Source organism: Polypterus senegalus, chromosome 14 (assembly GCF_016835505.1).
Source record: "Polypterus senegalus isolate Bchr_013 chromosome 14, ASM1683550v1, whole genome shotgun sequence".
NCBI classification, from domain to species: domain Eukaryota; kingdom Metazoa; phylum Chordata; class Cladistia; order Polypteriformes; family Polypteridae; genus Polypterus; species Polypterus senegalus.
Window position 1 is genome coordinate 76875010 of NC_053167.1, and position 62053 is coordinate 76937062.

General features: G+C 39.2%; 1 protein-coding gene across 1 annotated transcript; it reads right to left on the reverse strand.

Annotated features, from left to right (window-relative positions):
- Positions 1 to 12606: 12606 nt before the first annotated feature.
- On the reverse strand, positions 12607 to 60068 carry LOC120514396 (calcium-activated chloride channel regulator 1-like). Its single transcript, XM_039734746.1, has 14 exons — positions 59742 to 60068; positions 58099 to 58242; positions 54640 to 54790; positions 46970 to 47075; positions 45323 to 45482; positions 41356 to 41580; positions 40026 to 40250; positions 38179 to 38356; positions 37800 to 37882; positions 30608 to 30832; positions 28700 to 28964; positions 16131 to 16298; positions 14050 to 14277; positions 12607 to 13250 (listed from the first exon to the last, which is right to left on the reverse strand). The coding sequence occupies exons 1-14, from the start codon at positions 59898 to 59900 to the stop codon at positions 12805 to 12807; spliced, it is 2763 nt and encodes a 920-aa protein (XP_039590680.1). The 5' UTR covers positions 59901 to 60068; the 3' UTR covers positions 12607 to 12804.
- Between the last annotated feature and the right edge of the window lie 1985 nt (positions 60069 to 62053).

A 62053-nucleotide genomic window follows, 5' to 3' on the forward strand; every position in this document is an offset into this window, starting at 1 on the left:
TTACCAATCCAGTATTAAGTCTGTGACTTGATGTTGAAATCTTGGGCCTTTTATTGTCAATTTTCTCTTTAATGAAGTTAATAAATTCTGTACTTTTAATATCTGTTGGTTTTTTGAATTGTAGTTCAGAATTTCCATTTTTTAGATTAGCCACTGTTCTAAATAGCACATGATGATTGTTACTGTTATCTATTAATCTAGAATAGTAGTCCAAGCAGACTATAAAGAGAGCTTTTTTCTAATACTTTTTACCACTCTGTCCATGCAGTTTGTTATACCTGCAGTTTTGTGTTTTCTCATTTAACCACATTGACTTTCTATGCACTTTACTCACTTTTGTTTTTGATGGGAGCTACTGTTTCCAAAACCTCTTTCAAAGTCACATTATAATTTGATGTTAGCTGATCTAAATAATTCATCCTTGAAGATCTCAAAATATCCATAAATTTTGATGCAAAGATATAATGTACAACTAGATGTTGCGCTGCCTGTTTTACACTGCAAGGGTATTGGTAAGGGCAAATCCAAATCCAACATAATTAGGTACTGATCAGTAGTAACCTAATTTAATAGAGCAATATTTAAATTTTGAATCTCAGCTCTGTAAGTAATAATTAGATCTATGTTTGGTTACGATTATGAGTGGGGCCATTGGGAAGTCCTACTGTATTTAATAAATAAGTAATGCATTTGCTAAACCTGTCAGTTTCCGCATAAATGTGTATAATAATCCTCCCTCACCTTAACACTAAATTATCATAATTTATAGCTAAATCAGATAAAAGTCTACCAAATCTGTATGTAGATAGGCAGACTTACAGCAGATAAAATAAGTAAATAAATGCATCATTGTACCCGATATTTCTTTCACAGAGCAGGGCAAGGTTTATTTTAAATGTTTTGATGTTTGATGAAAATAAAAAAATCCTTTGTTTGAATCATCCAAATGTACTGAGGGTAAGGGTCACAAGAACGGCATAGTAGTGCATGGGAATTTGCAAAGTCTCAAACAAATGCCAAGATTCCCCATCCAATTTCCTGACTCATACAAATATTGCTCTTTAAAAAATTCTGAGAATCACTAAGGAGTGGAGCACCAAAGAATGCTCTCAGGAAAGGTTAGATACTAATTTAAGTCTTGCCCTCTGAAATTGGTTAGCCAGGGCGTATGGACAGTCCTAAAAAGAAGGAATTGCATTGCATGTTTGTGTACTTAGAGAAAGCATATGATAGGGTGACAAAAGAGCAGATATGGTACTTATGAGAAAATCAGGAGTAGGTAAAAGAATGTGAGAGGCATGCAGGAGATGTATGTAAGGACAGCATGACTACAGTGAGGTGAGCGATAGAAATGACAGCCTGGTTCAAGAGCTGTCATGGATCAGTTCTGAGCCTTTTCCTGTTTGCAATGGCAAAGGACAGGTTGACAGATAAGGCCAGATAGGAATCTCTGTGGACTGTGCCATTCGCAGATGACATTGTATTCTGAAGTGAGAGAGGACAGCGGTTTGATGCAAACATAGGGAGGTGAATTTACGCACTGAGCAGGGCGGGAATGAGAGTCAGTAGGAGTTAGACGGAGTACGTGTGTGAATGAGAGGAAAGTTGGAGGAAGGGTGTGACTGCAAGGACAAGCGATTGTGAAAGTAGATGAATTTAAATATTTGAGTTCAACAGTCCAAAGGAATGGAGAGTGCGGCAGAGAAGTGAAGAAGAGAGTGCAGACAGGGTGGACTGGGTGGACAAGTGTGGCAGGAATGATTTGTGTTTGAATAGTACCTGCAAGAATGAAAGGGAAGGTCAATAAAACAGTAATGAGACCAGCTATGTTGTATGGTTTGGAGACAGTGGCACTGATGAAAAGACAGGAAGCAGAGCTAGAAATGATGGAGTTGAAGATATATACAACAATTTTCGGCTGGAGTAACAAGGATAGACAGGATTAGGAATGAGTGTGTTAAAGGGACAAGACAGGTACAATGTTTGGAGACCAAATGAGAGAGGCTGGATTGAGATGGTTTGGGCACATGCAGAGGAGAGATGAGGAGTAAATTGGTAAAAGAATGATGAGGATGGAACCTCCAGGCAAGAAGAAAAAAGGAAGGTCAAAGAGGATGTTTACGGATATGGTGAGGGAGGACAGTGAAGGCAGTCAGTTTGACAGAAATTGATGTGAAAGATGGACAACCCCTAAATGGGAGCAGCAAGAAGAAGAAGAAGATAAAAACACTGTCGCTCCTATTGGTAAATCATCCTTTTGAATTTGAAAACCTAATGATCTGTTCACTTCAAAATTAATTTATACTACATGGAAATGTTATTTTCTATCAATAAATCCAACACTTTATATTATTGTACACAATGGCAATACATGCTTAAAGGGTTGTGCTGAAAGGCTAAAACCCTCAAGAACTAAACCGCTCACTTACAACACAGTACAAGCAACATTAAGCACTGGAGTTCACAGAGGATGGCAATGTGTATGGGCAACCCATTGATTTTTGCCCAGGCAGGCAGTGTGTTGTGGGGTCTAACGCTTTTGACCGAAACCCATAGGTTGATTGTTGGTTCCACTTCTGGCCTATTGTGTAACCTGCATGGATTGCTCTTCACTTGTGACGATCAATTTTGTACCCTTGTCCTGCAACACTTGTTTCCCAAACAGATCTCCAGACTGATGTTTACTCAATTATGATGACCTCTTTTGTAAGTTACTTTGGATAAATGTAAATCAATGTAACCCTGAGCATATCATTTAGTCTGCCTGTGCTCCAATTGCACTCTATCCTGATCTTATAAGTCACAAAAAATAAACAGAAGTCAAGCTTACTATAATAACATTGAGTAATGGATTTTCAACAATGGCCTTTTTTGGATTCATAAACTAAAGAATGATTTTTATTTTAGTCCTGGTCAAACAATGACTTCAGTGCAGTAAAGGAACAGTCTGAGAAGATCCTTCAGCATCATAACAAATGGCACCTGCAATAAGGTTTAGAAAGCTGCTGCACAGGAAATCAGCATCACAAAGCTACTTATGCCCTGCTAAAATTGAGATCTCCTGTAGTTGAGTGATAGAACTGGCAGCTATGATTCCAGCTACCCATGTTCGATTCTGTATCCACTAAAGAAATAGACAGAGAGAGAAGAGCTTTGGTGGACTGGCAAAAGGTCATAAAGCTCCAGGCTGACAGGGCACATCAAAGGCTCCATATTAAGAAATCCTGGATCAGGTTGCCTTTTTAAAAGTGAAGTCAAAGAGAACTTGCTGGAATCCAGTTCTCTGCTACACAAGCAGCACATATCCTGACTATAATGAGAAGAACAATGTTGCCTTTCTGAAGAAATAGACAGAAGCCTACAAGAGCAGGGACACCAGGGTCCGCTATAAGTTCTAGTTTAATGTCCCATCAGTCAAAAACCAAGGCTCCTGTCACCATGACTTTGGAGATCAGCCAGAGAATTTGCTAAATCCACACACAAAAGAAAGTTTCTTGTCATTGATTGTGTATTCAAAGGGTCAGACAGGTCAGGTTGGGGAGCATGCACTGCTACAGTGCATTGCTGCACCCACTACATCACAAAACAGCTCGGGATTCTGGTTGGCAACCCCCAGGCAGGCATGCAGTCCAATCCCACCCTTTGGTAATGACCATCTATCTGCCACAGCCAGGTGTTACTTGGGCACCCCCATAGCCTGGTCTAGCCACTCGGGTCCTCAACAATGAGTACCCTGCGAGCTGGATCACCCTTGGGGAATCACACCAGATGTGCCTCATTCGGGACTCCGTGAGCAACTGCTCATTCTACACAAAGTCAAACCAGCAGTAGTATTCTCCAAAGAGACACAATACCGAAGGAGTTCAGTTTTCGTCTCAGGTCTCTGGATAGCGTCCATGTCTCACAACCATGTAGCAAGACAGGAAGCACCAGGGCTCTAAAGACTTGGACCTTCATCCTTTGGCATAGATATCAGGAGCGCCACACACCCCTTTCCAAGTAAATATCTCAACAAAGTCGACACTCACTCCGCAAACAGTCACACTGCTTATGAGTGTGCCCAAGAGGTCATTAAAGGCCTAGATCTTGGTTTTTATCCAGGACATTCGCAAGCCCAGAAATTCAGACTCTTCGCTTAATCTCTCGAGAGCCCCTATCAGAGCTTCTATTGACTCTGCAAAGATCACAGCATTGTCACAGTCAAGATCAGTGAATCTTTCTTCTCCAAAAGATGCCCCACAACCACAGGACCCCACAGACTTGCCCAACCACTCCAGCATTCCACCATGCAAGCACTGAACAGAGTAGAAGCAAGAACACATCCTTGACAATCAGGGATGGCTAAAAGACAGTTGGAGAGGAATATGGCAGACTAGCCAACCCGCGGTGTAGTATAATTATTTATTGATGGGTGAACACTTCCTGAAAGACACAGTTGTCCAAATGGTGTGGGCTTGAGGATATGACTGTGAGTGAATGAAAAGATCGAACTCTGGAGAGAGCAACATACAATTGTCCGTGACTGAAAACTGGTTTTGGCAGATACAGGCATATCTTTTTGAAAGTTTGGCCCTGTGCCTTGTTAATTGTCATTGCAAAGGCTAATCTAACAGGAAATTGTCTGTGTGTAAAAGTAAAAGGCAAATTTGAATCTGATGGGGTCAGGAAATTGTCTGCATGTAAAAGTAAAAGATGTATCCCATGACGCGGGAGGAGGGTTAGAGCTGGCAGGCGGGGCTCCGTCGTGCGTATCCCATAGACTTAGAGTTGGTGGGCGCGGCTCTGTGAGTTGGCAGGCATGGTTCTGCCGTGCGTATCCCATTGTCTCTGTCTTGCGTGCCATGGTCGGCTGCTTAGTGAATTATATATATAGATAAGGCAAAAGAAGAACCTAAGAGATTCTTTCAGTATTTTAGTAGTAAAAGAACAGTCAAGGAGGCGGTCAAGTGCATCAGGAATAGTAAAGGGGAATTAAAAGACACAGACAGTGAAATAGCGGATGCCCTAAACTTACATTTTTCTGAGGTGTTTACAAGTGAGCAAGTGGACAACCTCCCAGAGGTAAACGCAACTACTAAGGAGGTACTGAGGGATTTGGAAATTGTAGAGGGAGAAGTGCTGCTCAAATTAAATAAGATGAAATCAAACAAATCACCAGGACCAGATAATATTTATCCTCGTGTTCTTAAGGAGGCTAGTGAGTACATATATAAACCCTTGACACATATTTGTAGGAAGTCACTGAGCACTGGAGAGACTCCGAAGGACTGGAAAATGGCAAATACAGTCATGTGAAAACATTAGGACACCCTTTGAAAGCATGTGGTTTTTGTAACATTTTTAATAAATGGTTATTTCATCTCCGAACAATACAGAGAGATTAAAGTAATCAACTAAACAAAGAAAACTGAAGAAAAGTCTTTTCAAGATCTTCTGTAAATGTCATTCTACAAAAATGCCTATTCTAACTGAGGAAAAAGATAGGACACCCTGCCCCTAATAGCGAGTGTTACCTCCTTTGGCTGAAATAACTGCAGTGAGACGGTTCTTGTAGCCATCTACCAGTCTTCGATCGGTCTGAGGAAATTTTACCCAATGCAGAACTTTTTCAGCTGTGAGATGTTTGAGGGTTTCTTGCACGTACAGCCCTTTTCAAGTCACCCCACAGCATCTCAATGGGATTCAAATCTGACTTTGACTTGGCCATTCCAGGACTCTCCATTTCTTCTTTTTCAGCCAATCTTTGGTTGATTTACTAGTATGTTTTGGGTCATTGTCATGTTGCATGGTCCAGTTCCGCTTCAGCTTTAATTTTCTAACTGATGGTCTCACATGTTCTTCAAGCACCTTCTGATACACAGTAGAATTCATCGTGGATTCTATGATGGTGAGCTGACCAGGTCCTGCTGCAGCAAAGCAGCCCCAAACCATGACACTTCCACCTCCATGCTTCACAGTTGGTATGAAGTTCTTTTCTTGGAATGCTGTGTTTGGTTTACGCCAAACATGTCCTCTGCTGTTGTGTCCAAATAATTCAATTTTGGACTCATCTGTCCAAAGAACATTATTCCAGAAGTCCTGGTCTTTGTCAACTTTATCTCTGGCAAATGTCAGTCTGGCCTCGATGTTTCTCTTGGAAAGCAAAGGTTTCCTCCTTGCACAGCAAGTTAAACTTGTACAGTCTCTTTCTGATTGTAGAGGCATGTACTTCTACATCAACAGTAGCCAGAGCCTGCTGTAGTTCTCGAGATGACACTTTAGGGTTTTGGAGACCTCTTTTTAGCATCTTGCGGTCTGCTCTTGGGGTGAACTTGCTGGGGCGACCAGTCCTGGGCATGTTGGCAGTTGTTTTGAAAGCCCTCCACTTGTAGACTATCTTCCGGACAGTGGAATGGCTGATTTCAAAATCTTTTGAGATCTTTTAAATCCCTTCCCAGACTCATAGGCTGCTACAATCTTTTTCTGAAGTCCTCTGACAGCTCTTTTGTTCTCACCATGGTGCTCACTCTCACTTCAACAGTCAGGAGCACACCAAACTAAATGTCTGAGGTTTAAATAGGGCAAGCCTCATTCAACATGCAGAGTAACGATCTACTAATTATGTGCACCTGGTGTGATATACCTGTGTGAGATCTGAGCCAATTTAAGAGGGAATACATGTGAGGGTGTCCTATCTTTTCCTCAGTTAGAATAGGCATTTTGTAGAATGACATTTACAGAAGATCTTGAAAAGACTTTTCTTCAGTTTTCTTTGTTTAGTTGGATTACTTTAATCTCTGTATTGTTGAAACGGAGATGAAATAACCATTTATTAAAAATGTTACAAAAACCACATGCTTTCAAAGGGTGTCCTAATGTTTTCACATGACTGTATCATCCCATTATATAAAAAGGGTGACAGGGCAGATCCAAGCAACTATAGGCCAGTAAGCTTAACATGCATCACAGGAAAATTAATGAAAGGAATTATTAAGGATAAGATTGAGCAACACATAGCAAGGACAGGAGTTATTCTGAACAGTCAGCATGGGTTCAGAAGAGGGAGGTCGTGTTTTACTAATATGCTGGAATTCTATGAGGAGGCAACAAAAGGATATGATCAAAGTGGAGCATATTATTTATCTGGAATTTCAGAAAGCATTTGATAAGGTGCCACATGAGAGGTTGGGCATCAAATTAAAATAAGTGGGAGTTCAGGGTGATGTTTTTAGATGGGTTCAGAATTGGCTCAAACACAGGAAGCAGAGGGTGATGGTGCGAGGAACCGCTTCAGAACTGGCCGATGTTAAGAGTGGTGTTCCACAGGGGTCAGTGCTAGGGCCGCTGCTATTTTTAATATATATAAATGATTTAGATAGGAATATAAGTAACAATCTGGTTAAGTTTGCAGATGATACCAAGATAGATGGATTAGCAGATAATTTGGAATCCATTATATGATTACAGAAGGACTTGGATATCATATAGAATTGGGCAGATTTGTGGCAGATGAAATTTAATGTCAGTAAATGTAAAGTATTACACATAGGAAGTAAAAATGTTAGGTTTGAATAAACAATGGGGGGTTGGAAAATTGAGAGTACACCTTATGAGAAGGATTTAGGAGTCATAGTGGACTCCAAGCTATCGACTTCCCGACAGTGTTCAGAAGCCATTAAGAAGGCTAACAGAATGTTAGGTTATATAGCATGATGTGTGGAGTATAAGTCCAAGGAGGTTATGCTCAACCTTTATAATGCACTGGTGAGGCCTCATCTTGAGTACTGTGTGCAGTTTTGGTCTCCAGGCTACAAAAAGGACATAGCAGCGCTAGAAAAGGTCCAGAGAAGAGAGACTAGGCTGATTCCAGGTCTACAGGGGTTGAACTATGAGTAAAGATTAAAAGAGCTGAGCCTTTACAGTTTAAGCAAAAGAAGATTAAGAGGTGACATGATTGAAGTGTTTAAAATTGTGAAGGGAATTAGTACAGTGGATCGAGACTGTTATTTTAAAATGAGTTCATCAAGGCAGTTGGAAACTTGTTAAGAGTAAATTTCGCACAAACATTAGGAAGTTTTTCTTTGCACAAAGAACGATAGACACTTGGAATAAGCTACCAAGTAGTGTGGTAGACACTAAGACATTAGGGACTTTCAAAACTCAACTTTCAACTTTTTCTTGGAAGAAATAACTGGATAGTACTGGCGAGCTTTGTTGGGATGAATGGCCTGTTCTCATCTGGAGTGTTCTAATGTTCTAATGACAAATGCCGGTCATGATATCCAGCAACCTCGAGGAAATCCCGCAAAGTCTCAGTATCTTTCACAGGGCAGCTTCATCAACCAAGTCAAATGCTTTACAAAAATTGACAAAGGCTGCAAAGAAACTCTACTGATTGTCGCATTTGTGCTTCATGAGAATCCTCAGTGCCAGGATCCAATCGATGGTAGACCTCTTAGGCTTAAAACCAGACTACTATGGTTGCTGATAGGTGAGCAAGTGATCATGGGTCCTATTGAGGATGATCCTAGTAAGGACTTTACACAGCACAGAGAGCTGTGTTATCCCCTGTGGTTGCCACAATCTAGGCGATCACCCTTCCCTTTTCAAATAGGGATGACAAGTCCTGTTTTACAGTCAGTTAGGATGATGCCCGTCTCCCAGATGGAAGCAAAGATTGCTTGCAATGTCAGGAGGACAGCCTTACCACTATTCAAATGGTAAAACATCCAAATGCAGACAAATAATGGGTATGAATAAATTGTATAATAAAATAATCTCCCCCAACCAACTCCCTGTTCCTCAGCAATTCAAACTAATACATTCATTGTATGTAGCTAGGGAAGCTCAAACTTACAAGCAAGAGAGGCAGACAAGCCGACTATTCCTCAGTGTCCTATTGGTACTTAATCGATCAGCAGTGAGTACCACCGAAAAGCCCAGTTCTAAATGATTTTGACCCAGTGAAACCACTTGCTTATGTTAGTCCCGGGGACCTTCCATTAATCCTTGCTGCTCATAGCTCCAATAAGGTAACAAAAGAGAACTTCCATTTTGAAATTAATAGTGAGTATGTTGATTTCTAATAGGTTGCTAAAATGGATTTAGCAGCAAGTGAGGGAAAATAACCCCTTGGAGAAAATTCATTGAGATGGGAAGAAAGATCAAACAAAAGAAAATAATGAAGCAAGAAGGGAACATTGATAGCAAGAGTTAGAGACAGAAAAGTGACAGCCTTGCATGAAAAGCTACCTTGGATAAGGCATTCCCAAAACATGTGAAGAAAAATGCCTAATTCTCTAGATTGAAGCAAATTTTATTAACGGTCTGAGGCAAAGAGAGACAAAAGAAAACTGAAGGCTCATTGGTTGGAAGATCAAGCAACTGTGTTGTGAAAGAAACAGAGATAGAGGGACAGTAAAATGTAAATGTGTGGTAAGGAATCTGACAGATGAGGAAGTCCTCAGAAGAAGCACAAATGTTCAAGTCTGTATAGGAAGGCACAGTTGAAGGGTGATATGTGGTTACTTTGATCTCTCCAATTATTTAGTCCTCCCTTGCTTGCATTGCAGTAATTAAGCACACCACTTATCCACCTCAGCCTCTGGTAGAGTTGACACAAGGGCCCCATTTCTATGTACAATATGGTTACAAATGGTTTCAGTTTTGTGCATGTATACTTTGGTAATGCAAAAGGAAAAAGACTGAAAAGAAAAATGGTGCAAATGTAGGGGCCATCAAAATAGGTGCCTATTAGGAATTGAAGAAGGTTGCTAGCTTACTAGACAGGGTACAAAAATTAATTCCTTTAAAGACACCCATGATTGTAATTTTCCACTTAGATGAAAACATCTAAATTAATTTTATATCTTGAAATTTTCTTTCACGGTACACTTCTTCAAAAATAGTGAAAAGGGACAGTTTTATTATACTTAAGCGTTGTTTATGACTCATGCAGTGGTGTGAATAAGCAAGTACAGCCTCTTTTAATTCTATGGCTTTACACACCAGGACATTTACTAGCAGTCATCTAGTCCTCACAAAGTTGTAAAATTACACAAATCCAAGACAGGTAACACATAACATGGTTCATTTTGTAATTAATTATTCAACAGAAAATAAGCCAGTACGCAGAAGCCAAGTGTAGCAAAATTTAAATACATTCTGTGATTCTGTAATTTGTTGGACTACTTTTAAAGTTAATAAGTTGAAATAATGTTTTTTTTTATTGGAAGAATTTTGGCCTGCTCCTCTTCACAACTTGCACTTCTGCACATAGAAATTTAAGACCTTGGAATGTCCCACCACAATTTCTCAATGGATCTGAGGCATTGACTTGGCTATTCCAAACGTTTGATTCTTCTACATTTGTTGGTGTGATTGGGATCATTGTTCTATGGTATGATACAGTTTCATGCAAAGTTTAGATTTTGGACAGATGGCTTTTCATTTTCCTGTAGAACTGTGGATGGATGCTTCAAATCATCATGCTTTCACCACAGTACTTAACAGTGGATGAGAGGTTCTTGTAGTGATGTTTTGCTTGGGCTTTTGCCTGATATGGAATTGTGTGTAATGATCCCATAACTATAGAGAATATTGTCATAAAACTCTTGTAGTTCATCCAAGTGCAACTTTGCAAATCAATGCTGTTCTGCGACATACATTTTTTTAGTGAAACAGGCCTTGTATTTGCTACGCTTTCATAAAGCCATTTTTATTCAGACTTATTCTGATGTTAGAATCATGAATTATGATATATGAAGTATTGACAGATGCCTTTAGAGTTCTTTTCAGTTTCTGTGAGCATCAAATGGTGCTAGAATTTAATGGGTTGCCCACACCTGGAAGGATTGGCAACTGTCTTGAATGTTTTCCATTTGTGAATAATATTCTCATTGCTTAATGATGGACTTCAGATTGTTTCAAAGAGATGATAAACCTTTTGTACACTGATGAGCAGTAACAGTTGCTTCTCTGAGATCACAGCTTGTGTCATCTGTCCCTGGCATGTTTGTATCAACACTCTAGACCAAACTCCAGAAGAGACAACTTTTATGTTGAGATGTTACCGCTTCCTGGTCATTAAATATTTAGGTAAACTTGATTAGCAGCACTTGACTTTAATTACTTTATAAACTAATATGGATAATCATAGCTTTCCATAATTATAGTCATCAGTTTCTAAAGAAAGAATTTCCTATAAAAGGGAACATTTTTTTTTTATTCAAATAACATTGCTGTACTGTTGTGGCATCCAGGGGATTCCACCAACTCCAAACTCCACACACAATCACACAAAGACAGTTGGTGCAAATAAATGTTTTTTTTTTCACAATACCCTTCATTTTCAAAGTCCACACCACAATCTCTCATTCTGCCTCTTAACTCTGACTCAGTCCCGGGATCGAGATGGCTTCCTTTTATGACAGACCCGGGAGCACTTCCGGAGCAATGGCCTTGCGTAATGGAAGCACTTCCGGGTCATACGGAAGCCTCCCAAAACTGTTGTGACGTATTAACCAACAGCATCCTGTGGTGGCACCCAAGGACCCAATCAAGGCCTGCCTTTTGAAACTACCAGTTCTAGACAACCCTGTAGGTGTCCAGGTTGGTGCCAAACCAGATGAGCACTGTCCCTCTCTCATACTGTGCGAAGAAATGTTCAGAATCCCCGAGTCTATCCATTATTTTTTCATCCCATCTGAGAATCAATAACCATCCCTCTCACATTGCCCTCCCATTACAGTTTCCAGGCAGGGCAAGAATTCACCACTAATCCCAGTTAGGACGCCAGTCCATTCTCCATGCCACTGTATGTGTGCTGTTTGGAACTGACAGTACAGCATTGTCTGGCAGCACAAAATTCAAGCAAATCTATTCCACATCACTGCTACAATATTGGTACAGCAGTATTTGTTTTTTCTCCTTACTTGTGCATAACAAGGATATCTTTGACTCTCAACTTTAGCAGTATTTTTGAAATATAATAAAATGTAAGACCTTTCGAATTTCTTTACAAATATTTAATACTTAAAAATACAATACAACAACTTGCAGAACACATTGTTTTCATTTATTGTCTATTATGAAGCATTTAAGTTCTACTCAGGATTATGAAATGCAATACTGTATTACAAAATACTATAAGTTTTGATGGCTGTCCAGGTGCCATAACACCTTCCTTCCTCTCCAACATTTCATTTAGTTTAACTCTGACTACTGATTTTCTGCCTTAGGTGAACACCATTTTGCATTTTTTCTTATTTAAATATCTATAAATATCTAACTGAATACCTATCCATTCACTTTCCAAACAACCTCATTCCAGTTCAGGGTGTTGGGATGCCAGAACCCACTCTAGCAATACCAGATGAATAACAGGGATCACCTCTTTATGGGATGCCAGTCCATTCCAGAGCGCACAACACCCTCATACGTACCATCCATCCATTATCCAACCCACTACATCCTAACTACAGGGTCAAGGGGGTCTGCTAGAACCAATCCCAGCCAACACAGGGCACAAGGGTAATATAAGTCAACCTAATGTACACATCTTTTGGGAACTTTTTTAGAAAACCAAAGCCCTGAAGAAAAATAATGGAAACTCCTGCTTACAACAGATTTTTGGTGATAACGTTTTAATAACATTCAAATATTGTATCATTAAAAGTACATATTAGAAAGCACAGGCACCAGCATTAAAATATGGTTAAATATAAGTTGAAAAAGCCAACAGGAAAATACTACAGTCCTTTTTTCATTTTGAGTGCCAGTAGATGATCTTATTTGAATATATCATATAAAACTGTTTTTTGTTTATTATGCTTCTGTGACTATATTTAACTTTTTCCTAACTTGTTCTTCATCTAATGCCTTCGTTCTACTGTTTCTTTTGTTAATAATGAAGACAATTAGGCCAAGAACAGAACATAAAATAAATGTGACTAAAGACACAGCTAGGCCCACCGTGAGCTTCCTGTTTTGATTGCTAGCATCAGGATCCCGGCTTTTAGGACTAGGATGATAAATCACTACTCGGGCTATGTTGGACACATCTGAAGCAAAAAGATTTTCATCACGTGAAACAACAGCAAAGAATATTGCACTGTTTTTAACTTTTTCTTCCTCTTCCAGGTCAAATGAGAGCTGCTGTCTAGATCTCGCTGTCAATGGAATAATGCTGGAAGTGTTGATCTGGGTAGCATTGTGAAAATCGTCTCTCAGGTGCACTGCTTTCTTGCACTTTCGTATCTCATATTCTGCCACTGAGAAACACAGATAATACAAAATATCAGGAGTTAAATAAAGCAGGCCTTAAATTTCAGCCTCATGCATTGACTCATTATCCAGTCTCATTCAGAAGTTACCTTTCACAAAACTGGTTCCAGTTCTATAGGTAAGATTTAAACTTGGTTCTGGAGATTTTTAGGTATTTGTCTAAGGCTGGCTCCATTGTTCATTGTTGTAAATTAATCCAATGAATTCTAAGCAATGGAAGGCAATTTATTTGGTACAGAACCTCTCAGGTTTCAATGTTACAATTAAAATGCTCTGGTGATCCACTTTGTTGTTGTGGTTTAGGAGTCTATCCAGCAGCATTAGCCACAAGGCAGGAATTTTCTCTGCATGAATTTAAACTAATGCAATGTGCAGAGATAGCAGTCAGTCTAATCTGCACAGCTTTTTGATGTGGACGAAACCAAGAGTGACCCTGGTGAAACATGTGGAGAATGTGAAAAAATCCACAGAGATGGTCATTTGGACACAATATACCAGAGCTCAAAAGTATTCCTGGACACTCTAAAGGTAGACTTCTTGTTTACTGTATCTGAATTCAAAGCTTTTGTGTTTATAATACTAGGTGTCAAAATGGTCAAAATGGATCTAATGTATTATATTAAACTAACATTAATTTTAAAATACTTTTTAGTAAAGATTACTAAAGATTTCACACCAACTCCAGTCTTCCATTATGCTGTAAGGGTTTATCTGGTAAACATTTGTACATGGTGCAGCATAGAGACTGACCACAACTTTCATATATACTGTAGTGCCAAATGTTACCTGTGCCTTTATCCATGTCATCACCTGGTGCTGTCCATGCCAGATTAACAGTATTATTTATTAATTCTGCTGACAAATCGGTAATTTGGCAAGGAGGAAAAACATCTTGGTTGGCAGGAGGCACCACCTTCACCATGAATGTTCCTCCAGATTTAGTTCTGACAAAATCTTCAACAAGAAAGTCTTCATCATCAACAACTGGTTTTGGTGGGTTCAAGTGGACAGTACCTAAATATAAAATCACATAGCTGATCATTATAGAGATTACACAGAGTGACCATGACGTTTGATCACTTCTGATGAGCCACGTAGTGTATGTGTAGCCACATCATTAAAAGACAGCCTGTTAAAACCAAAATGTACAACATCACCCTGTCTTGATATTGTATCACACCTTACTAGTGATGTGCTATATGATTCTTTTTAGTGATTGAATTAAGTTCACCAAAATGATTCAAATCACTGATTTGTTAATTTCAAAAACAACAACAAGCTATATTATAGTTTAACACTGAGAATAAAATAAATTGTGAGAACACTGAAATATGACTAAATGAAATTATTTTCAATTTTAGATTCATCTCCTGCAGTTTCATGATTTTATTATCATATCCTTTGTGATGCAATCTGTCATACATATATCATCAGTGAACTGAACTGTCATTCAGTGTAGTGCAAGTCTCTTGTCTGTAGTAGATGAACTGATTCTTTCGGTGAACTAGTTCAGCAGTTTGTTTTTCGGTTCAGTAAATCAGTGAATTTTTCTGTGAACTAATTCAGTGTACTGTACTGCAAGTCTCTTATCTGCTGTCCATGAATGAATTTCTCCAGATCAGTAGTGGACATACTGGTCTATTCAATCAGTCAATGTACTGAGACAGTCATAATCACTCAGTAAGAGTGAACCGATCAATTCAGTAATTGGCTAGTTGCCATCATGACCATTTTGCTGAAACAGTTTACTGATAGATTATTTCTTGAAGACAGCAGCCATTTAAGTGAAGTTAAGATGATAGCTTCAGACTGCAATATAAAATGTAGCACACAATGTGCATACCTTGAAAAGATTTGTTCTTTAAAGTCATTGAACCACTCTGTTTGTTCAGAGACCAAGACAAGTGCAAAATGATGCAGCTGGTCAAGATGTTCTCAACAATGCAGCTATAAAAGTTGCCTAGGATCTTAGTCGACATACCAAACCTCCTCAGCCTCCTCAGAAAGTACAGCCACTGTTGAGCCCTCTTGATCAGCTGTGTGGTGTTAAGTGTCCAAATGAGGTCTTCACTTATGCAGATGCCCAGGTTTTTAGTGCTGCTCACCCTCTCTACTTCAAGCCCTCGGATGAACAATAGCCGGTGAGGTCTCCTCTCCTTCCTCATGTACACTATCATCTCCTTTGTCTTGTCTGTGTTGAGGGTGAGGTTGTTTTCCTCACACCATGATGCCAGACTGTCCACCTCCCTCCTGTAGGCCGCCTCATCCCCACCAGTGATGCATCCAATCACTGTGGTGTCATCTGCAAACTTTGGGATGATGTTATCTTTTTGGGAGGCGACACAGTCATGGGTGAACAGGGTGTAGAGGATGAGGCTGAGGACGCATCCCTGTGGGGTGCCTGTGTTTGTGATAATGGTGGATGAAATCCTATTACCAATCCTGATAGACTAGGGCCTGCCAGTCAGAAAGTCTAGGAGCCAGTCACAGAGCGTGAGTGACTGTGGGTGAGTTTATGGGGGATAACCAAGTTAAATGTGGAGCTGTAGTCAACAAACAGCATCCTGATGTAGGAGTCTTTGTTCTCCAGATGGGAGAGGGAATAATGTAGTAAGGACAGGCACTAAAATTTCACTAAAATTTAAACCTCTCACACTTTCTGGTGCCATATTTTATACAATGAATGTGGATCACAGACCTGTTTTTTAATGGTCATGATTGAGATTAAGAATGACATAATATGCATTAAACATTAAAATTATGAGTTGTAATTATTTTATCCTGGAATCGCATACAACTGAATGTTAAAGATATCATAGCATGCTGAATGTCTGTGATGATATGAATATCAATATTAATACTCTTACCATTTTCAAGATATCCTTGCACATACATGGCACCTGAGGTGTGTCCAGCTGCAGCCTTAGTTTCAGTATGACGTTCTAAGACTTGGACTTTGAAGGTGTACCTGCCAGTCCCATCATAGTCAGTCATAAAAGAAGAGTAAACGCCATCACCTTTGAACAAATCTGCACCTGAAAATAACACCAATGTGAAGCTCAAGAGACAACATGGTGAGCATGAAAATAACATAACTATCATATTGTTACTAGCTATCATACGATATCAAATGCGATGTCAAATAACAAAATAATTTTCTAAAGATTAGGATTTCTAAACAAAGCATAAGCCCAACTGAGACATCAGGGAATTACATACCATAACAGTCAAATCTGGTGTTTGAGATGGATCATTTTGGGTTTTGCTGGAACTGGGTGAGTGTTAAGTAGGGGGGTGGGGGGGGTGATTGGATCCTGGGACATAGAAAACGTCTTCATTTCTTCATGGCCATGTTCATATTTTTCTTGCATGGTGTTTCCTTAATTTTTTTCTCTTTTGTTCATTATATCTCTAAGGTTTCAATACATAAAAGCCCAGAAGTGCTTCTCCAGGGCATGATGTATTGAATACAAAAGTGTATCCTATTGACATGCAGGAATATTCCTTAATGCTTAATGCTCAACCACTAAAGCAGGGCTATTCAATTACAAATTCAGTTGGGCCAGATTTTGAAACCAGGAGGTTTAGCTGGACCAGATGTTTTCAGTGAACGGTAAGCAGCGGGTAATGACAAATTTTAAACCAACACAAATGAATGTATTGATAAGTAATGTTTATTTATTGTTTCCCTTTTAAATTTGGTCACATCTGACACAGGCACATCACAAAGTGCAAGTATCACAATAAAAAAGAACTACCAATGCTATCAAAGCTATCAGTGCCCATACCCATAACAAGTGATCACAGTAACTAACACATGAATACAATATCTACTGCACACTCAGGGAACATAGGTTCATTTTACACCACTCCATGTGTGATTAGCAGTGCCTTTTTTGTAAACAAAAAGGTGGCGGTACACATATGTTGCGTTTGGATCATATTTGAGGTACTGTGAAGGTATTTGGAGAGCAAGAGTCCTAGTGTTACATGTTTAATTCATTTGGTAAAAAAACACAACATTTTAAATTTGAAATTCACAAATTGTCAAGTATATAATAATTCTCTATATGTATATAGAGCTTTACTCACTACTCAAACTGCTTAGCAAACTCCACACAGAGAGGACCCAGGACACAAACCCACGATGTACTTATTGCAAAGCAGCAGCGCTACCATTACGTTGCCTGCATAAGTGTATTGTACTGCATCATATTGTGCTTGACAGTTTAAAAGTACAAACACAGATTTTCCAAAATTGAAGAATATTAACTGCAGGTTAGTAACAAGTTCTACATTCTACAAAAAACGTTATGTGGTCCTACAAAGCAATCAGTGCTTAATTTAACTGAGTTTTAAAGAAAATTCCAAACATTTTGTATGTTTAAATCAAATGCAGTCTGTCTAATTCGTTCCTTGCTTTGAGTACCAATGGCTGATAATCGTCTTCATAACAGCAATGAATCCACAGGTTGAAGTATGTGAGTGGAGGGCCAACCAATCATATGAAGAGAAGTGCAGAGACAGTGCTTGCCAGTAATGAGGCTGTCATTGGAGTAACAATTAGATTAATTTACGAAAACCAATGCTCGCACTAACTTGATGAAACAGGAAGACAGCTAAGACGCAGCACACAATTGTTTATAAAATCATTTAATATGTAGTTGATGCCACCAGCTCTCATGGCTTGAGGTGCCAGTACAACTTACCAGTATTCACCCTCACAAAACAAAAAAATCACTGTTTCATAGACTACTACCTTCCTTTCTAGATACACAACAATGCGCTGCATGTGGGATGAATTTTGTTTGGTTAAGCAGAGTGTTGCATTCATGGTGTACTGTAGGAATTTATTTAGGAATTTCTATGGGCTCGGGTAATGTGTTTTTCTTGGTTTTTCTCTGCATTTCTGGTGCAACTATGGGCTGGGCCACTTTGAGGTTGCTTCTGGGCAGAATGTGGCCTCCATTTGAATAGGCTGGCACTGAAGCTTCACATTGGGTACCTCCATTGTAAGAAAGTTTAATAAAGTCACACCCTTAACAAGAAGGGGTTTCCTTTTTCTGAGAGACTTTGCATTCTGTCATCTTGGTTTACCAACAACATGCTTACTTGTTTATTGTTTTAAATTGTTTGTTGCTTTGAATAAAATACAAAATACTGGAATTAACTAGTCTCTAATCTCACAGTTTCCACAGGTCCCTGAAGCCTCTTTTTCATTGTCCTTTGAGCAGATGCTAAACAGATCAACCCAGGGCAAAACTGACAAGGAACTGTGTTTGGAAGTGCTTAACATTGTCTCTAGACCAAGTGTCAATGCAGGAGAGAACACCCAAGCTGACATCCCTGCATCCAGCCAAACTTTCTTTTGACTCCAGCTCACACACCGTAGAGAACTCATCTGTGTGCTCTGCAACAGCTTTTCAGCCAACAGGCTCAGTTGGCGTGTGTAGCAAGCTCATAGCACACAGCCAAGGCCACTGAAAGATACAAAATTCCAGCTCACCTTTCAGATTATGATGTGGGATACTGTCCCCCAGAAGTAACATGCCCTACAACATGATCACCAAACAAAGTGCAAGTAGCAAACCGAGTGTATCGGCTGGAAGCGCGGTGCCACTGTAAGGACATAATTCACATGCAACAGTTATGTATTTAGTTTAGTAATGTTCAATAAAGTTCAGTAGTCTTTTGCCTGCATTGAGAAAATGTTACAAGGAGTGACGTTAGCACACCTTTGCGGAAAAGTAACCAATCAGTTAAATCAGATCATGGCAGCAACAGATCCAGTGTATGTACAGCTTTAAACTAATGTTTGGTTTTCCCCTTAGAGATTCACAATCAGCAATACTAAAGGAGGAAAAGAAACATGCTGAACTGGAAGAGATTAAGCAGCAGTTAGAGGAGGATGATAGAGCAAACGAGTTATGCAGCCAGTTTGATAACCAAGCACACAATGTGCTTCGCCAAAGGGAGAGCATAACGCAGAGGCTTTCTATTCAGCAGCATCTAGACGAGCAGAAAGAGACTTGCACAAGGCTTGTGTAATATCAACCTTTCTAAAACAGAATGAGGTTGCTTGTCAGTCTGCTGACTTTTCTCTAGGAGTAAATATGAAATCTCAAGTGGCAGCATGTTATCCACAGACCCAGAACATTGTAATACAGATGGAATAATTACCAATCCAGAATTAACACCCACTATTTCCTCTAAGTATAACAGCATAAAGCTGCAAGGTAATGGCACATCACTGATTCCCACTGTCACTACAACTGAATTTATTCTGAAAACTCCATCTACTGCACCAAAGGACATTAAGGATTTGAACTACTATACGTCCTTCAGTGACCGGAGCAGCAGCAACTGACTGGACCAACAATTGTTTTCAAACTGAATGCACTCCCTTATGGGGCATCTCACTTCCCAGATGTCAAACTAAATAGACCTGCTTCAGACAGTGAGAGACCTTATTTTCATCAGCCAGATTTGCAGCAGAACCCTGCATCTTCACTCTTTCATCATCCAGTGCAAACAGCACCAACCACAGCATCATTGTATTTTCCTGCAGCTAATATGATGGATTTATTAATTGCCTCATTACATAGCATTCCAAAGCCATGAAAGTGACTTTGCTCTTCTTATGATGGCACTTAACAGTGTTATTAACTACCACACACAAGTTACTGAACAGTATAAATATCAAGTATTGCTTGGACAACTTAAATTACTAAGTGTTAATTAGCCAAAGCATCAAGGACATTAAAGGGTAAGTATGGAAAACCTTGTCAACTTGTCCAGAGTAAAAATGAAGCCACTGAAGAGTCCTGGTATTTGTCTCATCATATTCTGCACCTAATTGTTCATTTCAGGTTGAAGGTTTGATGATAGATAATCATTCTCAGGTTTCAGGAGCATTTAGTAGCTATCTTCATTAAAGCACTGTTCCATCAAGTTTGTCTTTTGTCTGAGGACCAAGCCCTGCTCAGATTTTTTTGAGAAATACGAACAAAGACAAATCATCAGGGGCCTCATGCATAACGCCGTGCGTAGAATTTGCATTATAACATGACGTAAGCACAAAAGCCAAAATGTGCTTACGCACAGAAAAATCTAGATGCAGAAATCTGTGCGTACTCCAACTTCCATGTTTTTCCGCTCCATAAATCCCGGTCAGTGTGAAAAGTAACACTCGTACACGCGCCTTCTGTCCCACCAAAACTCCTCCCAGAATTACGCCTCTTTGAATATGCAAACCAATATAAATCGTCCTTAAGCTCAGCCTTCTGTGAAAAGCATGGGGGAAAATATAAGAATTTCAGCAAATACCAAGTGGAGGCAAAGGAAAAGCATACTATTTGTTGATTTAAACAGTGGTATAATCAACAAAAGGAAGTTGATGGAGTGACATAGCATGTCGGAGAAACTCAAAAGCTCAAGTTCACAAAGTTGCACAGTTCCAAAATAAAAAAGAAGTCACATATCAAAGTCGTCGTGAAAAGGCGAGTCGTAGACCACCGTTTGAGCTTATTAGGGTACAGACAAAAAAATAGGCACACAGTGGGAAAAAAGCATGAAATGTCAACTTTAACCTCGAAATTTCCACTTTAATCATGTAGTTTATTTTGTCATTAAAGTAGAACATTATAAGCTTCATCTTAAAATCATTCAACTTACTAGTTTCTCAAATCCCATCGTAACTAAAATAGCATGTTAAATGCTTTGTTTTGTATTTGATCTTCAATGTGCTCTATGTGTGTGAATCACTACGTGCTTCCATTCTTTCTCTTTCTCCGACTGGACATAGAATCCATTACATGCGTGATATTACAGCTCTCTGAATAATTAAAATACTGAGATGTATACGTGGTATCATTTTCATGATGACTGGAATGAAAGCATGTTATTAAGAAAATGATGGTGCAGTGATTGTTCATGTCTTACACAAGATGCTGCTGCGCCATGTGCGACCTTTGATGAAGTAATTTATTGTAGCAGTACTGTCTCTTTCAAACGTACTAACCTCCAATTCCTGTTCTTACCTTTCTTTCCCTATATACCCAATAGCCACACAATCAGCTCTGTAATAGACATAAAACCGTCTGTAAGCTTACAACCACGATTCTTCAAAACTTTTAAAGAACACTGAAATATCTTCATAGTACATGCTTGATTATTCTAATCATCTATCCTTCCAGTGTTGCGCCAGCCTCAGCAAATATACAGTGCGAGGCAGGAACAATACGTGAACTTGCTAGCACTGCGGCACTGTGTCCTCACATGTTTAATTATTGACAATACAGATTATTTAAATGAAGTTGAAGTTTCAAATGTATAATATAATCAACAATTCTGTCCATACGCACCGTTTATGCATTAGGTCCCAGGCCTGTGTATGCTCATCTGTTTGTGTCCAGGTTTTTATAGCTTGTATGTTTGCTGCCCAGTAATAAGACTGAAAGTTGGATAGAGCCATGCCACCTTCTGCCTTTGTAGGGTCGCTCTTTGGATGCATGGATGTTTTGAGTTCCAAATAAATGAGGTTATTGTTGAATCTAATTGCTTAAAAAATGATTTATTGATGTATATTGGAATGTTTTGAAATAAAAAAAGAAGCTTAGGAAGAATATTCATCTTAACAACGTTAATTCTTCCAGCTAGAGTGAGATGAAGGGTTGACCATCTATGCAAGTCTTGCTTAATTTTTTCCATACAGATGGCGAAATTTTGTTGATAAAGAGCTTTGTGTTTACTTGTGATGTCAACCCCTAGGTATTTAAACTGATCTGCAATGATAAAAAGTAGAGTGTCTAATCTAATATTACATGCTTGAGAATTCACTGGAAAGAGTACGCTTTTATTCAAATTAATTCTGAGACCAGAGATCTTTTGAAATTCTGTAAGTGCTGTTAAGACTGTGGGTCTGATATATACAGTACCATATCATCTGCATATAGAGAAATTTTCTGGTCCAATCCTTCTCTGATAATTCCATTTATCTGATCGGCATTTTGAAAGTGAACCGCCCGTGGTTAAATGGCGATTGCAAATAGCAGTTGTGACAAGGTGCATCCTTGTCTGGTACCACATTCTAGTTTAAAGTAGTCTGAACAAATGTTGTGAATACAAACTGAAGCTTCTGGATTGGTATACAGTAGCTTGATCCATGCACAAAAGTTTGGGCCAAACCCAAATTTCTCTAATGTAGTGAAAAGGTATTTCCATTCAATCATGTCAAATGCTTTTTCTGCATCCAATGATAATAATATTTCTGGGGTGTTTGACTTTGTTAGTGAGTATATTACATTAAACAGGCGTCGAAGATTGGAAGATAAGTGTCGACCCTTGATAAATCCAGTTTGATCTTGTGATATTAGTGAAGGCAGCACTTTCTCGATCCTTCTAGCTATGATTTTGAGAGTATCTTAACATCATTATTCAAAGTGAAATTGTTCTGTATGATGCACATTGTAATAAGTCCCTATTTTGTTTAGGAAAGACAGTGATTAATGCTTGGCGCAAAGTTTGAGAAAGAATGTGATTGTCTCTTCTGTAAATGTTGCTAATAGGAGGAGAGCTAGCTGAGCAGAGAATTTCTTATAAAATTCTGCAGAGTAGCCATCAGGGCCTGCTGCTTTCCCGCCTTGAAGTGACTTTATAGCATTTAGTAATTCTGAAAGTGCCAGAGGTTTATCCAGTTTTTCCACACTAAGAGTATCTATTTGTGGTATCTGTAATGTATCCAGAAATGCATTAGATTGTGTGTTGTCTTCTTTAAACTCAGTAGAATATAAGGATTTATAGTAGTCTCTAAATGTGTGCATTATATTTTTATGGTCAATGATTTTGTCTCCGTTCGTGTTGGTGATTACTGGGATTGCATTGCGAACTTCTTGCTTATGGATTTGTTGAGCTAAAAGCTTATTAGCTTTCTCTCCGTGTTCATAGTAATGATGTCTGGATTTATAAATTAGTTGTTCAGTTTCTTTCATTGTCAAGAGGTTGAGCTCTGAATGCAGAGGCTGCCTTTTCCTATGTAGAGTCTCGCTTGGAGGCCTGGCATGTTCTTCATCTATTCTAATAATTTCGTTTTTTAACTCTGATACTTACTTGGTTTCTCATTTATTCCTGTGGGAAAGATATGAAATAATCTGTCCTCTTAAGAAGGCCTTTAGAGTTTCCCAGAGTATTCCTGCAGAAACCTCTGAGGATGTATTTGTCTCTAGGAAGAAACTGATTTGTTTGGATATAAATTCTGTACAGTTCTCGTCTGCTAATAGAAGTGGTTTAAGACGCCATCTGCGAGGTGAGTGTGTGGGGCATAGTGACTTTAGCTCCAAGATCAGAGGTGCATGGTCAGAAATAACAATAGCATCGTATTTGCAAGATTTAATCGTAGGCAAGAAATTATTATCTATAAAGAAATAATCAATTCTTGAGTAGCAATGATGTACTGGTGAGTAGAAAGAATATGTTCTTGAGTTTGGGTTTAGAAACCTCCAGGGTCTGATAAGTTGTGGTCAGTTATAAACTTTGTAATTATCTTTGCAGTGTTAGATGTCATCCCCTGTGACAGGAGTCCTATCTAAGAGTGGATTTAAAACACAATTAAAGTCCCCAGCCATTATAATTTTATGAGTGTTCACATTGGGAATGGATGCAAATACATTTTGTATGAATTCCTTATCATCGATATTAGGTGCATAAACATTTATCAAAATCATTTTACAGTTAAATAAGTTGCCCATGACCATCACATATCTCCCTTCAGGATCAGATACTACATCTGATGAGACTGTTCTATGTATGAGGATTCCCACACCTCTAGTTTTCTTTGTAAAGCTAGAATGGAACATTTGGCCAGTCCAGTCCTTTTGCAGCCAGAACTGATCCTTGCTTAGTAAGTGGGTCTCCTGTAAAAATACTATTTTAGTGTTTAAACCTGTTAGGTGAGAGAATACTTTCTTTCTCTTTAATTCGTGATTCAGGCCTTTAACATTCCAGCTCACAAAGTTAACTGTCCCATCATGGAGACATTGATTCTGAATTTTTGATGTCATTTTATAGTCTTAACTGGAAGTGAGACAGCTTTAACCTTAATTTGCTATTTCCCCAAGAGTTATTGCCATGCAGCCTATTATTATGTTGGTAGTTATGATTATAAGGATTAAAAGATTAGATATAGCCTGCTTTCTTTCTCTCCCCTTATGCCCCCCCCCCCCATTTTGCCTCCCCACGTGAGGCTAGACCCCACTTCACAAAGTCTCGGTCCTCTGACATGCCTAGAGACAGAGCACGTCCAAAGCAAAACAAGCCCCCACACAGCGGCATTTTAGGATTAAAAGTAGAGATATCTATTGACAATATAATTTAAATATAATCATTAACAAACTGTAAGCATAAAATATAATCTTCAGCAATCTTAAAGTATTAAGATAATAAACCCAGGGAATGGTGTTAGAAAGTGGTCCAGGATAAGCATAGTAAGTCTTAATGCAATAATAACAAAAACAATAAACCAAAGGTATGATGTTAAACAGTCTCCTTTAGGGTAGTAAAAAAAATAATAATAAAATAAGTTAATTTCTTCCAAGCACATATGTCTATAACTGTAATTAAAACATAAACAGAAAGCGTCCGAGTAATGAAAAGGATGTATAATTATAATACCCATATAATACCCACATTATTACAAGTGGATCAGACAGCAGGTTATACTGTATATCCTTGCTATGCCATGACAGGATGCAACTCACTATTCTGTTTCAGAATAGTGTCGGGATCAGCTTTCTTAGTTTGTATTGTATATTTATTAATTCTTTGTCTTTGTCTTATATGCCTTGTCATCTGTATATTGTACCGAAGTGGTGGAGCCCTCTAACACTGTGGCTCAGGGACTGTCCTCAACCTACATAAAGGCTTGAGTGGCCTCAGTACTTCACTGATGTAATATTTAACTTTTGGCTTTGGTTCTTCATTGTAGATTTTTTGTTAAGTACTTGCATTGATCATCTGCTTTCTGGACTCTATGCTCTCAGTTTAGGATTTGATTCTTGGGTTACAGACTTTACAGACTTGACATTGTTATATTTTGGTTGCCTTTTTTGCATTATTTTGCACTTGCTTTGTTTTTTAATCTTTTACATAAATAAACTTAATAATTATTAAGGATCATTGTTTTTATATTTGGGAACCTGGGACCTCATGTATAAACGGTGCGTACGCACAGAAATGTTGCGTAAGAACTTTTCCACGTTCAAATCGCGATGTATAAAACCTACACTTGGCGTAAAGCCACGCACTTTTCCATGGTACCAAGTTATCCGCTTGGTTTTGCAGACTGGCGGCACCCAGCGTCAAAGCAGTGCTACTGTTCCTGTGTATATAAATATAATTTATAAATACACTGACACTAACCGCATATTGTTTATTAGTGTAATGCATCTGATTGTAATTAACTTGTAACAATATAATGGTCCAGGGAACAGCCATAGTATTCCAAATACCATAACTGCTTTAGTGTTGTTACTCTCACTTCTCCTTCTTTCTTCTTCTTCTTTCAGCTCCTCCCGTTAGGAGTTGCCACAGCGGATCATCTTTTTCCATATTACTCTCACAGCACCACTCAGAGTATTTATATCACTGTATCTGAGTGTGAATCACAGCAGCAGCTGATCGGAAAGAGAATTATCGGTATACAGCTTCAAGGACACACTGTCTCAGCCACTGCAAAACGTTTTAAAGCCTTTCCTGTATGGACCTCGCGGTTCAGAAACAGTTTCATCCAAAGAACTTTAGACGCACTCAATCAATTGTACCTTGTAGAACTGTTAGTACTTATAAGTACAATCACCCCACTGTAAACTTGCACTACAGTTAAAATATTGCACAACCTGCGCCACTTTATAAAGTGTGTATTTACATATGATGATGATATCATTTTTAAGATGAAATGCAGCAAAATATGTCTATTAAATTATACAGATAAAACTTTAACTTCATTTAAATAATCTATATTCTTCACTGGGAGTGTCGTTAAGGATAGAATAATTGAACATGTACTACGAAGATATTTCAATGTTCCTTAAACGTTTTGAAGAATCGGCGCTAAGCTTACAGATGGCTTAACTTCTATTACAGAGCTGATTGTGTGGAGATCGGTTACTTGGGGAAAGAAAAGCAAGGACTGCAGTGGCGGCTATGCCAATATATATTGAATATACAACAGAAAGAGAAAATAACAACACAGCTAAAAACGCAACGACAAATTTCGGCAAAAGTTAAATGCTTGTGTCATGAGCATGAGGCGGCTATGCAGTGTCTGCAACGGACGTGGCCATCCACCGTGCATAAGCTACCTTACTGACATTGGCGGGTGAAGGAGCCACCGATTCTTCTGCTGCCCAGTGCCACCACAAGCCTAGAGCCGCCCCTGAGTACTGCTGCAATAAATTATTTCATCGAAGTGAAACCCATGTTTAATAACGTGCTTTAACTCCTATCATCATAAAATTGATATCACGTATACATCTCAGTATTTTAGTTATTCAGAGAGCTGTAATATCACGAATGTAATGGATTCTGTGTCCAGTTGGAGGAAGAGAGCGGTTTAAGAAGCAAGTAGTGATTCACACACATAGAGCACATAGAAGATCAAATACAAAACAAAGCATTTAACGTGCTACTTTAATTACGATGTGATTTGAGAAACTGGTTAATTAAATGATTTTAAGATAAAGTTTATGATGTTCTACTTTAATAACAAAATAAACTACATGATTAAAGTGGAAATGTCGAGATTGAAGTTGACAGTTCGTGCTTTTTCTCTACTGTGCGCCTTTTGTTCTCTGTACCCTAATAAGCATTCATATGACACTCAGACAGTGGGCTACAACTCGCCTTTTCACGGAGACTTTGATATGTGACTTCTTTTTTATTTCCGGCACTGTGCGATTTTGTGAACGTGAGCTTTCAAGTTTCTCCAACACGCTATGTCACTCGATCAACTTCCTTTTGTTGATTATACCACGGTTTATTTGAACAAATAGTATGTTTTTCCTTTGCCTCCACTTGGTATTCGCTGAAATTCTTATATTTTCCCCCGTGCTTTTCCCATTGTCTTTTCACAGAAAGCTGAGTTTAAGGGCGATTTATATTCATTTGCATATTCAAAGAGGCGTAATTCTGGGAGGAGTTGGGGCGTTACATAAAGCGCGTGCATGAGCTTTACTTTTCACGCTGATCGGGATTTATGTAGCGGAAGAACGTGGAAGTTGGAGTACGCACAGATTCCTGCAACTGGATTTTTCTGTGCGTAAGCACATTTCGGCTTTTGTGCTTACGCCATGTTATAGTGCGAGTTCTAAGCACTGCGTTATACATGAGGCCCCAGGTGTTTTCTATTTCCCTTTCCATTTTTATTTGAGAATATAAGCTTAGTATTTTAGGTGTGTGCAGGATGCAGATACCTTCTTGAGTTTAGAGGCCAGACTTACTTTGTACTTTTTAGGTCTGCGTGACACAAGGAATGTGTGAAAGGTTTTTAGCTTAGTTTTTATTAACATTGGTTTCTTGTAATTCTTACCCAGTTAAAAAACTGGTGATGGTACTCACGTGCACCAGTTGAATTAATTAATTGCTGTTTAGTGGCACAGCAAATGAGGAGTGGTAGACAGAGGCCGATGCGGCCATATAAACTATTAAGGGCAAGTGTTGAATAGGGAAGGAAAAATGAAGTTGAAAATGAAAGAACTATTTTCAGGTTTGAGATGTACCTTTCTTGGCTGGCTGAAACACCATCAGAACTGCTGAGGAAACTTTTGCCTAGCAGGGATGGTGTTTGCAGACGAGTCCGTGAGAGCAGCATAAGTTAGGTTTGGCAGGATGGCCTCTCTGCAGGTACCGACTAAGGTAACAGAGAGAGAAGGAAATATCTGGTGCGTTGTGGTGACAGAGAAGTGGGAGCAGAGCTGGAGAGGAGTCGTTAAGGGCTTCTGGAAGGGTTTGATGCAGGGACTGTGCTCTGCTGCCCAGGACTCACTATGGACTTTGACGAGGGATTTTCTTGGTAACAGCAAGGCTTGGTTACATTGTGGTTTTGATTTTTATAGGGATTCTTAACACAATTGTTTTAGAGAATTTTTCCTTTATTTATTCTTTACAAGATTTTAGCACTGTTTGGACTTTAATTTTCTGTAAATATTTACTTACTTATTTACTACTACATCTAATGACCCCAAGTACCAGGATCCTTGAGGTTCTTATTTAGGAAATTTCTAAGTTGTACAATCATGTTGGACTTAAGACTAAGCCAGTAATTCCAGTCAGATAAATATCACAAGGTATCTAACTAACAAATGTGATACTTTATATTGCATATTATGCACTTTATAAAATTATGTTCTAGCATCTAAAGAAATGTAATTAAAATAAACTTTACCTATTCCATTATCTTGCAGAGCGAATCTTATAATTTGAGTGGGTGTTTCAACAATTGCAGTAACAATAGTATTATGGACAGGCATGAAGTCCTTGAGAACTTCTGCATAAATAACAACTATGTAAGGTGGTTCATTTGTTTGTTGCAGATAGGTTTCCACAGTAGCCAGTTCAGACTTTGCATCAGATGGTTGCGATGTTATACTAATTGTCATGGGCTGAGCTTGATGGGCCATATTCTGGACACTGTAAGACCATTTGCCAGTCTGAGGAAAAAAATAAAGGGTTTATTTCAGACAGTAAAATACAGAACATTTATGATTCACATCCGAAACACCATTTTAACATCCTTGGTGCAGAAGAGAAGTTATTGTGACTGCCACTTCACCAAAAAATGAGGTCACTTTAGCTGTGTGATAAAGGAATGTAACTGATGAGTGCTGAATTTGTTTTTTCTCCAAATCAAAATTGATGCTGGTTGTACACTTTGTATACTGACAGCTTTTCTTCTATATCAGACACTTGGCACACTCTGTGCAGAACTACATAATGCTTTATAAGTATGAACAGAACATAGCTGTTAAAGAGCAATTATTCACAATAAATAGTTGAATATCATGTAAACCTGGCAAGTCTGAGCTCAAATTTAGGAAAGCTGCTGATTGAAATAATAAAAATATACTAAATGCTATTACCTATTAGAAAAAAGCACACTTGATTACCAGATTAGGATAGAATGGGACTGCTGTAATGTGACTCATTAAGACATTCAAAGGCAATGGGAGAGATGTCACTGCTAACAATATTTTCACATTACTTTTCATGGATACTTTCCTAAAAGACAAGCTAGGTCCAAACTGAATATTATACAAAATGAGATAATAGCTTTCACCCAACTCTCAAAGACAACACAAGAGATGATTAGGGAGACGGACACTGATAATGTTTTTGCACTGAAAAATGTGTTGTGGGTCTGATGTTCAGAAGAAGTTAATCTGTTTCTGAATTGTCATTCGTAAAGTTAATTTTTTATAATGTAGACACCTAATTACAATTGATTTAAATGAAAATCATTCTTAAACATTGCCTGACCCCAACAGTGGTCCAGATGCTTGTTCAACTAGCACTGAATTAAATAATAATAATAATAATAATAATAATAATAATAATACATTTAATACATTTAGTCATCAAAACAAATCCCAATAAGGCATTGCCCTTCATTAAATAATGTGCTTTACCTCCACTTTATCACTTCTACATTCACTTTCAAGAACTTCCTTTCAATTCTTTTTTTTGACACTTTTTTGATATTATTTATATATTATATATATATATGTTTTGAAGTTGTGACACCCTGGTAAATATTAGAATAAATGTGACAAATTGAGTGAACCACAGCACAAAAACGCTCAATTACACTTTGCTCTACCCTGCAGATCAGCCCCATCCTCTTCAGCAGGCTGTCATGATAACAGTGTGTGAGGTCAACATCAGCTCTGAGAATGACAGAGACTGGAACTGTGCATCAGCAAATTTCCAGCCCCACCCCAGAAAACCAGCACCACCCCATTCTGCAGACTGCAACTACTTATATAACCAGGGTGTGCTTACTCAAGAACTCAACACCAGGTGCAAGGCAGAAATCCTCACTGAATGGGGTGCAGGTCCTTCACAGATCACACTGGTCCACAAATATCTACCAGCTCATACAGGAGTACTTTAGAGTCACTGGTGAACCTAACCTGCAATTGAAAGAGTTTGAGATGTGGGTTTGGAGTGTCCACAGGAAAACCTAAACTTCAGCCAATTTTGAGCCCAGTATCTTGCACCTCTCTCCCTAATTGTTACACCATATTGCTTAAAAAATCATGCAGTTGATCTAAATATTGAACAATTTTTAAAGTACCTTTGCTTTTCCAGGGATTATCAGTGTGCCAACTGTTGCCTTCTCTTCTAATTCGAAATCTTTGGTTAAATATTCTTTTCCATCTGGATCAATAATGAAAATGTCTGGTTTGACATCAGTCTGCCAGGTCACTAAGAAGGTTGTGTTGAATCCAACCTCATGGGCAATATAAACGTTTCCAACTAAACTTTCCCCTGGCTCCTTTGTATCTCCAGTGCTTTGCAACTGATAAAATGTAAGAATCATTGTTACATTGAAACATTAGGTTTCCCATTACCACTTCACATATCAAAACAATCCAAATATACAGTAAACAAATAATCTCAAATTAAAGGTAAAGATATATGTATCTCAACAATTGGTTAATAGAAATTGACCTTTCAGATTGGTGAATTATAGACCTATTGTCTTATCTCTTCATCCTCCTCACTTTTCCTCCAGGGAATTGGTACTATGGCTGAGGGATTTCAAGAAATGAAAACAAATCTGGGGAGAGTTCTGCCAAGTTTATACAAAGGATGTCTGATTGATTGATTTATGTAACTGTAACATTTCCTTTTTTGAATCTCCCTTATGAACATAATAGTGTTAGGCATAATATTTTGTAGTAACATGCAAATTACTCCCCATTTTACAGAACAATAAACACTACCCTGAAATAAAACTCCAAACATCCATTTTCTTAACTTGGTTAGTCCAATACAGTGTCTTTGGGGGCCTACTTGGCAATTTCCTTATCTAGTGTCCTCACATTAACCAGGTTACTTTAAATGTTTGTGCAGTGAATCTTCCTCTTGCAGACACCACAATATATTGTGTTTCTTGTGGGTTTCTTGTGGGTTCTTCTGTTTATAACATGTGCCTGAATATGGCTTCCTTTAATGGAGGCTCACCTACATAAGCACGCTAATGGATTCCGTTCCTAATTTTTTCATATACATGGATTTATTGCCTGTTTTTACCCTGAGAAAAGTTGCAGGACCAGCGCCACATCACACAAGTCCTCGCCTACTAGTGAAGGCACACTCTTTAGAGACACAAAGCAGCAATGGTAAGTAATACTATTAATACTGATAACAAACATTATTGTGTATTTGTTGTCTCCAGCCACTTCTAACGGCCGGTTTATACTTCACGCTCTGAACGCATATGCTCATGCATCATGGCTGCCATGTGTTCCCAGTGTTATTTTGACACGTCCTCTGAGCAAGTCCTCAGAAATGAACGTGACACGTGCACAAGTTGCAGTACCAGAAAAAAGTCAGGCGGTACAGTGTGATACAGTGTGATTAAGTCAGAACATGACATCAGAGTCGCTACCATGTTTCCCTGAAAATAAGACCTACTCCTAAAATAAGCCCTAGCATGATTTTCAGGCTGCTCTGTAATATAAGCCCTACCCCAAAAATAAGTCTTAGTCAAGATCATCAGCTGAAAAGTAATGTGCCACGCAATGCGACACATGTACCTGAAACATCCATTAAATTCCGAGGACACCTTGCCACAATATATCTGAAAAGGATGTATAATAATTACATCCATCTATTAGGGGATGCACCCATTCCAGCATCATCGGCGCAACACAGAAACAAAATCCCTGGATGGGGCATCAGCTCATCGCAAGGTCAACACAAGCACACACATACACTGCCATCATTGTAGCTTCACCAAATCCCCAAACCTTCATGTCTTTGGATGGAAAACTGAGCACACTGTGGAAACCCACCAGGAAAACAAGCAAACTCCAAGCAGGGATCTCATGGGACGTGACTCCCTGCGAGACAGCAGCGCTACCGCTCTGCAACCGTGCCACCCCATATGTGTAACTATTATCAGTATTCATTATTTAAGCAAAGTTAATGATTTATCTGTAAAATGTAACATAAATATTTTAATGTATTTTATCATGAAAGTAATATCAAGTATAAATCTAAGAATTCTAAATGTGCAGAGAACTGGAATATCATAAATGTAATGTGTTCTTTGTGGCGATCTATTGCTGCTTGCCACTGCTGTCAGGTCAGGAGGAAAAAGCAGAAGCGCATAGCAATTAACAACTGGGTCGATTTTAAGATGACGTTTACGATGGTCTGCTTTAATGATAAAGTAAACTGCGAGGTTAAAGTGGACATTTCGAGTTTAAAGCCGAAATGTCCACTTTAATCACAAAATAGACATTTTCATTATGTCCTTATTTTTTTTCTCTGTGGCTCAAATACGCCACCATACATTCTAATGGTATTGTGAAGGTGCAAAAAAAGGACGGCACAGAAGATGGTATATGAGACTTTGGGGAATATGCGACGCTTGAATATAAAAGCACCACAAATGCATTTTTATGTCAGCATTTTGCTTCACCACAGGGAACCATTCACTTAACATTGAAGCATGCACATTGATCCTTTAGGATCCTAAAAGAGGCTGGGGTAGCAAGACATTCAGGCTGGAATTCAGGGTTTGAATGTGGAGAGTTATGACGATATTCCAGAAGAATTTGCTGGAGCCAAAGCCTGCAAACAGCAATGTTGAAAGTTACAGTAATAGCTTTATAATTATTTTTGCTTTGCACCCTCCCCCAACATAACCTACCGTCTATGGGGGAGAAGTGAAAGCTTTAGGTTTGTCAAAAAATTTGATGGAGCTTGACATTTTAGAGTCCTCTGATACCGAAAACATTAATATCTCGATGATGTCTGTGTGTCACAGTTTCTTAAGACTAAAATGATTGGACGGAAAAATACCAAACTCGAAATTTAAACCTGTTATGAGATAACAATGTGCTGATTAGTTTTTGAGCCAAACCAATCAAAAGAATGAGGCACTCTAGTGGAACCCTGTGACAACCAAGGTGTTCCAGCCACCCCAAACACCTGGCAGGGTCCTGTGCTCATCTGCTCCCTGATCCTTCTGGTATATCAGCTTCTCACAACCACGGCAGTCCGTCACATTGCTCCTCCCTCAGCTGAGCCTGGTGTGGTGAAACGTCTTGTCTCACGAGGGCCGTCTTCCTACAAGAGGGGTGATCCACATCAGCGAGTCAACGGCTCCGCCCTGTGAAACATAAACAAGAGAACAGCAGGGAGACACTGCTCCACCACTATCTTGCAGTGTCTTCTTGCGAGGCATAGGGACAGTGTCTCCTGCCATATCCCAGCCGAAAATACGCAAAGTACTGTAGTTCCACATCTGGCTTCTGCGACCTGCAGGAATGAAAACAGGTCGAGAACCCCTTCTCAACATTATGTTCAGCTGAGGTTGCCGCTCTGCCAAGCGATCGATCAACACCTAAATTTACTGTCGGAATTCCAGCTTCTCGCCTACCCTCAGATATCACATCCAGGGACAATTCGCATTGAGTTCCAGTATTTTGTACGGTACAGGATACACTTACCTGTACCGTCAAATCCATTAGGGTGGAGATTTTGACACCATGCATCTGCAGGTAGGAGTTGTCCTTTTTCAACTGTTTCCCCGTTCCTTCTGGTATATCGGCCTCCTGACTGTGTAAGAGCCATAGCAATCTGTCAAAACCATTAATTTTTTGATAATATCTTGAGTATTATGCTAAATACCACAATTCTGCAATTAATTATTAATTTTTCTCATCAATTTCTATCGTAATGACCTATTTTATAATCAGAAAAATCAGCATCAGAGCTGTAAATTACTGAAATTTTATAGAATAGTTTGAATAACTTGGTTCCTAATGGCAGTCATGTCCAATTTTGTTTTTATTTCTATAATATGTGGTTTATTTTTTGTTGATATTTTAATGTGCAATTTATATTTATTTTTATTACAATGAACACCTTACACTTATTTGCATTTTATTTACTTTTTCATTTATTTAAATTTTTAAAATGTTCTTAATCCTATTATAGTTTTTCTATTTTCTATACAATTGTATTTATTGTGGTGTTTTATTTAATCATTTTTAAAAAAATATAAAATAGAGGAAATGTGTTTAATAGATCCTCCATGTTGATTTTATTAATTTACACTTTTCACTAAAATAATACATTTTACCATATTGAATGTTTTTTGCCAAGGTTCCCCAGTGTGTCCCTAGAACTGCCTCTGATGCAAAGGTAGACAAAAATGTTTATGGTATGATGAATACCAATGGTGACCAGTGCTGTAAACAATGTGAAAAAGTCCATGGATAAAAGGAAAAATGTGTATGTTACTCATGTTGCATAATCCACAGATTCCCATAATTCTGTGTTTTTGAGTTGAAGACAGGTCTCTTGATCAATGAATGAGGGGGAGAGGCAGGTAACATTTTCCATAGGTGGTTTTTCACAAAGTTTGCCATTGTGTAGCGTGAGTCATTAATAGGATTCATTATATTATACTTTTTTCTCTCATTCTGAATAAAAACAGATTAAAATTTTAATTGAGCACAACTACAAACTACACGGGGTAAGTAACAAATAAAAAATATGTTTTCTTGGAGTATTTCTTTAGAAATTGTCACATGAGGAGAAGTGCTTTATAAAATATGTTTCAGATTTTAAAGTATATTTCACTGAATACACAAAAAAAAATCTTAAATATGTGCAGAATATCTAAAAAGTTGATATTGTACATAAATAAAACTCCTTCTGAGCAAAATTATACATAGCTACAAATATTAAAGCAATACTTTTTTCTCATATTAAAAATCTTTAGCTCAACATTATCTTGAAATTGTTCTTAGGTATCCTTCTATATAAAAGCGGTCGGGATTGACCTTCCGTCCCGTGAGTACCATACACGCCACGTCCATTTTGCAATGCATGATGGGATTTGTAGTTTCGTTTTTCCAGGTAAAAGATGATTTTCTACTCCAGACTGTGCGATATATTCTTCTTCTTACTATATAAAAGGGATTGTCCTTCCGTCCCGTGAGTGGAAAGCGTAGCGGTATTCCACTTATCACAGACTTACTACTTGCAGCTTGCGGTACGAACCGACATGATGTGAGCAGAGTTCTGGTGCTCCCATCGTTCCCTTGCTTTTGTGCGCGATGCGCTGGAAAAATAGACAAACTTATGTTTCTGGAAATAATTAATGTTGATAGAGTAGAAATGCCTCACCGCGTAGTAAATATCCGGGGGGTTCAAAAGGGCGACCTCAATATAGAAGAAAAGTTTCAATTTCATCACAAAAATAACAGAAACTAAGAGTATTAAAGTAATACCACTCAAATGCAATATAACCAAATTAATGAGTTGGTATAAAATATCAAATTGATCCACATATTGAATTGCCTTAAGAAGTGGTCAACTTAAAAGTCGGTCGCCTTAAAAGGCGTGTCAGCCTAGTTTTGTAATAAACACCTCACCAGTCTTTAGAGACCCTAAGCACTAGCACCTCCATGTACAGTGCATCCGGAAAGTATTCACAGTGCATCACTTTTTCCACATTTTGTTATGTGCCTTATTCCAAAATGGATTAAATTCATTTTTTTCCTCAGAATTCTACACACAACATCCCATAATGACAACGTGAAAAATGTTTACTTGAGGTTTTTGAAAATGTATTAAAAGTAAAAAAACTGAGAAATCACATGCACATAAGTATTCACAGCCTTTGCTCAATACTTTGTTGATGCACCTTTGGCAGCAATTACAGCCTCAAGTCTTTTTGAATATGATGCCACAAGCTTGGCACACCTATCCTTGGCCAGTTTCACCCATTCCTCTTTGCAGCACCTCTCAAGCTCCATAAGGTTGGTGCACAGCCATTTTAAGATCTCTCCAGAGATGTTCAATCGGATTCAAGTCTGGGCTCTGGCTGGGCCACTCAAGGATATTCACAGAGTTGTCCTGAAGCCACTCCTTTGATATCTTAGCTGTGTGCTTAGGGTCGTTGTCCTGCTGAAAGATGAACCGTCGCCCCAGTCTGAGGTCAAGAGCGCTCTTGAGCAGGTTTTCATCCAGGATGTCTCTGTACATTGCTTCACTGTAGGGATGGCATTGGCCTGGTGATGAGCGGTGCCTGGTTTCCTCCAAACGTGACGGCTAGCATTCACACCAGAGAGTTCAATCTTTGTCTCATCAGACCAGAGAATTTTGTTTGTCATGGTCTGAGATTCCTTCAAGTGCCTTTTGGCAAACTCCAGGCGGGCTGCCATGTGTCTTTTACTAAGGAGTGGCTTCCGTCTGGCCACTCTACCATACAGGCCTGATTGGTGGATTGCTGCAGAGATGGTTGTCCTTCTGGAAGGTACTCCTAACTCCACAGAGGACCTCTGGAGCTCTGACAGAGTTAACATTGGGTTCCTGGTCACCTCTCTGACTAAGGCCCTTCTCCCCCGATTGCTCAGTTTAGATGGCTGACCAGCTCTAGGAAGAGTCCTGGTGGTTTTGAACTTCTTCCACTTACAGATGATGGAGGCCACTGTGCTCATTGGGACCTTCAAAGCAGCAGAATTTTTTCTGTAATCTTCCCCGGATTTGTGCCTCGAGACAATCCTGTCTCGGAGGTCTACAGACAATTCCTTTGACTTCATGCTTGGTTTGTGCTGTGACATGAACTGTCAACTGTGGGACCTTATATAGACAGGTGTGTGCCTTTCCAAATCATGTCCAATCAACTGAATTTACCACAGGTGGACTCCAATTAAGCTGCAGAAACATCTCAAGGATGATCAGGGTAAACAGCATGCACCTGAGCTCAATTTTGAGCTTCATGGCAAAGGCTGTGAATACTTATGTACATGTACTTTCTCAATTTTTTTATTTTTAATAAATTTGCAAAAATCTCAAGTAAACTTTTTTCATGTGGCCATTATGGGGTGTTGTGTATAGAATTCTGAGGAAAAATTAATTTAATTCATTTTGGAATAAGGCTGTAACATAACAAAATGTGGAAAAAGTGATGCGCTGTGAATACTTTCCGGATGCAATGTATGTAATTCAACATCTAGACAATACAAAACCTTGAAAATTCAACTGAATTTTTCAAAATACAGCTAAACCCATTTCTTTTAAGGTTTACTGATTGAAAAAAAACCCTGGTTAATTGCATCTAGTTTGTTATTTGACTATAACAAATCTGGACATAACATCATTACAAAATTATTTAAGGTTAAAATTATGAGAAAAATATTGCAAAGTATGACTTAAAATTAACAAAGGAATGAATAAAAATAACACATTGTGCATTCCAGCTGTCATTAAAGAGACCACGTCATTACTGCTCATACCTGAATTTGTCCTGATAATTCCATGAAAGCGTCCAGTATTCCATTAGAATTAAAATTATCAGAGGCATAATAATTCTTTCCATCTAAAATAGTACACATTCACATAATTTGTTAGAAGCAAAATGTATTTTTGTTAGCCTAAACACATCACAGTAGAATTTCACATATCACTAATGGAGAAAAGCTACATTTAATTTCACAAAAAGCTATGCTTTCAAGAGAAGAGGTGTTTGCTAACTTACTTGGGATCTCTGCTCAATAAATATATCTGAATTTTTACATATTGCAAATCCAACGTGAATACAGATCCCATCTTCTTTAATAAAATAAAAAATCTGTAACACAAAATGTACTTCAAGTATAAAATATAAAAGCATACCTGTCATTTCTGAAAGCATTTCAAGTTCTTTTGCTGCATTTGGACCCAATGCAATAGTGTGCACTATGGTTCCACTTTTCTTTACTGCCTCAAAGCAACTGCTTATTCCTGAATCTTTGCTTGCTGTTAACAGAAGAATTTCATCTCCTTCAGTGCTTTCATCATCTTTGCTTAGTACCTAAAAAGGATTAAATTCAGGAATCAAACTTTAAATAGTTAGGAACCTCAACATTTATATTAAAGTGAACTCACAAAATTAACATCACAGAAAATACAGCCCACTGTTTTTATGTAATTGACGTGCAATTAAGTAAGCAGACATCAATTCATACTTCAGTAAGTAAAAGTTAGCAGAAATATTAGAGAAGTGCAATATCTTCTGTCACACATGCGCACCCAGGAAATCATCTCCCTAACTCTGCTAAGGTAAGCAATGCCTCCAAGACAAGAAGGAGTGCTATCACTATCTGTATCATCTCTTCTACCCGCAGTTTTGAGATGCCATCCCAGAAAACAACAACCCCCACCCAAAACCTGATGAGCCCTGGAAAGTACCATTTGATGCATGACAACAATAGTTACTCCGGATCAGAGAATCTGTTGTTTTTGGGTGGCTACAGCCAATTTCTACATTGTGCCCTCGCTGTCCCTTTGCTTTGCATACATTATATTAAACAGGGTCACCAGGTTGACACGCCATTTCTCCTTCCTGGCAGTTGGTGGCTTGTCTACCTGGTCACACTCCTTAAATAAAAAATGCATGGCTAATATACTCGAACACACTGATGAAATATGTCAAGGCATTTCATTTGACACTGACCTGGATTTAGCAGGTTTGTTGATACATGGATCAATAAATTTTTCTATACATAACAGTGAAGATATATCTAAGGCTAGATATAAAATGTTAGGCTAATATTTTAATTGTGTCACATAAATTAAGAAAAATGCACATTCCAGTAGTAATATATAGCATGTGTTTACTGTAAGTGGAGACTTAATACTACATGTAGCACAATATAACGTAAGATTCTCAAACCTGTTTAATGCAATTCAGAGGAGTAAGGCATACTAATGAGGAAACTGTAATAAATAAAGACTGAGATACAATTGAGCACAAAAACAGAGTTAATTACTTTCTGTCAAACTGTTTTTCCTGCCACTTGGTCTCAGTTTTCTCCGCTAAGATCTGAGTGTTGTCATGTATCAGTCAGAACCTTTCCAAGGCTCCTTTATTTCTTTAATGCCATCAGGCAAATCAGTTCCTAGATCTAGGTTCTTTCTGCCCTCTAGCAGTGCCTTTCTTCCCATTGTTCTTTTGGTGATATAAAGATCCGTTGCTATTGCCAGTGTGTTTTTCCTTTCTCCCTTTATCCTGTGATTAGTCCATTCCCCTGACATTTGCCACTCTTGTACCACTTTTCTCTCCTGCAGACCCTCTTCATCTTGGAAATCCTAGACTACAGTCTAAGAGAAAGTTGATGAGGAAACCACTTCAGTATGCTGGGAATAAACTTCTATTTAAGTCATCTTTTCTGCCCAGTATTAAAGTATTTAATAAGTATTAACAATTATGTTTAATTTTTATTGAAGCTAAATTCAAATTTGCCTTTTGCCTACTTTTGCAGAGTTTCTCCACACAACAACAAACATGCAACCTTTATGCTATGTGGCCCCTTTCAATAGTAAACACCATCAAAAGTTGCATAATAAATAACAGCTAAAGAACAAAGGCTTAGATTAATGTTTGACAGTAAGATCTCAGTTCGCTCAGGGTTTACAGTCAGGAGCTACCAGGCCACACCGTCTACCAGAAAAAGAAAACAAAGCGTCTTTACAAATCTCACCTCAAATGCCTCCTGGAGGCCACTGCAGATGTTTGTTCCCCCTTCTGCTCTGGTGGGCAGTGCATTTACTAGTGTTTTTCTAACATCTTCCCCAGAAATATATGTTAAACCTTTATTAACAAAAGCAATGTTGTTGAAAGTCACAATGCCAATGAAGGACCCTTCTTTTGCGATCTTCTGAATGAACAGTGTTGATGCCTGCTGTAATCTCGCTAGTCTCCCACTCTAAATACAAATTTAAAACAACACATGTCTCAGATAGGAATATAAAAAATACATAATATATGTAATAAAATCAGTTGTATTGCAAACAGTTAACACAGTTACTGTTGATAGTATAGCAATGCTGTATATACGACAATGTAATGTATATGACAATGTAATGTAATACTTTATTCTGTAATGACTTGTTAATACAGCATTCATTCCTGCTCAGATTAATAAAAATATCGACCTTTAGGGCTTTAGACAGACTGATGCTATGATGGGGATTTCCAAAAGCAGAACAGGCACAGAAGAATCAAAAAAGGCTTAATAGGAACCCTATTTCAGGAAAGATCATAAGCTGGTGAGTAGAAAAAAACAAATCAGTGTAGCTCACCAGTGAATGCTAGCATACTGTAAATTTATTAGACAAATGACATGTCTTCAGAAATGGTAGTTGATTAATGGATATAAACTGTAGTGGGACCAGCACTGACTTCTGTTTACTTAGATAAATTGAAGAATCTTAGGTCAGACTAGAAATGGGATAGGTAAGGAAGTCAAGAAATGTAACCTACAATTGAGGATATAAAGTACAACTGTAATGTGGTGAATCTTTGAAAGTGACACTGACTTCACATGTGACTCCATCTTGAATGCACTCACATTTACTTTGTTTCTTGTGTCCTCGAGTACATGGTAGCCTAATGTATTTAGTTTCAGTGGTAGATATTATGATTTTAGTCAGTATGCTTATGGAATTAATTGCTCTCATCTCACCGTTCTGTTAAAATCTTTACATTTTTAGATGTACTTACCAATGATCATTTATTGTGGAATTAAAGATATCCAGAGGCACTCATAAAATTACTGTCTATTTAGTCACAAGCCAAACTAACTTTAAAAAATCACATTAATGCAGGTAAACTGAGTCAAAAGAAAACAGAGAAGCCTTCAGAAGTTCAAATATTTCTAGGAGAGTTGACCTTAAACTGCTGTTTTTGTAGTAATGTTATTTAATTAGATACTCTTCATTATGTGCCTTCAAGAATCAAAACTACAAATTGTTTCATTACCAATGAATCCATAAAAGAGCACACCAAGATATAAAGAATGCATCACCTACCACACTCATGCTTTCTGATATATCCAGGACTAGACACAGAACAGTCTTTCTTCCCTGCATTACAGTAAACTGCGGTTCCACTGAACCTACATCAGTTGCTTCATTGGCATTGCGGAAATCATGAGACTCCAGAATTACTTCCCATGTACTTTTTAAGTTACAAAACTTGTTTTGAGCATTTGGAGCATCTTGGTTATGATTGGTTTTATTGCAAAACTGATTTACCTGAAAGGGAGAGTCAAACAGACAGAAGGCAGTCATGATGACACAGTAAACTCTAAAACAAATTCATAATGAACATATGTCAGATCTCTGAAATGTGATGTAGCCACACAATACAATGTTGAAAGTTAATATGGCAATAAACTACAGCAATTTCTAATGTTTCTGTTTTCAATAAGGCAACTTGATGTTTTTTGTTTATTATGAATTTTATTTGTATATATAATAAAGTGCATCCTGTTATAGTAGAATGAATGCTACTGATATATCATCACAAATGTGCTCAACAATGATCCATTTTCTTATGGAGTAAACAGAAATTGATTCAAGCCTTTTGAAATGGCAGCAGTCAGACAACTCTAAATAAATCAAACTGAATTAACAATCTCTAAAGAGCTCAGACTGCTTATGGAGTAAGATGCCAGTCTATTGGTGGGTCCATCCATCTTCTAAATCCACGTGTCCAGGGCAGAATCACAGGGTGCCTGTCTCATCAAGCATTAGGCAAAAGGCAGGACCAACACCTGGACAGGGCGCCAGTCCCTTGCAGAGTGAACACACTCTCTCATACAAACACACACTAGGATCAATTTAGCATCACCAATTCACCTAACCTGAAGGTTTTTGAACGGTGTGAGGAAAATGCAGCACCCTGAGTAAAACCACACAAAGCCAGGGAGAACATGCAAACTCCACTCAGGGAGCACCCTGTTGTGAGGAAGCCATGGACGGTGAAACCCTATTGTTCTTGCAGAGTCCATTCACGCACAATCACACGGGACTGCTTTAGTAATGCCAATTAACCTAACATCCTTGTCTTTGGGAATGAGGGAAGAAAAACTTCACAGACACAGAGAGAATACAGAAACAACATGCAGACAACAACTGCAAATCCGTGAGGCATAATGAAATATATATATATACTTTATATATAAAAATAAATATATATATACTTTAAATATATATATTGTCAGGGATGCCAGGGGCGACGACCTGGCCGGAACGCCTTGAGGGACCGGAAGAGGGCGTGCGTCCACCTTGGATCACGTGGGGGCTGCCACCCTGGATGCTTTTAGGGGCCCGTGGTCACTGCCAGGGGGCGCCCCAATGCCTTGGGAACCCTGGACCTCAGCACTTCCGCCACACCAGGAAGTGCTGGGGGGAAGAGAAGCAGGGACACCTGGAGTGCTTCCGGTAGTACAGCCAGCACATCCGCCACACGGGGGCGTGTCGGGTGATTGCCGGGGAGCACCTGGAGCATATCCGGGTGAAGATAAAAGGGGCCGCCTCCCTTCATTCGAGGCTGGAGTCGGGTGAGGAAAGGACAAGGCAGGAGAAGCGAGAGAGGAGGAGGCCCGAAGAAAGGCAGATTGTGTGAGAGGCCTGGACTTTGGGGACTTGTGGGGTTTTGTGGTGCACTTTGATAACTTTGTACATAGTGTAAATAAACGTGTGGTGGTGTATAACAACATGTTTGCCTGTCTGTGTCCGGGGCACGTTCACAATATATACATATACTGTATATATATATATATATATATATATATATATATATATATATATATATATATATATATATATATATATATATATATATTATTCAAAAATGTGTCTTTTAATCGAGTCACATTTTAAAATTGCATTTTTATATTGTTTATTAATATTTTACTATGGTTTATTGTCATTACTATATTTGGTGACCATGCCTCCTTGTTATTACACCATTTACTACTTTATTGAACTGAGAATTTTGTTTTTTTTAAATATTGTACTGCAAAGTTTGATGACAATAAACTTAATTCAAACTCCACAAAATACATTAATGTACATAACATATTAATGTAATACGAATTATGGCACACAGGTACTTGTAAGATCCATTTGCTATTTATTTAAGTTATATAAATGTTTGCCTAAATATCAGTGCCTAAATATTAGTGCATAATCTATGGGAGGTTCCCATAAGTTGAATTGAATTGGAATATTCTAAGTGTTTCTAGCTTTTCTGACTATAGATTAGTCTCAGTTAGTGACCTGCCTTGCCAGGTGTAAGGCGTTGAGGGCACATGGTTTTAAACCGTGCCTTGTCTGCCTTAAGTGCCAAGTAACATGAAAGACAAAGTACTTTATTGAATGTGCAGTACTGTATGCTAAAAGCATACAGAAGAAGAAGTAAAGCATCTTTAAGTATAGAAACAACTAAAGTTTGACAAGAAAAGCTTAGAGAAGATACATTTGTTCTAATTTTTTGTCTTTTATTCTACGTGTGTAACAACATGTTTCCTTTATTCTTGTGTGGATTATTTTCTTTGAATTTTCACTAAATATTTTAAAACAAACTTTTGGACTGAGAGATTTCTTTCGGCATGTGTTTTACCCATGCTTGAACTCACCTTACACACCCGCAGCTACAGTACTCTATACCAAATTGAAACTTAAAATAATTCTTGTCGACCTGTTCTTAAAACTAAAACAGGCTTAAATGATTCTGTTGAAATCAAAAAGACAAGAGGCAAAGAAAACAAATTAAGTATTGCTATTTATATAATCCAAACAATCTCTGATCATTTGAAAAATATTAATAAACCATAACATTCTCAAGCCTGCTTAATTTAAGAAAGGATCTTCGAGGACTAGAACCTTTTCAAATAGCACAAGCCAGTAGTCAACTCTGGAAAGGATGCCAATCCATAAACAGATCCATTCACACACACACACACACCCACCCACTCCAATTTACAACTGCCAATTAATGTAAAATACATTTTTTTAAATGTGATGTCTTTGAGAGGAAAATCCCACATAGGCGGAAGGAGAGCATGCAAAGTCCACTTAGGCAGTGATTATACAGAATGTGGGATCTGAGCCTCAGATGCTGGACCTATTTAATAAACAGTGCTATGTACTACTACTTCTACTACTACTGCTGCTACTACCAGGGCTTATTTTGTAAATCATTACTTATAGTGATTATCTGGTGGTGAAACAGGGCTGGTTGATAAAGACAATTTGGGCTCTAGTGAATTCGGTGAAATCAGTACTGTTTATACTTATAGTCACATTCATAATTCAGAATTTCACTTGGATCTCTTGCAATGACAAGTTTTCCCACTGTCCACTCTCTATGCATCCATTCATATTAGAATTTTTGCTTTCCTTAACCTCTGCTAATGTGTCTTCATCCCCATTGCCTTGCTCCCATTCCTTTTATCTCTCATCCTTCCATGTCAGTATCGACTCCCACTGCACCAGAACCAGTATCTTTTTTAACTACTCCGACAGAGAGAAAGAGAGGTTGGGAGCATGTGCTGATAGCGCATTGCTGCATCCACCACATGCATGATGAACCACCTGGGAGGGATCAGAATGCAGCGGGTGACACCTGAGCACTGCAGATTCCTTTTTCTCATTGACATTAGCCAACAAAAACCAGATAAGCATAACATTAATTAGGCAAATTTTATAAAGTTTAAATAAAGTCTGTTTAATAAACCTTGTTAATTTAAACATTAAAAAAATAAAAACAAATATATTTTATGTGATCTTCAGAGTCCTAGAGCACATTTGGAGGTCCTGGAGTGTAGACAGCGCAAATTAGGCATTGATTACTACTATGTACTCTTAGCAGTTTCCTTTCACATCCTACGTGACTGTGATACATTATGATTATTTACAGATATGCTTTTTTTTTTTTTTTACTAATTTTTACATTAAAAATCAAAATAAAACTGAAATTTAAACTTACAGATTTTACTACAGTTGTGTACATTATAGATGAACTTGATTCTTGATACTTTTCTGGGAAAAAAACACAGCCTTCCTTTGGTGGGTCACTTGCATTTTCCAGATTACATTTGGAACAGTCATTTCCAAGGCATACTTTTCCCGACAGATTTTTCGGGCACCTTATAATAGAAAAGAATATATGATAGTGGCAAAATGCAGAATATTTAGACTTCTTATCACTGAATCTTGGATCCTGTCTTGCAGTTGTACTTTTCAGTATGATAAATTTTATAGTTTTCAGCTTGCCTGTAACCAAGGTTTCTTTCCATCGTCTATGGTGATGCTTCTTTGTTTTTACTTGTCAAATGGACAATAGCAAGTCTCTTTAAAATGTCTGTGTGTCTCACTATGTTTATCTTTCAAGTGTGCGTCTGTGTGTGTGTTCATCCTGTGATGGACTGGCTCCCTCTCCAGGAATTGCTCCTGCCTCATGCCCAATGTTTGGTGGGATAGGCTCCAGCTTCCCCACAACCTTGCTCTTGATGAGTGAGTTAAGAAAATGGATAATTGCTAGTGCTTCACAGAATATGGAATTGGAAGGCGAGTTGTGAGTAGGCACATGACTGGAGGAAGTGAGACCATGAGAGTGAGACTAAGAGGGGACTGAGATAGATATAAATAGGCAATGAGTCTCTGGGAGGTAGTAACCCTCTATCCCCCATCCACCCCCCTGTTTGACAGACCTATAATACTTGTAATGCTACAAAGTAATTATTACTTTAAATGTGAATTTCTTCATTAATCCGCCTCTTAAATTTAATTACTTAAATATAGTCCTTATTTTTGTATATGAATACCTTAAGACATTATTTTGCACCACCTTACTGTTAGATTATATTGTACTTTTGTTTACTTTGTAAATCATTCTTTTAAGTTGATGTCATATGTGACTTCTAGTCGTCGGGTATGTCAAATTTGCCAACAAAAGTCACTAATGCTGGACCATGTCAATTTAAATGACTGAAAATCACTGTCCATTCCTACTTTTCTGACTGAGTGCAAATCTTCCAGAACAGATGTGTTTGTGCCTTTTTTGACAGCCAATAATGTGCTGCCTGATGGAGCCAGTGCTGTACAGAGGTTTAACAGGCATGGCGTGTTCAGGTGCAGTCTCAACCCTTTTTCTTCTTTTCTCCATTCTGTTGTGTTACACAAAACACATTTGATTTTGTCAGAGCATGTAGTGGTCTAGTTCGAGCGAGCTGCTGGGCATTTCACATTACACAGCCAGCTTCAAGGGAGCGCACTGCTGACTGTCTCCAACTCACTAATATTATTTAAATGAAGTCTGCAACTGAAATTTGCTTGAAAAGTTCAATTATGTGACACAGGCTTTAGGTGGTTTTGGTAAAAAGTATTATATATCATACAGATTGAGTACATTATTTCCATGAAAGGTCTCTCTAGATACCATGAAGAATGTAAAACACTCCACCAACATATTGGAGATGCATCAAGTGAACATGTATATAAAATAATTAAAGTAAAGCCATTTATTGGCAAATAATAATGTCTTGTGCAAAAAATCTGACTGATAAGTGCATATATAAAATTTGATTATTTTTAATTGCAGACTATAAAGTTCTGCAAATTGGAGGAAACCTACTTTGTTACTCTGTAGTGTTCACCTTCTCTGTAGAATGGCTGGTAACTATTGTATTCATCAAATACTCCCCACCGTAGATGAGCCCATTCATGTACAAACATTTTGCCTGAAAACCAAATACAATTCAATTCTATGTTAAATAAGGTACAAGGAGTTTTAATAAATGAAATACATTTACAAATGATTATATAAACATACATTGTTTTTCCAAACCTAGTACCAATTTACATTAATGTTAAACTACAAAAAATGAAGCTTTACCTTTATGAATGATGCCCACATTAGTTGTTTCTACAGATCTGCCATTTCCTTATATCTTGTGTTTATTAATTCAAGAAAATGTTGAATGATCAGAGTACCATTGTTTTTTCTCATCTTTTAAGAATATTACAGATTTTCCTCATTTTGATACATTCTGTGACTGAATGAATACATCAAGTAAACCATGCTAATGTCTCTAAGACATACTTTATACTGTTCCTTCACACTATAAACAAGTTCTTATTGCTTCACAAAAAAATTGCACTTATGTTGCACACAGTAAATTTGCCCCCTAGACCCAGATCTCATTGTAACCACATGTTTAATACTTAGAAACATATTAGTCATCGATGGAAGGTCAAACAGCTAATAGAACAACAATCACAACATTTATTAATATAGCACATTTTCATACAAATGGCATAGCTCAAAGTGCTTTACGAGATGAAGAAATATTAAAATAAAAATAAGATTAGACAATACTAAATAACAAATAATAAAGTAAGGTCAGATTGCTGAGAGAACAGAAAAAAAAACTCCCAGTAGGCTGGAGAAAAAAAAAAAACAATCTGCAGGGGTTCCAAGGCCATGAGACCGTCCCACCCAGCCCCTACTGCGCATTCAACCTAACATAACTGATCTCAATCAGTCCTCATGGTTTATAGGCTTCACATGAAAGAATTAGACGATGATGGTCATATGGACCTCTGGCCTTCAATCCATCAATGTAGGGACTGCTTGGTGCCCTGATCAGGTGGTGGTGCACCACAGAAAAACGGAAAAAAACAGCGAAGAAAGCGGGGATTAGTATGGATTGCAGAACAAATGATAAAATGATAATTCAATGGACATAAAGCTTAACAGGGATTTACTAAAATGGAGCTATGAGAAAGCCATGTTAAAATAATGGGGTTTTAGTAGGTTTTTAAAACGCTCCACCGTATTAGCCTGCTGAAATGTTATTGGTATACTATTCCAGATTTTAGGTGCATAACAGAAGAAGGCTGCCTCACCACTTCTTTTAAGTTTAGCTCTTGGATTTATAAGCAGACATTCATTTGAAGATCTAAGGTTATGACTTGGAGTGTAAGGTGATAGGCATTCCAAAATATAGGATGGATTATTTAGCCTTTGTAAACTATTAGAAGTATTTTAAAGTCAATTATAAATGGCATGGGTAGCTAATGTAGTGAGATCAAACCTGGAGAGATGTGCTCAGATTTTCTTTTCTTAGTTAAGATTTTGGCAGCTGCATTCTGCACTAGTTACAAACGATTGATGTCTTTCTTGGGTAGTCCTGAAAGGAGTGTGTTACAGTAATCTAGTTAACTAAAAACAACTAACTTTTCAGTGTTTTACAAAGTTATAAAGGATCTAACTTTTGCTATATTCCTTAAGTGAAAAAATGCTGTCATGGCAATCTGATTAATATGTGATTTAAAATTCAGAGTCAATAATTATCCCTAAATTCTTTACCTCCATCTTGACTTCAAAGAGAAATAGAGAAAGAAAGAGAAAAGAAGAAGAGAAAGAGGAATAAAGCAAGAGAGTTGGTGAATGTGATCAATCAAGATTATTTCTAATGCTCTCATTATATCGATTTTTTCCAATAACTAAGATTTCTGTTTTCTCCTTATCAAGTTTGAGAAAATTACTACTCAACCATTCAGAAACACAAGTAAGACATTCTATCAGTGAATCAAGAGATTGAAGGTCGTCAGGTGCTATTGATAAATACAGTCATGTGTCGACAGCATAGCAGTAATTACCACAACTAACAAATAATTTTGGTGGTGGCTCTACCTGTTAAGTAAGACTGTGGGTGATTTCTAAGAATATGTGGCAGGTTGGTGCGGTTTCAGCTCTCCAAGACTGCTTCAATTGACAGACTGGGACATAGCTCACGTTATGCCTTGAGATAATCTGACCTAAGGGAAGCGTGGAGACCGAAAAAGAGCAGCAGACCCAGGATAGAACCTTGTGGAACACAATATAGAATATCATGCATCTTTGAAGTTTACAGTAATTACCACAACTAACAAATAATTTTCTACCTGTTAAGTAAGACTCAAACCAATTTAAGACACTGCCAGAGAGGCCAACTTACTGACTAAGGTGATTTCTAAGAATATTGTGTTCAATGTTATCAAATGCTGCACTCAGATCTAAGACGTTTAGAACAGATAAACGGCCTGAGCCTGTGTAACCCGCAAGACATTTGCTACTTTAATGAATACAGTTTCTGTACTGTGATTAGTTCTAAAACCTGATTGAAACTTGTTAAGAATAACATGTTTATAGCATGTTTATTCAAGTAATCATGTAACTGTGTAATGACTGCCATTTGTAGAATTTTACTTAAGAAAGGCAGGTTAGAAATAGGTGTAACATTGTCAAAAACAGAAGAGTCAAGATTATTTTTCTTGAGCAGGGGTTTGGCAACAACAGTCTTAAGACACTCTGGGAAGACCTCCATATCAAGTGATGATTTTAGTATGTCAAGCACATTATCGGTTAAAACATCAGATACTTTTTTGAAAAAGCTTGTTGGACACAAGTGGAAGGTTTCAGTTACGAAATTATTCTTCATAGATCAAAACATAATAAGAAAGTCAAAGGCCTGTAATCACCCTGCTTCATGATACGTTAATTATTTTTTGTACTAAATTATTTATTAAATAGATTATTATTTAATTAGATACAGTACATAATTAGAAAGTTTTAAAACTCCCAAAATTGAAAACTAAAGAAATGAACACGACAAAAGGGTAGAGAGTAATAAAACAACTAAACAAATTCTCAAACAAAAACTATGCTAATTTAAAAGTCAAAATCTTGAAATGTCAAAGCTGAAGTCAAAACAGCAGATAATTAACAGAATGCAAGACTTACTAGAAAATGCGGAGGCACAAAAGTGAGAACTCAAGTAAAAATAATTACTATCATAACAAAGAAGTGTTACAAACACTCAAAGGCCTAAATCAATGAAGGTCTGAGATCCACACTCTGAAAAGACCTGAGGCCTACAAAATCCAATGGAGCTATCAAAGCCCCTGGGCCAAATAACCATCATGCACATACATGCATACACACAGATCTGTTATAATCCAAGTTCTTTTTTTAATTTCTCTTGGGTTTGCCTGAAAATAATCATAGTGTCATTTTTGGGAGATTCAATATTCAAGAAATCTAATGCAGAACATTAATTAAACCATCCATTTATAAGTTGTTTTTCTCACCATGCCTTCTATGTTTCGGAGATATTCTTGTGCGAGAACAAAAGTAAGCTAAAAAATAAAATTTTATTATAGACACTGTTTTTTGAGGAAAGTATACTGAGATGTTTTAATGAGTAAACCATTTTCTGAATATGAAAAGCAAAGTAAAAGACTAAGTTTTTCTACAGTTCATCTCAGCATGTCTGAAAATCCTGTAGATAAGACAGCATGCAGCTTGCTTTTAATAGTGCCTACATTTCCAAAATGATGACTGTATATTCCACGATTCAAGGCTAAATACTTACATTGGGAACAAGTCATAATTTTCAAGAGTGTCTATTTTATATAATTTTATATAATATAATAAAAAACTCCTTCCCATGGGCTCATTACCTATGGGAGGGGCCAAGGAGGTTGGGTGCAGTGTGAGTTGGGTGGAGGCCGGAAGTGGAGACCTTGGCGTTCTGATCCTCGGCTACAGAAACTGGCTCTTGGGACGTGGAATGTCACCTCTCTGAAGGGAAGGAGCCTGAGCTAGTGCTTGAGGTGAGAGGTTCGGCTAGATATAGTGGACTCACCTCGGCACAGCTTGGACTCTGGAACCAATCTCCTTGAGAGGGCTGGACTCTCTACCACTCTGGAGTTGCCCCGGTGAGAGGCCGAGCAGGTGTGGGCATACTTATTGCCCCCCGACTTGGAGCCTGTGCATTGGGGTTTACCCCGGTGGGCGAGAGGGTGGCCTCCCTCCGCCGGGTGGGGAAGGGTCCTGACTGTTGTTTGTGCGTATGCGCCGAACAGCAGTTTGGAGTATCCACCCTTTTTGGAGTCTCTGGAGGGTGTGCTAGAGGGCATACCTTCTGGGGATTCCCTCGTTTTGCTGGGAGACTTCAATGCTCACGGGCAATGACAGTGAGACCTGGAAGGCGTGATTGGGAGGAATGGCCCCGATCTGAACCCGAGCGGTGTTTTTCATTTCTCCCAAAATTCTCCCAGAATGTGAACTTTGCAACTAGAGGGGAAGCTGTCGGGACAATGTTTACAGGAGCTCCGGGCGCCTACAAGGCACTACCCACCCCTCACCTGGGCTGTTCAGATCATATCAGCGTTTTATGGTTCCTGCATACAAGTCCCTGCTGAAGCCACTAAACCAGCCGAAAGAGCATCAGAGTGTGGCAGGTTGGTGCGGTTTCAGCTCTCCAAGACTGCTTCAATTGACAGACTGGGACATTTTCAGAGAGGCCGCGGATGGTGACTCCATCAATCTGGAGGACAACAGATTTGTGACTGGCTACATCTCCAAATGCATAGAGGATTTTTGTTACCAAGGATGTTACCATCAGAGCAACCAAAAGCCCTGGATGACAAAGAGAAGTGCACAAGCTGCTCAAGATCAAAATGCAGCCTTCAGATCTGGAGACAAGCGCCTTAGGGTGACCAGAGCCAACCTGTCTCGGGGCTATAAGGAGAGCTAAGGGGCAAAAGCAGAGAAGATCAACAAACAATTCAGCACCCAGAGACCCCGTCGTATGTGGCGGGTGTTCAGGCAATTACAAACTACAAGCCCAATCCACACAGCAGTGAGGGTGATGCCTCCTTCCAGATGAGCTGAACAACTTCTTTCCCGGTTTGAGGCACAGAACAAAGAGCCTGCAGAAAAGCAACACCTCCCTCCACTGACCAAGCACTCTGTCTCTCCATAACAGATGTGGGGAGGACTCTATCCAGAGTCAATCCAAGAAGGCTGCAGGACCTGACAACATACCTGGTCTTGTGCTCAAAGAATGTGCAAGTCAACTGGCTGGTGTCCTCACAGACATCTTCAAAAATCTCTGGCCAGTCGTCAGTCCCAACATGCTTCAGTCGACCACCATCATACCAGTGCCAAAAAGTTCAGTGACATGCCTGAATGACTACCACCAGTTGCACTCACACCAATCATAATGAAGTGTAAAGGGTAGTCATGTCACACTAAAGACTAATCTCCTGCCCCCCTTGGACCCTCTTCAGTTTGCTACCGCTCAAACAGGTCAACTGGGGGATGCCATATGCTCTGCCCTTCACATCTCCCTGACACATCTGGATAAAAGACACATATGTCAGGATGCTATTCATAGACTTTAGCTCTGCCTTCAACACAATCATCCCTCCAAAGCTGGTGGTAAACTGAGCGGGTTTGGGGCCCTAAACACCACCCTCTGCAATTGATCCTGGACTTTTTGACAGAGGGCCCCAGTCAGTTCGGATGGGCTACAACACTTCCAGCATCATCACACTGAGCACTGGAGCACCGAAGGCTGTGTGTAGCCCACTGCTCTTCACCCTGCTGACTCACGACTGCACAGCCGCACAACACCAATCACATCATCAAGTTTGGATGATACGACGTGCTGGGACTGATAAGCAGGGATGATGAAAGAGCATCAGAGATGAGGTGAAATGGCTGTCCGCATGGTGTGAAGACAACAATCTATCTCAATGTCGACAAAACAAAAAGAGATAATCGTGGACTTCAGAAAATCACGTCCTGCCCACATCCCGCTAGCACAACGGTTTAGATGTGGAGATTGTTAGGAGTACCAAGTTCCTCGGTGTGCACTTAACTGAGGAACTTACTGGACACATAACACCTCATCACTAATCAAGAAAGCCCAGCAGAGACTACACTTCCTGAGGCGGCTGAATCAACCGCCCTTTCCCCCTTTCCCTCCCCCACCATGTTCTGCGAGGCATCATGAGAGGTCCTGACCAGCTGCATCACTGTCTGGTATGGCAACTAACATATCCGACCCAAGCGCCTGCAACGATAGTGAAGACAGCAGAGAACATTATTGCTCTCCCTTTACTACAAGACATATTTTTCAAAGCGCTGTGTCCCAAGGCCTGCAGCATTGTGCAGGACCCTTACACCCCCCACATGGACTTTTCACTTCTGCCATCCAAGAAGATATTGCAGCATCAAAGCAATCTGCGAGGCTGCAGGAGATTTTACCCCAAGCTGTTGGAAATCCTTAACACCAGGCTGCCCCTGGGACCTTCCACAGGCCTCAACCTCCTCTACAAAACAGAACTTTTTTTACATAGAAAAACCCCTATCCTGCAAAGAACTGAAAATCTCATACTGACCTCTAAGGATTTGAAACATTCTGACCTGTATTGTTTACACACGTCTTAAACAACTATTATCATACACTGATAATTTCTGTATTATCTATTCTATTATTTATTATTTATTTTACTTATTATATTACATACTTACACATCAATATTGCTGCTACTTGTTTGTCCTATCTTTGCACAATGTCTTGTCTTGTTTGTTTGTGTTTTAATTATAAATTTAAAATTTTTATTCTATTTTTAATTTACTATTTGCACATCATGTTGTTACACTGTGGACCCTGAGCTCGCAATTTCGTCTATCTGTATACTTGTATATGGTTGAGATGACAATAAAGTTCACTTTGATTTGACTGCCACGTGTTTATGAATACACACAGTATGATGGCTAACAGCATTACAGAGAAAATCCTTGAGGTGTTTGAGCCACTGAATCTGAAATCTTCATTGTGTGTGGCCTTTAGTCTTGATGGAGCTTCAGTAATGTTGGTGAATAAAGGTGGGGAGCAGGTGATCCTGAAGTGTACATCCTGTACTGAATGATGTATGCTGCAATTGTGCAGTTTGTTGAAGCTGTTTCTGTTTCTTCAATGAAGTTGTTGTAAGCTCTTTGTAAAATTTGTATACATAAAATAAAAATCTGTGGGTTTCATTTTCCCTAATAAAAATTGTATTTGAAAAATTCTTAAAGCTAATTTAAATAATTCAAGTTTTTCTCAGCTTAAGCATACTCCCTGTAAATGATAAGCAATGCTTCACTATATTTATAATCTGCTTTTAATGATTGTTCTAGAATACTGTTTAGTCGTCTGGACTTTGTACTTTCTGGCTTTGCCTCTGCTTTAGTTTACAGTCAAAACTTGTTAATATAAAATATTTGTGATTTAGATTCTACAGCTGTGAAGTACCAACCCTATCCATCAAGCCACCATAAAAGTTAAAAATAATTTCAGTTATCTCATCTTGTAAACTGCAATTTAAAAATTCTAAAATATTTCCACCAGTTTCTCTTAATTTTGATTTGGTTTGCCATGAAGAAGCAACAAAGCATGGATAATAATAAGAGAACCCACATACCTCTTGGTCCATAAACTTTAATAAATTTGTCATTTAATAAGAAATTTGGTGTGAAGTGAGTATACCGTCCTTCTTTGCCACATCCTCCATATTGTAATGTGTAAGGCTCATCTTCTTTGGTAATTTTCTGTCCAGCAATGATGACGTTAGCCTTAAATAACATTGGGGGGTTGGTTAGACAATTAAATTTTGAATACGATTTTGACAGTTTAAAATTAGATGTCCACAGTCAATAATATTTTAACTTTAGGTATACTATGAAGTTTTTTTGGGGGTAAGGAAGCTAGAAGAGATTTGGGATCTATTTTGACATCTTTAAGCCTTGCTAAATTTAACATATTGAGGTAATCTCCAATAATTATCATCTTGTAGTAATACAAAAGTTTAAAAAAGGCAATCATTCTTACATCTTTGTTTAAAATATATTGGTTTGCCTGTGCTCACTATTGTTTCTGCATTCCTACAGTATTGATTTGTTCCCTTTATTTTTCATACTTTATCCACTTCTTTCGGTGATGGCCCACTCCGTAAGAGTAAAAATGGTTGCCAATATATACTTGTGCTGGTCAATTAGACAACACAATATCCTGAAGTGGCTCCTCTGTAGAAGGCCAACTTGCCAAGTGTTGCAAGGGCTTTGTGTAAGATCTATACTCATATTGGCATCCCTATCCAATATTGGCAAATTTAACTGACCAGGGTATGCCCTTTACTTCCCAGATAATGAAACAGTCATATGATGGCCTTTTCATTAAAAAATTGAACACCATTGTTTCTCATTCTCAGACAAATAGCCTGATGGAGTGATTTAACAAGAATTTAAAGCAAATAATCAGTCGTGTGGTTCATGATGACCCGACATCCTCGAACTCTGTTCTGCCGTTCCTCATGTTTGTGACTTGAGAATCCTTTTAGGCTTCTACTGGATAAGTCCATTTGAGTTACTGGGCAGGTGTCCATGGGGCATCTTGGATATTATTTGTGAGGATTGGACAGGTGTGCAGACTAATACTACGGGTTTGAAATTTGCAAATCAGGTTGTTTCACTGCAGGAACAAATTTCTAAATTATCCACTATCACTGTGGAGCATCAGCAGCATGAGCAGGAGATGCAACAATGTAATTATGATAGGAGAAGCAAACTCTGCGAATTCAGAAAGGGCAATCAGTTACTTATTCTGATTCCATCTGACCCATATAAGCTCCTGGCGAAATGGCAGTGTGCTGCTGTAGTAGAAAAGTGGATGGGTTCTAATTGCAAGGTTAGAAGGCAGGCGAAAGCCCATTCACATTTTACATGTTAATCTCTTAAAAGAATGGCATGAACTAGTGTTAACGCCCACGGCTGCAGTCTCCCAGACTGACGTTACTATTTGTGACAATTTGTCAGACACTCAGAAAACAGAGTTACTGTCTTTGATCGGAAGAAACACTGATGTCTGTTCCTTGTTTCCTGGCCTTACAAAACTTGTGGACATAAAATCATAATGGAGCCTGGTGTTAAAGTGCAAATGCACCTGTAATATATACTGGAGGCGAGGAAGAATGTGGTGTGCAATGAGGTGAAACAGATTCTTGAATTAAGCATAATTCATGAGAGTAAAAACGATTGGCAGAGCCCGATTGTATTAGTCCCAAACCAGATGGTTCAATTCGGTTCTGTATTGATTTTAGACACTTAAATAAGGATTCCAAATTTGATGCTTATCCAATGCCACATATTAATTAATTACTGGGGAGGCTAGGTCAAGCCTTGTATATCAATATGCTCAATCTTACAAAAGGGTACTGGCAGGTACCTCTTGAGGCTTCGAGAAAAGACAGCCTTCACCACCATTGACGGGTTATAAGAATTTACTAGGCTCCCATTTGGACTGCATATGATGGATCAGATTTTGCACCCCCATTTTGAATATTCCGGGGTGTATCTTAATGATGTCGTCATTGTCAATAATGATTGGCAGACACATCTGGAACCCTAACAAATGTAAATGAGGTATGTCTGAAATGCCTTATTTGGTGTATTCTACGGGGAAGGGTTCAATTAGAACTCTGTTGAAGAAGGTAGGTGAGGTGCTTGCAAGTTCGTGCCTTCCTGGAACTCATTGGTTATTATAGGAGATTCATCCCAAATTTTGCAAATAGAGCTATTCCTTTAACTGATCTTATGAAGGGCCGAAAGAACCACTGCATTGTCTGGTCCAATGATTGTGAACGGTTCTTCTTTGATTTGAAGACTGCTTTGCTGTCGTACCCAGTTTTAAGGAATCATGACTTTTCTAAGGAATTCATCCTGCAGACAGGTGCTAGTGCATTTGGTTTGGAGGCTGTCCTGTCTCAGGTTTTTGATGGTGAGGATCACCCCATCCCATATGTGAGTAGAAAACTGCTTCCCAGGGAGAGTAATTTCTTGATCATTGATAAAGAATGTTTGGCAATTAAATGGGCTGTGGAAGCTCTCCATTATTATTTGTGGGGTCCGAAATTTATCTTGCTGACCGATCATGTTCGCCTACTGTGGCTCTACCGACAGAAAGATACAAACTCCCGACTCACAAGGTGGTTCATTAGCTTACAGTCGTTTCATTTTGTTATCTGTCACCGTTCCAGATCTTCACATGTCAATGCTGATGTCCTCTCTTGACTAGCTGAGCCTGGTTTAGAATATTGCTTTGTTGAAAGAGGTGTAAACAAAGCTGAGGGAGGAGATGTGACTGGTGTCACCGCTGGTTAGCTACCCATTTTGGCAGCAACCGGCGACCGTCTCCCATGTGCAGTGACGGCAGCTGCACATTCTTACACTCTTAACTGTGAGCCGTTTCTCTGTTAAACAGTAAACCTATGGCAAGGAAACACAGCTGCCCTTCAGAAACCTTTTTACTCAGTATTTCAATGAGAAACAAACACACTCTTACCCATCTCCTTTGAGGGATCAGCTTCAGCCTTGCAGGTTTAACACACAACATGCTTCTCACACAAGGTTTAGAACATTTAAAACACCGAGCCCTGGCTAACCTAACAACTCACTCTCCTGTCCTCTCTGCCACAGACTGTGTTTGCTCCTGTTGCTGCTTCCAAGCTTCTGAACTCACTTGATGAAGAAGACTTTTGAGCTCTTTTGGCCTAGCAGACAGGGATTTAAAACACGCAGCTTTTGTTAGCACCATTCTGGGTGTGTAAAGATTACAGGAGGTCACTCAGTTCTGTTACTGACTGTGAATAGTTCTATACAAATAATATATTTTTTTTTAAGCTGGAGAACAAGACAGGACATATTAAAAAAAAAAGTTGGTACATGGCCGAAATGGCTGAAAATTTAACTCACTTACAATTCTATGTGAAACAATAGGAGAAGGTAAAATTTTCAAAGTTTAAAAATTCTAAGTCACTTCTTAGCTATCCTCAGCTGATATTAAGCTTATCTCTCCCACACATTTCTTCACAATTCCCTGCTCTTACCTGGCTGTAGGTTTCAGTAGCTGCTTTCTTATACAAATCAGGCTTTGGCGTCCAGGTGTCGGGTAATAATATTTTTACCTCTTTAAAAAAGACTCTGAATCTTGTTGCAACATACAGATAGTTGGATGCTTCTTTTAACATTTCCTAAGAAAGCAAAGACAATTTAAATGTTAGCATAGTGAGGACTAATGGAAGTAAACCTACTACTAGCCAGACCACCATATGTCATGTAACTCAGTTCCCCATAGGGCATTCCTGGTCATTTCAAAGCCATTTGGTAGATATACTCCCTTCAGTTCATCCTGTGTCTGCCCCATGGGTCTACTCCTAAGTGAGAAGTGCAACCCTCTCCCCAACAAGAATCCCCTTGATTTGTAGAAGTAGTGGTTTTGCTCTGAGATTTCTTATATTGATAGCCTCCTCATTTTATCATTAAGTGTGAGTTTAGGAGCCCTACACAGAAATTCACAGATCATTTTAAGAATCACTGTTGTTTCAAAAATGAAGAATGTAGATTCAAATGACACTGATTAGAAAGAATTTAAAGGATAGTATTAATGATCTGAAAACACAAGGAACAAATGAAAGAGACTGCAGTTTCTTATGCCTGTGAAAGTGGAGCAGTGCTGCAGAACCACAACATACAGCACTTTGCTCTAATGATTGAACTTGTTCCCACAGTAGGATATGGTTTCGTGTCTGCATGCACACACATAAAAATGAAATAAACATTTGTTTAATCCATTTCAGTGTAGTGAGACTGTGAATCACAAGGAAAGGCTGAAGGGCATATCAGGACACAAACAGCTGAAACTCCACAACAAGTGTTCAAAATGTCTTTCAGAAATCCCCAATCATAATTAATGCTGCTCTCTCAATAAACATTTAAGAATGAAAAGGAACATACTCCCCTGAAACATGACACCAGAGCTTTTGTTTGCATGCAGATTAAATGATCCTGACGGTACAGTTGATATAAGCACTGCTCACCACACCCAAGATCTCTAATCTTCTATTACTGAACAGACTGCAAACTCTCACTTCAGATTTGCTAACTTTCTTCATTGTAAACTTGCCTGGCTTCCTCAGTGCTCCTTCCAGCATCACAGAAAGCTTACATTGCTGCAATTTCATCATATTATACCAATAAACACCCATCCTTTAACCCATTTAATCGAGTTCAGACTCATAGGTTACTAGAAGCATTAAGCACAAGGTAGGAATCAAACCTGGCTGCCAGTCCATCGCCCAATCATATCATTCTCAAATCTATGGGATCAACCAAAGGTAATATGAGTGAGCACCTAAAAATCCCAAGAAAAACTAAAAGAAAAACTTGATATCTTCAAACTACAAACATCTTAAGTACAGTATGAGTAAATGTTACTTTTATTTACCTTAGAATCTCTCAGTTTCTGCAAAGTTGCCAACATACAGGGCCTACCCAATTCTTTCATTATTTTCTAGCTGCACATGTTGTTTTTTAATTAGGAAAATCAATAATTTTATAAACAATGGCTTATGCTTTAAAAAGTAACCACGACACTGGCAGTGTAAAGCCCACCTAAGATTTCATAATAGTAGCAGTACGACTATAATGAAATATAAGCAGAGCTCAGGACCCCAGCATGCTTAAGGCTTACCTTGATTTTATCAATGAGCTGAGGATTTTCAGGCACAGCTTTATGGATTGCAATAACTATGTTTCTGTATCCATTGTCGACCAGTTCTATTTTTGAACTGGTTAAGTGAGGCAAAAGCAGGAATAAAGTGAAAGCAACCAAGTAGTTATTTGCCCCCATGCTGTTCCACAGTGAGGTCTGCTGCCTCTGTACAGGACTCCTGTAGTAAAGACCCTAACATGTGCCCAGTTCCTTCCACGCATGAGGTAAACATTCCCCCAGTGAGATTTAAAGGGGAATTCACAACAACCATGGATTTCAACACTGCAGCAGTTATAGCTACAGCTGGTGCCCGTGTGTCTTTAAAGCCTTTGGCCCCAAATTTTACTTTTAGTCTGGAGATTCTCAGTTGTGCAATCGTGGACGTTTTGAGAGGAATCTGGAACAGGACACAGTTTCTTTTTCATCACACATTCTTACAGCATAAGTAGCTTACATGTGGAAGTTATAGTGCTATGAATTTTATTGTCTGCCAGTTTCCTGAGCTTGTTATTTCCAAAAGCATATTGGAAAGATCTGCGACTATTTTTGCTGTGGACTTGAACCCGGACACAGACAGACAGACATCGTTGGCTCCACCACACACTGTTTATTTACACTGACATTTACAATTTACATGCACCACAAACCCCAGTGCCTCCAGCACCGTTCCCCCAATGTCCAGGCCTCACAGTCTTTGTGCCTTCCTCCTGGCCGCCTCCAATCCCCTCTCCAGCTCCGTCTCTCTTCCACCCGACTTCCGCTCTCGACTGAAGGGAGGCGGCCCCTTAAATAGGAACTCCTGCGGCACTCCTCCGCAGACACGCCCCAGTGTCCCCTGTCGTCTTCCCCCCAGCACTTCCTGGTGTGGCGGATGTGCTAGGCTCCAGGGTTGTTCAGGCAAGGTGGCCCCCAGCATAACCAGGGCGGATGCCCCCTCACGGTCTGGAGGAGGTACAAGCCCTCCTCTGGTCCTCCTGGGCATCCCGGCCGGATGCCACAGTGCCGCACAGCCAGCAAAGACATGTCGGTCCGAGCAGCACTTCCCAAGAGGGCAGCACGTCCCCGGAGTGGGTCCTACTATGCCCCCAGGGTCCAACACGGTACCCTGGGACACCCCTTTTCGGCACCCCCTCCAACGCCAATGCGCTCCTATGGTCTGCTCCGCTCTCGCCTCCACTGTCCCCGCCAGCCGGGGCACCATTCGCTCTCCGGTGGGGAGTCCTCCCGCAGAGGAGCCCGTTCCAGGAGGGCAGGTTCTGAACGACGTCAGCTCCAGCGCTCGTCGGGGCTTCGGTCCTGTGGAAAGATAAAAGGGAGGGCCAAAAGCACTGCCTGGACACTCGCACCGAGCGTCCCACCGGTTTCCGTACTGGCAGTGCTCTCCCCTACCGACAGCCCACGACTTGTCTGTTTGGCTCCTCCGCCGCAGGTTCCATGCCTGTCCGTTCATCAGTTGCGGGACCGCTCTCGCAGGCGGCTCACCCACCCAGGGGTTTCCCTCTGCCTCCGCAGAGGATGGCCCTTAACTGGACGCGCGCACCCAGCGCCATGTCCCATCCTATCGGAGGAACCGGCATTCACCCCTCGGTTCCTCCTCCTCTTGGACGCCCTGACAGTCTGGGTCTGAGCATGGTGAAAGCTCAAATCCAGCCCCATCTGAGTCCCTGCAGAGCGACAGGAGACTGCCGCGGGCTTGGAGCGCAGGGCGCTAGGACCCAGGGCACTCATCAGCCCCTGTCCTGCCAGCCTGTGCGAACTCGCTCTCCTTGCTCCGCAGGCAGTCTGCACCACCGCATCCACTGTTGGGGAATTGCTTACTTGTTGCCGGTCCTCCTTAGTAAAGTCACGGCCGTTTTCGGCGAATCCCCCCTCATGCTTTATGAGAACGGCAAGACCTACCTTCCTCGCAGTTCTCTGCCGGCCAAAGGCTCCAGCGTCGCGCCGATCCTCCGTATCATACGGTGTCTCCCCCGACACAACCGCCTTCCCCTCCAGCGTCTCCAGCTGCACGGCGAGAGCACTCAGCATCTGTAGTAAAGGTGACTCTGCGGGCCGAAGGGACTCCTCCGGCTCGCACAGAGCCATCGGCGAAAACTGGGAGACAGACGTCGGCGGGCTTACCTGTCCATCAGCCACACTCGTCGTCTGCCTCTTGTGGGCCACTCCCTCTGGCCCAATCGGGTCTCTCCCGCACGAGACTGGCATTCCTTGGTCCCGCCTCTGTACCGTCATTGGCGGGCACACAAGACACACCGCCAATCCTGCCTGTCAGCGGGTGGGACATCCGGCCC

Coding starts and splice junctions, on each gene's coding strand:
- LOC120514396 (XM_039734746.1), bottom strand. CDS start 59,900: ATGGGGGCAAATAACTACTTGGTTGCTTTCACTTTATTCCTGCTTTTG. Junction 30,833..37,799: donor AATTATCAGGACAAATTCAG/GTATGAGCAGTA, acceptor ACATTTTATCAG/TTGCAAAGCACTGGAGATAC. Junction 16,299..28,699: donor TCTGCAAGATAATGGAATAG/GTAAAGTTTATT, acceptor TGTTATTTTCAG/GTGCAGATTTGTTCAAAGGT.